This window comes from Mustela putorius, unplaced genomic scaffold (genome assembly GCF_011764305.1).
Source record: "Mustela putorius furo isolate JIRA1106 unplaced genomic scaffold, ASM1176430v1.1 tig00000174_pilon_pilon_pilon, whole genome shotgun sequence".
Taxonomy (NCBI): domain Eukaryota; kingdom Metazoa; phylum Chordata; class Mammalia; order Carnivora; family Mustelidae; genus Mustela; species Mustela putorius.
Window position 1 is genome coordinate 20,761,033 of NW_025421304.1, and position 72,089 is coordinate 20,833,121.

A 72,089-nucleotide genomic window follows, 5' to 3' on the forward strand; every position below is an offset into this window, starting at 1 on the left:
GGAAGTCTATATTCTCCAACTTTGTAATTTTTAAAAAAGATTGTTCTAGTTGTTCCTTGTGTTTTTCTATCAATTTTATGTTCAATTTATTAATTTTCACCAAAATAATTCTAGAATACTAGAATTCTGATAGCAGTAACAATTTAATATATAGATCAATCAGAGGAATATTTTCATCTTAATAGAGCATTGCATCTTGTGATTCATGATTAAGGAATACTTTTTTTTTTTTTAAACTCTTCCTTAATTTCTTTCATTTGCAGTTTTAAGTGTACCTGTTTTGCGTCACTTCTGTTAAACTTTTTCCTAAGTATTTTTATGTTATAGTAAATGAAATTGTTTTCTTAATTTTGTTTTGAGATTCTTCACTGCTAGTAAATAGAAATAAAATTGAATTTTGTATTTTTATCGTGTATCCTGCCACCTTGATGAACTTGTTTACTAGCTCTAATATGTTTGCATGCATGTGTGGAGGTTTATGTGTTTGTGTGTGTTTGTTCCTAAAAATTTTCTGTATGCAAGACAATACCATCCACAAATAGAAATATTTTTGCTTTTTTCAATTTCAATCTGGATACCTTTATTTATTTTACTTGTCTAATTAGCTCCAGTATGCTACTGAATTAAAATGGGGATTATGAACTTTCTTGTCTTGCTCCTGATTTTAGGGGGAAAGGCTTTCATCATATAGCTTGTAGTATGATTTTACCTGTGACTTTTATAGAGGTCTTTGTCATGTTTGTTGGTTATATTTTATCTCAGAAAGTTGTTGGATTTTGTCAAATTATTTTTCTGCATCTATTTCAGTAACCTTGTGTTTTATCCTTTTTTCTATCAGTAGGTGTATTATATTGGTTGATTTCACTATGTAGATAAAACCTTGTATTCTTGATATAAATCCCATTTGGTAATGGAGTATAATTTTTTATATATTGCTGGATACAATCTGCTTATATTTTGTTGAAGATATTTGTGTTTATATTCATAAGTAATATTGATTGGTTATTTTCTTCTTTGTGATGATATCTTTAGTCTTAGTACAAGGGTAAAACTGGCCTCATAGAATGAGATGGAGAGTGTTCCCTCATCTTCTAATTTTTGAAATGGTTTGTGAAGCCTAGCCCTTAATTCTTATTTATGCCTTAGATTTCATCAGGAAACCTTCATGTCCTTGACTTTTCTTTATGGGAAGTTTTTAATTACTAATTCAGATTTTACGTATTAGCAGTATATTCAGATTCTCTATTTCTTATTGAACCATATCAGTAATATGTGTCTTTGTAGAAATTTGTCCACTTTATCTAGATTAATTTACTGATAAATACTATTCATTGTATCCTCCTTATATATATTTGTGTTTTGTATATAATTTATATATAATATATAATATGTAGAATTATGCAAGGTCATTAATAATGTCATTCTTCCATTTTTAATTTTTGTCATTCCAGTCTTCTCTTTTTTCTTTTAGTCTCACTAATGATTTGCCAGTTTTTTTCTTGTTCTTTTCAGGAACCTATATTAGATTCATTGAATTTCTCTATTGTTTTCCTGTTCTCTAATTTATTTCTGATTGAATATTTAAAATTCCTTCTTACCATTTGATTTGGCTTTAGTTTGCTTTTTTAAAAAAATTTCTTTTTAAGATGGAAGCCTAGGTTATTAAAATCTTTTAAAAATATAGACATTTATAGCTTCAGATTTCTCTATAAACACTGCTTATCTGCATCCCATTCTTTTGATATATTTTCTTTATACTTGCATTCATCTTAAAGTATTTTTCTTTGTTTCTCATGCAAAATATTCTCTATTAGTCTATCTTAACTTCACTGATTAATTCTTTTGCCTGCTCAAATTTGTTATTGAACCTGTCTAGTGAATTTTTCCTCATTACAATTATCGTACATTTCAACTTCAGAATTTCCACTTGGTCCTTTTTTATAATTTCAATCTCTATATTTGTATTCTATATCTAGAAATACATCATTCTCATATTCTCTTTTGCTTCTTTGACCACATTTAGAATAGCTGATTTAAAATGTTTGTTTAGCATGCCTCTCATCTAGATCTTCTTAAGGAATGTTTTACAGACTGCTTTTTTCCCTGGATATAGATCATAATATTTTGGTTTTAAAATTTGTCTCTTAATTTGTTTTTTCAAAACTGGACATTTTCGATATGAAAAAATAGCAATTTTTGGAATTAGGCTCTCTGACTTTCCCATAGTTTCTTATTGTTGACACTTGGTGTTGTTATTGGTTATTTGTTTATTGTCTTTGCAGAACTAATTTTTCAAAGTATATTCCTTGTCATGTATGACCAACAAAGTCTCTGCTCATTTAATTCAGCTGGACAGAGATTTCCTTAGAAATATTGAACCCATGTATCTTCCAGTCTTTGTCAGGGGTTCTGTGTGCATGTGGAGACATACTTTTAATACTAAGCCTTGGAGATCACAACTTAAATCCACCTTAGCATAGAAGACCAGATAAAAGGTGACAAACCTCACTGTTTACACTAATATTTAGTGTGTCTTTCTTTTTCTCTTTTTAGTAAGTACTTCTTCAATTTTTAAACCATTAGTTAATGTACTGAATTCTGAAAAAGTTGATTCTGATCTTTTTGTCCATATTGTCATCACTTTAATGAAAGACATGATTTTTAGAGTGCCTTACTCTAGCCTTTTCATTGATGTCAGTATTTCCTTTATCTTTAGGATATTTACCAGGCTTATTTTTTCTGTTTTCCTCTCTCTCTCTCCTTTTATTATCTATATAATGGGAATTCCAAGAATTACATTCTCTGTGGCTGTGAGGATACATTGAAAATATAGTCAGAAGTTCATTTGTATCTCCAGTAGACAATAAATGTAATTATTTATTTCTTCATTTTGAAGGTTTTTTTTTACTTTTCATTTTATTAGTGACAGTATAGAGTTGTACAGTTGCTATATATTCTATTATTTTCCTCCAAAGTTCAATATAAAAGTCCACATAGGTGTTTCTAGAATAAGTTAGCTGAGAGTATGTTATACACTGGATCTCCATCTTTTGTTCCTAGATTTCTTTTGTACAAATACCCATAAATGGGGGCTCCTAGGTGGCTCAGTCAGTTAAGCATCTTCCTTTGGGTCAGGTCATGGTCCCAGGATCTTGAGATTGAGTCCCACAGAGCAGTACATCTGATTTTTCCTCTGCCTCCCTCTCTCTCTGTGTCTCTCATGAATAAATAAGTAAAATCTTAAAAAAAAAATCCATAAATGGTTTGTGGTCCTCAATAGCTATAATATAAGCTACCTGATTATAGTATATGCAAATATCTCAGAAGTAGCATGTAAATAATTTACAGAAAAACAAACTCTTTCCAATGGAAATTTTGAGTTTCCCTTGTAATCTCTTGCATATCACTATCCACAGATAATTATTGTTCTTTCCAGAAGTCATGCACATGTTCTTCATGTAACCATGCTCCTTGGTAAATATCAAGTATTCTGTATGATGGACAAAAGTTTAAATACAGATTAGTTATGCCTCTTGTCTCAATCTGTGGTATATTTAACTGATGATATAGGCCTTAAGGTTTTCTATTAGAAAATACATTTCCCAAAGAAAAGAATTCCCAGCAGAAAATTGTGGTTTAGCCACTAAAGAGAAATAAATGATTGTCAAGGAAAACATGACTCTGGACCTTTTAAAAAAAATTTTTTTTTTCTATTGCTCCTGAGTAGAAGCGAGTTTTAAAACGTATTTATAGCTTTAACTCTGGGGAGTACTAACCTGGTATTCACTTCCTCTCATTTACTTGCTAAACATTTGGCTCTAATATTTGGTTTTAATTGGAGAAGGAACTTTTGTTTTATGACAACAGGACCTGAGTGTTCTTGTGTGTGTGTGTGTGTGTGCACGTGTTTTTTTTTTTTTTTTTAAGATTTTATTTATTTATTTGACAGAGACACAGCAAGAGTGTGAACACAAGCCAGGGGAGTGGGAGAGGGAGAAGCAGGCTACCCACCAACCAGGCAGCCTAACACAGGGCTCAATCCCAGGACTCTGGGATCATGACCTGAGCCAAAGGCAGATGCTTAATAACTGAGCCACCCAGGCGTCCCTGGATGCACATGTCTTATTTATATTTCCCTATTTAATGATTACTGTAACAAAAATGCAATCCATTTGCTGCAGTGGATAAACAAATATAGTTGGTCACCCTTGAAATATAGAAGCCCATATAGTTAATGCAGTTTTGCTATCATCAAAGAAAAGTCACCATTTGACACTGAATTTTTTTGCTTCTAGTGCAAAAGGACAATGAACTAATAAAGAATAATCTTTTTGAAAGATCAAACTGATAGTCTCATACAGGATTGGGGAAATCAGTGAAGGGATTATAGAACTTGAGAAATAGCAACTTTGTGTGTGTTTAACAACAGAACTGAAGACTGCCTTGTAGCTCTCAGTGGCTGGTTTTGAATCAGATGGGGCTGTGTCCAATGGACTGGCTCTCAGAAGTCTGTATTCTGATGAGAAGTTGACATTAACTTCTGTTATGTTCTGTTATGTAATGTTTTGCTAACTAATGTCTGGTTCTGGTGGTCATACATTCCTATGACCAAAGAACAATGTGTATTTTTCTTTCTTGAATTTGGAGTCTAAAAACTATATAGAGTTTGGAGTGTAGAAGCAGTTTAGACTCTGGGAGTCAAGTAATAGAACCAACAAATGGCCCAATGCTTTGATTTGCTATTCGTGCATTAGGTAATTGAGGTGTCACTAATTTAAAAGATTACAAATATATTAACTAGAAGAAATCTTGAAAAAGTGATTACCTCATTATTAGTAGCTCATTACTCTGGGCAATTTCTCACTAGTTCCATTAAGTTCTGTTCTCTTCACTTAAGGAACCACAATGAGAACAGGAGAAGTCCAGAATTGAGAGCAGATTCTCTGCTCAAATATGTCTTCACTTACCACTTACTAGCCTGCGTCAATCTATAAAAAATAACCTTTGAAGGTTAAGGTCCACTGAATTACAATTATTGCCCACTTAATGTTGTGAATTATTATGTTGGCTTAGCAGGTCAGGACCATGGGAAGAGAGAAAAACAGGAGGAGGGTTTGAGAACTTTTTCTGTTAAGATATTTTCTATATAGCTATCTGAAGAAAATTACACATATAATAAAAGAAAAAAAATACATAGAAAGACTAGAATCAACATCTTGGATGTCCTTAGAGCTGTAATAGTATATGGTTTTATATTATTAAAGTAGTTCTCACCAGTATAAACAGGCCTTTTATTAAAAAATTAAATTAAAAATCTTTGTATATTATAAGAATTTATTTTTATAAGTACTTGTTTTTTTTAAATTTATAACATATTGTTTCACAAAAATTATGGGTGGATTAGTCTTTGGGTTTGCAGACAATAACCAAAACCTTATTTAAACTCCAATATACTTGAAGTGCTATCACAAGAGCATTATTCCAGTTATTTCTAACCATTATTTGAAAATGGTTTCTGTTTGCAACTGCATTTTGAATTACATATCAAGCAGTCAAAAGCATCGCACAATACTTAGAATTTAATAACAAGGAAAGCACTTCACATCAAAATTTGTGTGATACAGCTAAAGCAGTACTTGGGAAAATGTGAAACCTTGAGTACATTTGTCAGGAAACAAGAATGAGTGAAAACAAATGATCTCCCACAACCGCGTGTGGTTGGCTGGAGCATGAATAATGTATAGCTTCCTTTTTTGTAATGGGCAAAGAGAGTGGGGAGGACCTCCAATAAGCTAAGGAACTAGTTACAGGAAAGTCCAAATTCTCTTTTTCAATTTTTTTTTCTTTTTTTAATCCTAGTGGACCTCAATCTTTAATGAGTACAAGTCACCTAAAGAGATGATTGAAATGTAGATTTCTCAGCTGTAATCTGTGGAGATACTGAATCTGTTGCTTTAGGTTTTGTATGTAATACTTGATTTTAGCAAGCAACCTGTTATGATTTGAATGTAAATTTTAAGAACCAGTATCTCTACTTATAGGACTATATATTTATTGACTACCATTTTTATTATGCTCTGAATGGGGGAAATGGAAGTTGGAATAGAAGGTAATGCTTTTGTCATCCCCACGTGATAGACACATTTTGATTTTGCTCTAAATTGAGTATATTTTAGGTAGAAAATGCTGCTGTTAAATTTTCTGTGTCTGTGTTTTTGACTTCCTAGGGCTTAGGTCTAGCAGATTTAGTAGATCTTTCAGATCTAGTATGCTGTTTTGTACTTTATCTGGACAACCTGATGATGAAAATGTACTAAGGTAGCGAGCACCTCTACCACCCACTTTCCAGCACTTGTTCACATAAAGGATTAACAAAAGATCAACCGTGCCTTTGATCTATCTAAATTTCCTCCAAATTCAAATCTATTGACTCATCAAGTAATATTTCTCAAGGTAAGAGGTGCAATCATTTTGAATTTTTTTTTTTTTTAAAGATTCTATTCATCCGACAGAGAGAGAGAAATCACAAGTAGGCAGAGAGGCAGGCAGAGAGAGAGAGGGGAGGAAGCAGGCTCCCTGCGGAGCAGAGAGCCCGATGCGGGGCTCGATCCCAGGACCCTGGGATCATGACCTGAGTCGAAGGCAGAGGCTTTAACCCTGAGCCACCCAGGCGCCCCTCATTTTGAATTTTTATCTCAGGGATAAATGTTAGCAGAAAGAATGAATGTATTCCCATTAAATCAGAATATACAGTGAGTTTTCCATTTTGAATGTAAAAAGTCTTTCAGACATTTGTTTGGGGAAAAATGGAGTTTTAGAAAGATTTAATTTTATCTCTAAACCCCAAAGGACAAATAATGGGACTTGATTCTAAAGCCTTACACTCTTCACAAACAACTAACATTTTCAAGGTTGAAAAAGTTACCCTTAAAGTAGCATTATTCAATAAGACTAACTCTCAAGCGAAAAGCATATAATTAAACATTTGCTATAAAATAATTAATAGCCCACCATTTATCTGGAAGCCCCATCTTTTCCTTTAACTCACCTCTGTAAGAAGTTTCCACACAACAGTTTAACTAAAATGCTGTTTCTGTACATAAAAGAAAGTCTCTTCCCTGTGATCCAGTTTTTGCTTAAACACTTACTGTGCAATAGACTTTTGGAAGTATGTCATATACTGTTTTGGAGATTGTATTTTGGAGATTATGAATTCTTAGTAATACAAAGTGAAATTGTGGGTTTTTAAGATGTATCTGATGAAATAGACATTGCACATTAGAACATGAATATGAAAGAAAGGTCTTGGAATGCTTGTCCATCTTGGAAAGACAGCTGTAAAGGAGTATGACTGATTCCTTCATCTTCCTGCTTATGTATAGGTTCACATGGGACCTTAATCTCACTGCAGTTATTCCTACCACTGTCCCCAACATCAAGTGCCAAATGAAGCATCTATTTTCCATGCTTGGACTCCACTGTTTTCCACTCTAATATCAAATTGATCTCTTACAACAAATGTGTGCACAATTTTGATGAGATAATGCTGAATTCTAGAAATCTTTTTTTTTTTTTTTTAATTCTTGGTACAGCATCCTTCAGCAATTACAACCAGAGTTTTCTCTTCAGTAGAACACTGAGATCCCATTAGTGGCAAATGATCTCTTGTGCGGTTATTTCTCCGGTCAAAGTTAATTTGACTGTAGTTACTAGACTTAAGCTAATGGTGTTTACTAATCTGTTTGCTGCAAGTGGTAAACCAAAGGAAATAATGCTGACAGAAAAATATCAGCACAAATTATGAGCAGCCAATGTACCATACAGCCCAGCCTTAGCTGTTTTTCTTTTCTCTTAATAGAAGACAGGAATGCACTAATCCACAAAGCCGCGGTTGATCTTTGAACATATTACAGAGCTTTAGTTCACCACACATCATGCACATTATATCGGATAACATTCATTGTCACTTCTTGAGGTGGATTAGTATTTACACATGAATTAACAATTAGAATTGGAGGGAGAGGAATTGAATGTGAGACTAGCTTTCTGAGGACTGCTTAATAGATAAGCTTTGCTGCACCTTTCTTAGTCATCCAGAAATATTGAACAATAACAAGCATAGCATCCAAAGCTCTCCTCCTCTCCAATTAAAGTTTTGGCCCTTTTAGATCTGACTCATTAGAAAAAAAGGCTCAAATTGGCCTTATGCATTTTACATTGGTTATTATATCATATAAAACTCGGTACACGTTCTGTCAGCCATAGGAGAAAAGGCAAGTCTCAGAAGTTCAACAGACGTTACTTTATCTGTAATTAGTTCCTAAAAATAAATAAATAAAAATAAAATTTCACAAATTGCCCAACTGTAGAAAAAAATAAGCAATAATTCGGCCCCCTACCAAACACGAAAAGTACTTTCCAGAGTTGAGCTTTAGAATTTAATTATCCTTCCACGTTTTGAATGGAAGAAGCATCTGTTGTTATTAGGACTGCGACTACATTTAAGGCAGTAGAAATATAGTCATACAGCAACAGTAGGTTTATTTTTTTCGCCTTGTCCTACCCAAAACCTGGCACTTGGTTCTAGAGCAGTTATCTTCCCAAAGGGGGGGAAAATGCTAGACCAATGGACTTAGGTTTAAAATATGGTTCTGATAACCAATCATGTTATGTAGAGCAAATGTCGTATGGGTTTTTAAAAACTCATGGTCAGATAACTATTCTCTCGTTTTTTTTTTTCATAGCAAATTAAAGGCAATAATAGCATGTACCTTTTATCTTTACTCTCCTAGATGTCTAATTTGTAAGTACTTAGCATCACACTTAATACATAGAAGATAGACATGCATGTTAATTTCTTCAATATCCTTTTGTCCTTTCGATTCATGTTTAACCTTCCCAACTGGGTAAAAATATGTCCTTAGACTTGATTAGATTTTTGGTGCCTTTAAAATATTCTTCTGTTGGGGCGCCTGGGTGGCTCAGTGGGTTAAAGCCTCTGCCTTCAGCTCAGCTCATGATCCCAGGGTCCTGGGATTGAGCCCCGCATCGGGCTCTCTGCTCAGCGGGTAGCCTGTATCCTCATCTCTCTCTCTCTGCCTGCCTTTCTGCCTACTTGTGATCTCTGTCTGTCACATAAATAAATAAAATCTTTAAAAAAAATAATTCTTCTCTTTACCTAATAGTGATCACCTTTCCCTCAAGGAGTATCTATCCATAAGTTGCTTAAATGGGTTATAATCGATATTTCTTGTCATTTACATCATTACAGAATGTCATACAGTTATATTTAAGTAAAGTTTGCCATTCAGTAATATAAGAACAATCATATATTTGGAAGGGTTTTTATTTCCCTGCATCTTAAGAAAACACCTTAACCTTGGTACAGGTCAAAGGTAAAAATGATATATTAATATTTGAAAGAAAGCTCTACGGAGACTAATATCTAATATGAGGATTTATGAATAGAATATATTGATACAAAATATAATAACATTGGCGGGAATGCTATAGAGCTTATGGTGAGAAAATTATCAATAATTATATTGAGTCAGTGTTTAATGTGTTAGACACCATGCCAGAATCTCAAAGTATCTTAATTGATTCTTACCACCATCCTATGAGTTAGGTATAGCATCAGTTTTAAAGATGAGGGACCAGTTTGGCAAGTTTATCTGATTTAAACTACAACTACAATAGATGGAAGAGTTCCAGGATAAAAGGCAGATCAGTCTAATTCCACTGAAAATGCTCTTTCCACTGAGTTATATAGCCTTCTGTTGATAGAAGAATCTTGCTTTACTTAACTCTAAAGGAAGGAGGCTGTGATTCTCTTGTTGTATTCCCAGAACTTTGCATAGTTTCAGATATAGATTCGATGTATTTGCTTGTGGTTTGCTTTTGTGTTTGCTGTTGTTGAATGAATGAGTGTGCCATTTATCTCTTGCATCTGGCATAGGGTCTTGTATGTCTTAAATGACTTAAATAGCAATGCCCTTATAATGAAAATAAGTTCTTAATTCAGAACACCAATTGTTAAGATGCAGATAGAGGCCATTTGACAATACTCAAGAAGAAGCCTCCTGGTGAATTCCTGGCCCAAACTCCTTGCATTGTACACATGTCACTCCACTATCTCTATCAGGTGGAAGCACATTATACACATGGACATTATACACATGTGCCTCTACTGTCTTTATCAGGTGGAAGCACAGTGGTGAGGAGCATGTTGCCTTCTGATGCAGAACTTAAGGGCTTCCTTCTATTTGGAATATGTCTATGACTTTTATCTGAGTTACTAATAATCATAAATTCTTCTCTGGACTTCTAAAAAACTTCATGTTCTTCTACTGTGAATGTTAATGCAATAATTGTGCTTATATTTATGCTTTTGAATTTATCATATATTTCATAATTATGTACCAATAAAAGCTTAAGTGCAGCTCATACTGAAATACTTTCCTCTCAATAGCTGGCTTGGCATATTTTACATTTTCAATAATGTGATGTTTAGTAAAAATGTGCCAAAGGACCTAAATTAATTTGAGTAGAATTGATCTGTAGGCGAGCACTGATTTAGAAGCACAGCAAGTATTCCTGCCATCCCTCGTTTTTAGTTTTGGAAGAGAAGATTATCTCTTAGGGCAAAGATTTACAATAAAAATTAATTTTGAATCATATGCCATCAAATGGAGATTATTTTTCAGCATGCCATTTTTGTGGAACAGTCATCAACTTCTAAATCATCATAAAATGGATTTGCGGGCTAATGAGAATATATGATTTTTTAAAATTTTCCTTGTTATGGAAAATTCACAAGACATAGCATATTTATTTAAATGTTTCAAACTTTAATATTTAACTTCAACTTTTATTGAGTTCTATTTTATAGAAAGTACTGAGGGTGATAAAGATTTGCACAGACAAAAAAGAAAGTTTGTGTGTTCCAAAATGCCTGTCTGTGTTGGGAAACACGTACAAATACACTACAAGGGTATCCAGGCAGGGTCACAATAGTTGTGCTATAGGAAAACAAAATTATCTGCCCTGGTTAGAAGTAAGCTTGACCTTTGTTAATAATACCATTATCCACATTAAGATTATGAAGATTTAATCAAGTGTCCTGTGCTCCTTCTTTATTTTTCTCTTTGCTTCATTTGGGGTCTCTGTTTTCTCTCTGCTCTGTATTCTCTCTCTGACACTCGTCAGTTCCCTTATCCCTCTCTTTCCTAACCTCCCTATTCTGCGTGACGTCTGCTCTATTTCTCATCGTTCTTTAGCATTTCATTCTTGCTCTAACTTGTTGACTTTGCAAGACAATCATTGCTTCTGTAAAATTGCTAGAGTCAAATAAAATGGCAGTTTTCATAGTCTGCGTCAAAGAGAATGAAAACACATCTAAGATGAGGGGACTTGGTGTGTATCAGACTCTGCTGCATTAGCTCATCTTGGCCTCGCTTAGACATCAGTAGAGATTATAGCTGTCAACATTTTTCAGGTGAGGAAACTAAAGCGTATGAGCGTCGGATGAGCTGGGTGCAGTCCTTGGGAAGGACCGCCCGTCACGTAGACTAAGGTGCATGACAATGTGGCTGACTCTGGCTGCTCTTCATGTCTCCTTCCCAGGCAGGGGGCATTCTCAACCACATGTGTTAAACGGAGTGAAGTGTTCGGAAAGAGTCTGTGAGCTGAAGTTTGCCCACGTTCCCATTCTGGGGACACTATTTACCTGTGCAGACCACAGGAAGGCAGAGATTAAACACCTTGCCCTAGGTTCTTCATCTGTAAAATAAATTAAGGATAATAGCTACATCATGGCTTATTGAGGATTCAAGGGTTTAACATGAGTTCAGCACATGTAGAATGTCCCACAGTAAACACTTCACAGGGGAATGCTGGGAAAGCTTAAACAGCAGGACTCCGGGCAGGGTGGGGGTTGGGCGGGCTGGTTGGGGGAGGACCTCTGGTTTGCAGCATTTGCTGGTTTCTGGGCTGCATATATATAATCCTGTCATGGCCAATTTCAAGCCCTGGTGTGGCATTACCAAATGTGGTATTGGAAAGAATTGCACAGTGACATTTGGGACACAAATTTCCATTATACAGGTACATTAGATGTAAATAACTTCAAGAGCATAGATACTATTAAAATGTAGTAAAATATTTAGGGTATAAATATATTTTGATATTTTCTTAACTTTGTAGTATAATCTAATTGTTCATTTGTATTATTTAATATTTTAATAAGATGTTTACACTTAACATTTCATGCAATTCCTAATTATCTGATGATTGGTTCTTTCAAGTCTTATACAAGTCAATTCCAACATACTACTGGATACTGTATGAGTTTCTATTTTTAAACAGATAAGTAGATAAGCTCTGGTATAGATTCAGAATTCTTCTCAGCCGAACACCCCCTATGACAAGTGCATTAAAATTTTCAGGTGATATGAAAACTGCTTTTCATCCTTGGTCTAGGGAGTTATTGGTGATTTATGTAAGCAATTTAACTTTATTTAAACTTAACAAGGGAAGAATAGAGTATAAGAGTCACAGAAATTTGGTAAATATACATCTAGTTTGTGAAACACTTTACATATGAATGTTTCCCTTATTTTCAGGACTGTGATTTTTTTTTTTAATTTCCCCATACTACCCCAAGAAATAACACAAGGACAAGATTTGGGGTGATTTTCCAATTATTTTCTAAAGTCAGTGCAAATCAGGGAAGATCACCTGTTTGGCCCCCTTCTGAGTCTTTTAGAAAGAATATTTCTCAGAGTTGAGATGCATTTCATATACAGTAGTGCTGAATCTTTTTTTTTTTTAAGATTTTATTTATTTATTTGACAGACAGAGATCACAAGTAGGCAGAAAGGCAGGCAGAGAGAGAGGAGGAAGTAGGCTACCCGCTGAGCAGAGAGCCCGATGTGGGGCTGGATCCCAAGACCCTGGGATCATGACCTGAGCCGAAGGCAGAGGCTTTAACCTACTGAGCCACCCAGGCGCCCCAGTGCTGAATCTTTTAAGAACGCATATGTTATATTCTGACAAGTAGTTCAGTGATAGCATTCGCTCATGCTAGCAAGGTATTAAATGCCACTTTCCCCTGGGAAGTGACTCAGGCATATTTCAATATGCCACACGTCCCAAACCAAAAAGTTTTGGGAAAATAACAGTGCTCTGCACTATGCTCACTGCCCTGACCTCTATTTAAAAAAAAAAAAAAAAAAAAAAAAAAAAGTGTAGAAGAAGAGAGGAGGGGAGAAGGAGAAGGAAGAAAAAAAGAAAAAGGAAAGGAAAGATTTTGAATAGTTTGTTCAATTCCAGAACTAGAAGTTTCCATTTCCTCTATTATTTTTCTGACACACCTGAGATATGGACAATTATGAATCATTCAGTGTGTTAAAAATACACCCAAAGCAGCCTCTTTTTAAAATGAAATACTCAGAAAATATAAACTAGCTCTATTTCTAATGGAAAATGTAATGTCATTTAAACACAATTCCCTGTGTGTCATATTTTAAAAACAAGATTCCTCCATACCTTAAAATATTAAATATTTGCCAGTCCTTATTTCTCTATATGATTTCTTTGCTTAAGGAATGCATGTTTATCTTATAACCAAAGAATCTTGAATGTTCTTTGTAAGGGTTGAAGTTGAGCAAATATACAAGCTGAACTTTTAAATGATTCCAACTCCTTCTTTTAAAAATATTTAAAAGTTGGTCTGTGCTTACAAATTCGTGGTAAGAATTGAAAGGCCTTTTCTTTGGGTTTTCTTGCTATGTCTTAAAAGTTTTAAATGTACTCTGGAACTGACACTAGAAATGGAATATTTCATGAGAAAAACAAAGCACAATGAAAAGAATAAAATCCTAAAACTTCCCAGAGTCCAATGCTGCATTTTAATATGATAAACGTGCATCTCTATTACAACACTTTTCTCCTTCCTATAGAACCCTAAATTTGTATCTTTGAGAAACTTCGTTGAGAATAAATTATGTTTGTTAAGTATACTATACCTAATACATTTTGCTAGTCATTTACATTCAAAAGGACCTGTTCTGAGGTGGGATAAATTATAATTCAGATGATAAATTTTTGGATCTCTTGTTTTTATAACACCTAAATCATGCATATTTTTGTCAATACAATCCATCACATAGTGATACATAAGAATTAATGTTTCCATGTCTGTCCAATTTGATTATACAAGAAACTTATTCTCCTTAGGTGAACATTTTTCAGTATGAAGTCAATAGTTTACAATATAGCTTTGAATTTGAAAGAAGACTTCATATAAATTAGGAAAAATATTATTTTGTGTGTGTGTGCTTTTTTTCTTTTCTTTTTTTTCTTTTTACCTTAATTCAATGATGATGGTCAAGTCTTTAAAATATACAAGCAAATTTGGAAAAAAAAGTGAGGATTATTAAAATGAAGAGACAATTCATTTTCTCAAGGTAAACATACAAAATACATATAAAAATAAGCAAGCATAATTTGAATATGAATTCTCTTCTTCGAGGGAGAATTGCAAAGGCTTGTTAGAAGAAACGTATGTTCCTTTTATTGTTGTTTATTGGGTATTAGCCATAAATTAATGGTTTGAAAGATCACTTAAGTCACTGAAGTAAATATATTCAATTTTAGAACTGTTTCTTTCCTAGCTCAGAGATTTGAGAAAACAGATAACAGAAGAACCACAAATGATATTTTGGAGATATCTGGGGTTTTGAGTTGTTTGAGGAAAGCATAAACAACCCAAGTTTTCCTGGCTAATACCCAGAAGCCCGTATTACATATTCATTGATTAATCTATTGACCCTTTTTCTTATATTAAGCACTATTGGTGGATACTGAACAGTTTTGGTTTTGTTTACAAAAAGCAGACACTACTGTATTTTAAGGGAAAAATACTATCAGAAGATATTAAATAACTTGCAGAACTTCTGGACAAATTGAATGGTCAGACTTGGAAACTATAAAATAAAATATATATAATGAACAGTGAATTCTGGCAAGGAATTTAATGACGAGGTTGAACGGAAACAACCATTCCTAAACGAGTTGGTCCACAATAAACAATAAACTTTTGGTTATGGTGACTGTTCCAGTATAATAAAGTAGCCTGAAGCTTAATTTAAACAAAGTTTGATTAGACATAGATTACAAGTGCAAATCTTGTAATTTTAATATCAGACCTGTGCCTACATACTGGGTTTCTGAAGCTAGATATAGGATTCTTTCTTGAAATAGAAATAGAAATAAATAGCATTTGAACAAATCTCCAGAATTCAAAATATACTTCTCTAATAATTAGTCTAGTAATAGTAATAACGGAAGCTACTGTTTGTTGATCATTTTCTATGTATCATTTTTTCTTGGTTGGTTTGTGGGTCATAATTAGTATTGGGTAGAAGTAGAAAGCAAGAAAGGTGACTTGAGTTGAAACGCATATTACGTCCAATGGAATCCACAACAGTTTATTTTAAGTAATTCTTGCTTTAGTGCCAAAACAGATCAGTTTTCAAATATTGGCTTTGGCATTTATTAGCTGCGAAACTAAGTAATCTTAGTTACTGTACTGAGTTTGAATTTTCACAACTAATGTTGGAAACAATACCTGACTTGTAGGGATGCTATGATATTATAAAATTTAAGTGCTCAGGTAGTTTAACATGATTTTCATAATGTCCATCATTAATATTATTCAAAAAAATGGACCAGTGATTTTAGCAAAAGAAAATATATATTACCCAAACTAAGACATTCTCCTGAGTAATGTTGCTGCATTTATGTTTTCCTGTTTGAGTTATGATGATGACTTTTGAGGAAATCCTTCTACCCAGGAACAGGCAAAAGTTCAACATAAATAAAAGGCATGTGCTATGTAAACATGTCAAGATAGGTTGGCGTGTAAATATTTTAATAAGAACAGCATGATGGGGAAAGCTGTAGGTTCTAAATTACCTGGTGTTTTCTGAGTTAAAATGAGAATAAGTGAGGTAGAAAAATTGTTAGTGTGTAAACAGATGAAGAAACCATGATATAAGAAATACTGACTTTATTATCGTTATTCTGAACTCTAGCCTTGACGTCTTACTAATGTCCATATTGATTAGATCCCTGGCAATCAGCATTGCCTCTTGTTCTCTTTTTTGAGGTGAGTTTTTACATCTTGTCATTCTGTCCAAAGAATAGAAGAATGAGAGAACAAAATACTAAAAGGGCAACAATGACCCCAGAGATAGATATACACTAAACAAGTCAGAAGAGACCCAAAACCTGGGGTGGGGTTGGTGGATGGAGAATGTGATCAGATGGGTCAATAGAACAGAACCGGACACTAGATTTGGGGTATATTTTGGTCTTAGAGGAAACTGCATCCCAAAATTTTAGAGAAAGGAAAAAAAATATATATATATGAAGGGATAGATTGTGACTCCTACCTTGCAGAATTTAAGAATCAGAGCAGAGGATCATAGGGGAATGGAGTTCAAAATGAAACAGGATGAAACCAGAGAGGGAGACAGACTGTTATAGTCTCTTAATCTTCAGAAACAAACTGAGGGTTGCTGGAGGGGTAGGGGTAGGGGTAGGATGGGGGGGCTGAGTGATGGACACTGGGGAGGGTATGTGTTGTGGTGAGTACTACGTATTTTGTAGGACTGATGAATCACAGTCCTGTGCCATGAAAAAATAATACATTATGTGTTAATAATAAATTAATTAACTAGTTAATTAATTAAAAGATTTTTTTTTTAACTGACTTAGCCAAAGTCACGCAATAATGCATGGAAAAACTTTAGCTGGTGCTTCACTCTGTATAACTTCAGCATCCAGACTCCTTACCATTAAATCAGTGAGGACATCTTCACACCGTGTGGGTCCAAGAGCCTAAGAATATGCTATAGGAAATAAAGGTGAGGCCACATTTAGCAACATAGTAAAAGAACACTAGAGTTGTGTGTCAGCCATGTCTTAGGTTAGGATCCCCCAAAATCAGATTGTGAGGCAAGGATATAAATCTAAAGCTTATTTGCATGGTGTTCCCAGGAAGCACCCATGGGGAAATAAAGAGAGCCAATAGAGTGTGGATTAGCAGGCAGATTACCACTCTGGACAACCAGGGCTCCGTCCAGCTGGGAAGCTCGGAAAGATAGTATGAAACACACCTTAGAGTTCTACCACTTGAGGACTGAGGTATATTTACTACAAGTCTGAGGTAAAAGTTGCTCTTCATTTCATAAATATTGGTTAATTTTTTATCAAAATTATGAGACATTTATATTTTTTAAAAGATACTGTATATTTATTTGAGAGAGAGAGAGAGAGAGAGTGCACAAGTGGGGGAGCAGAAGGCAGAGGGAGAAGGAGAAGCAGGCTCTCTGCTAGCAGGGAGAGCAATGCAGCGCTCTATCCCAGGACCCTGGGATCATGACCCAAGCTGAAGGCAGCGGCTTATCCGACTGAGTCACCCAGGCGCCCCTATGAGATATTTAAACTATACTTTGAAAATTACTGAGGTAAGTATGAGTAACATAGGGTGCTCATATACTGGACACTTAATGTTGACCAAATTAGTGAGTTTACCAATGCCGTAGTCAAAGGGAATTTAGAAACCAGGCTGTCCTGTGGGTCCGCCAATGTTCTGCTGTGCTGAGTTTGATCTGGCATCTGGACTCTGTCTGGATCTTCACTTACCCAACTGTTAGCTCTGACTTTTGGTTTCTTCCCATCCAAATACTGGATTCATATATTCTGGATGGTACTGGGCTAAATTGCAAGGTGTGAACTCACTGGATCAGGGCGGGAGTTAGTAGTGGACTCTGCGTGTCTTTGTTACTCCAGAGCAGAAATGTCCTCAAGCTGGGCTGCAGCCTTAAGGTGAATGCTATGGAGGCAGCTGATAGAGTGTATGTACATGTGGGTGTTTGATATCTATAATCCCTTCCTTAATTAATCCTTCTACTCTGTTCACTTAAAACCGAGTATTTCCATATTTCCTAAGATGTCATATTCCCCAAGAAGTAATAGGCAAAAATCAAGCAATTAATCCTACAAAAGACAGGAGAATTATTGTTTGGCCAGGGAAGAAAACTGTGGGCACGGGTTGATTTGAGAACAATGCACCTTCCTAAATTTTTTTTTAACCATTTATCTGAATTTGGATATACAAGTGATTGAGGAAGTTAATTTAGAACATATTTGTCTATGAGACTTTGGAGCCAAGAATATTATGGATCCTGATACTTCCAAGTTGTTTTCAGTTGGAAACGTTTCTTAAGACCTGAATCATTTTTAGTATCTGTTAGTGTGAGGTTAACAATATCTAACTTGAAAATCTAATTTTTTTTATTAACATATAATGTATTATTAGCCCCAGGGGTACAGGTCTCTGAATCTTCAGGCTTACATACGTCACAGCACTCACCGTAGCACATACCCTCCCCAGTGTCCATAACCCCACCCCCCTCTCCCGACTCTCCTCCCCCAGCAACGCTCACTTAGTTTTGTGAGATTAAGAGTCTCTATGGTTTGTCTCCCTCCTGATCCCATCTTGTTTCATTTTTTCCTTCCCTATCCCCCAAACCCCCACTTTGCCTCTCAAATTCCTCCTATCAGGGACATCATATGATAATTATCTTTCTCTGATTGACTTATTTCGCTCAGCGTAATATCCTCTAGTTCTATCCACATGGTTGCAAATGGCAAGATTTCCTTTCTTTTGATGGCTGCCTAGTATTCCATTGTATATATATATATATACCGCATCTTCTTGATCCATTCATCTGTGGATCAACATCTAGGTTCTTCCCATCATTTGGCTATTGTGGACATTGCTACTATAAACATTTGGGTACACATGCCCCTTCAAATCACTACATTTGTATCTTTAGGGTAAATACCCAGTAGTGCAATTGCTGGGTCATAGGGTAGCTCTGTTTTCAACTTTTTGAAGAAATTTCATGCTGTTTTCCAGAGTGGTTGCACCAGCTTGCATTCCCACCAACAATGTAGGAGGGTTCCCCTTTCTCTGCATCCTCACCGACATCTGTCATTTCCTGACTTGTTAATTTTAGCCATTCTGACTGGTGTGAGGTGGTATCGCATTGCAGTTTTAATTTGTATTTCCCTGATGCCAAGTGATGTCGAGCACTTTTTCATGTGTCTGTTGGACACCTGGCTGTCTTCTTTGCAGAAATGTCTGTTCATGTCTTCTGCTCATTTCTTGATTTGATTATTTGTTCATTGGGAGTTGAGTTTGATAAGTTCTTTATATATTTTGGATATAGCCCTTTAATTGATAGGTCGTTTGCAAATTTCTCTCCCATTCTGTCAGTTGTCTTTTGGTTTTGTTGACCATTTCATTTGCTGAGCAAAAGCTTTCAATCTTGATGAAGTCCCAGTAGTTCATTTTTGCCTCCCTTCCCTTGTGTTTGACGATGTTTTTAGGAAAAAGTTGCTGTGGCTGAGTTTGAAGGGTTTGCTGCCTGTGTTCTCCTCAAGGATTTGGATGGAGTTTTTTCCTCACATTGAGGTCTTTCATCCATTTGGAGTCTATTTTTGTGTGTGGTGTAAGGAAATGGTCCAGGAAATGGTCCATCAGTTTTCTTCATGTGGCTGTCCAGTTTTCCCAACACCAATTTTTGATATGACTGTCTTTTTTCCATTGGACATTCTTTCCTGCTTTTTCAAATATTAGTTGACCATAGAGTTGAGGGTCTGTTTCTGGGCTCTCTATTCTGTTGCATTGACCTATGTGTCTGTTTCTGTGCCAGTACCATATTGTCTTGATGATGACAGCTTTGTAATAGAGCTTGGAGTCTGGAATTGTGATGCCACCAACTTTGGCTTTCTTTTTCAACATTCCTCTGGCTATTCGAGGTCCTTTCTGGTTCCATATAAATTTTAGGATTATTTGTTCCATTTATTTGGGAAAAAATGGATGGTATTTTGATAGGGATTGCATTAAATGTATAGATTGCTTTAGGTAGCATAGACATTTTCACAATATTTGTTCTTCAGTCCATGAGCATGGAACATTTTTCCATTTCTTTGTGTCTTCCTCAATTTCTTTCATGAGTACTTTTTAGTTTGCCTCTTTGGTTAGGTTTATTCCTAGGTATCTTATGGTTTTGTGTCTCAATTAAATGGGATTGACTCCTTAATTTCTCTTTCTTCTGTCTTGTTGTTGATGTATAGAAATACAACTGATTTCTGTGTATTGATTTTATATCCTGACACTTTATTGAATTCCTTTACAAGTTCTAGCAGATTTGGAGTGGAGTCTTTTGGGTTTTCCACATAAAATATCATATCATCTGCAAAGAGTGATCATTTGACTTCTTCTTTGCCAATTTGGATGCCTTTAATTTCTTTTTGTTGTCTGATTGCTGAGGTTAGGACTTCTAGTACTATGTTGAATACAGTGGTGATAATGGACATCCTTGCCATGTTCCTGACCTTAGCAGGAAAGCTCTCAGTTTTTCTCTATTGAGAATGATAGTCACTGTGCGTTTTTCATAGATGGCTGATGATATTGAGGTATGTACCCTTTATCCCCAAACTGTGAAGAATTTTGATCAAGAAAGGATGCTGTACTTTGTCAAATGCTTTCAGCATCTATTGAGAGTATCATATGGTTCTTGTCCTTTCTTTTGTTAATGTATCACATTGATTGATTTGCAGATGTTGAACCAATCTTATAGCCCTGGAATAAATCATGCTTGGTCATGGTGAATAATTTTTTTAATATACTGTTGGATCCTATTAGCTAGTATTTTGGTGAGAACTGGTCTGTAATTTTCTTTTTTTGGTGGGGTCTTTCTCTGGTTTTGGGATCAAGATAGTGCTGGCCTCATAAAATGAGTTTGGAAAATTACCTTCTATTTCTATTTTTGGGAACAGTTTCGGGATAATAGGTATTAATTCTTCTTTAAATGTTTGGTAGAATTCCCCTGGGAAGCCGTCTGGCCCTGGGCTCTTGTTTGTTGAGAGATTTTTGATGACTGATTCAATCTCCTTACTGGTTATGGGTCTGCTCAGGTTTTCTCTTTCTTTCTGGTGCAGTTTTGGTAGTTTATATGTCTCTAGGAATGCATCCATTTCTTCTAGATTGTCAAATTTGCTGCTTTATAGTTGCTCATAATATGTTCTTATAATTGTATTTCTTTGGTGTTGGTTGTGAGCTCTTCTCTTTCTTTTTTTTTTTAATTTTTAATTTTTAATTTTTTATAAACATATATTTTTATCCCCAGGGGTACAGGTCTGTGCTCTTCTCTTTCATTAATGATTTTATTTTTCTGGGTCCTTAATCTTTTCTTTTTGATAAGTCTGGCTAGGGGTTTATCAATTCTTTCAATTTCAATTCTTTCAATTCCTAGTTTTGTTGATTTGTTCTACTGTACTTTTGGTTTCTATTTCATTAATTTCTGCTCTGATCTTTATGATTTCTCTTCTCCTGCTGGATTTAGTCTTTCTTTGCTGTTCTTTCTCTACCTTCTTTAGGTGTAGGGTTAGTTTGTGTACTTGAGACCTTTCTTGTTTCTTGAGAAAGGCTTGTGTTGCTGTATACTTTCCTCTCAGGACTGCCTTTGCTGTGTCCCACAGATTTTGAACAGTTGTATTTTCATTTTCATTTGTTTTTATGAACTTTTTAAATTCTTCTTTAATTTCCTGGTTGACCAATTCACTCTTTAGTAGGAAGCTCTTTAATCTCCACATATTTGAGTTCTTTCCAACTTTCCTCTTCTGATTGAGTTCTAGCTTCAGAGCATTGTGGTATGAAAATATGCAGGGAATGAACCCAGCCTTTTAGTACCAGTTGGGACCTGACTTGTAACCCAGGATGTGATCTATTCTGGAGAATGTTCCATGTGCACTAGTGAAGAATGTGTATTCTGTTGCTTTGGGACAAAATGTTCTGAATATATCTGTGATGTCCATCTGATCCAGTGCATCATTTAAGTCCTTTTTTTTCCTTGTGATCTTTTGGTTAGATGATCGGTCCATTTCAGTGAGGGGGGTATTAAAATCCCCTTCTATTATTGTATTATTGTCAATGTGTTTCTTTGATTTTGTTATTAATTAGTTTATGTAGTTGGCTGCTCCCATGTTAGGGGCATAGATATTTAAAATTTTTAGATCTTCTTGTTGGACAAACCCTTTGAGTATGATAAAGTGTCCTTCCTCATCTCTTAATATAGTCTTTGGCTTAAAATCTAATTTATCTGATACAAGGATTGTCACCCCACCTTTCTTTTGATGTCCACTTGCATGGTAAATTGTTTTCCACCCTTTCACTTTAAATCTGGAGGTGTCTTTGGGTCTAAAATGAGTTTCTTGTAGACAGTGTATTGATGGGTTTTGGTTTTTTATCCATTTGGTACCCTTTATCTTTTGATTGGGGCATTTAGCCCATTTACATTCAGGGTAACTATCGAGAGATATGAAATTAGTGCCACTGTATTGCCTGTAACGTGACTGTTACTGTATATTGTCTCTTTTCCTTTCTGGTCTACTACTTTTAGGCTCTCTCTTTGCTTAGAGGACCCCTCTCAATATTTCCTATAGGGCTGATTTGGTGTTTGCCAATTCTTTCAGGTTTTTTTATCCTGGAAGTTTTTTTTAATCTCTCCTTCTATTTTCAATGACAGCCTAGCTGGATATAGTATTCTTGGCTGCATATTTTTCTCATTTAGTGCTCTGAATATATCATGCTAGTACTTTCTGGCCTGCTAGGTCTCTGTGGATAAGTCTGCTGCCAATCTAATACTTCTACCATTGTATTTTACAGACCTCTTTTCCCCCCGAGCTGCTTTCAGGATTTTCTCTTTGTTACTAAGACTTACAAGCTTTATTATTAGATGATAGGTGTGGACCTATTTTTATTGATTTTGAGGGGGATTCTCTGTGTTACTGGATTTTGATGCTTGTTCTCTTTTCCATATTAGGGAAATTTTCTCCAATAATTCTCTCCAATATACCTTCTGCCCCTTTCTTCTTCTTCTGGAATCCCAATTATTCCAATATTGTTTTGTTTTATAGTATCACTCATCCCTTGAATTCTCCTCTCGTGGTCCAGTAGTTTTCTAAATTTTGTTATCCTTTTTCTGACTACCATCAAAGACCCTGTGAATTATAATCTGTTGCCTGAATTATGCAGTAGATGTTTAACTGATCACTCTGCCTTTTCTGTAATGCACATTATACCTGCCAAAGTGATTTTTTAAAAAAATATAAGTGAAATCATATTTCACTTGGCTTCCCACCTCACTCAGAATAGTATCCCAACTCCTGACTGTGATTTACATGGCCAATGGCCCTACCTGTTTTGGTGAAGGACTGACACTCTGACCTCATCTGCATCAAATTACTTGCTTGCTTTGTTGCTCTGGTCACCTTAATTTCCTTTTCCCCCCAGACTTATTGAGGTATAATGGACATACAATATTGTGCACATTTAAGGTGCACTACATGATGATTTGACACATGTATTGCTGCCAAATGATATCACAGTTAAGATTAGTTAAAATCTCCATCACCTCGAATAATTACCCTTTTTGTGTGTGTGTGAAAAGCTTTAAAATCCATTCTTTTAACAACTTTCAAATATGTAACACATACAGTATTATTAACTATAATAACCATGCTGTATAGTTGATCCCCAGAAATTAATCAACTTGTATCTGGAAGCATGACCAACATCTCCCTATTTCCCCCATCTCCCAAACCCTGGCAGCTACCATTCTATTCGCTGTTTCTGTGAGTTCTGCCCTTTTAAAATGATACCAGGCAGTAATTTTTTTCTCTGACTTACTTCACTTACCATAATATCCTTAAAGTCCATCCATATTGTCACAAAAGGCATGGTTTCCTTCTTTTATGACTGAATAATATTCCACAGTGTATCTATGTAACCACATTAAAGAACAAGAATCACTCCTTTTAGTTGTGCAGGCAGATGTATTCCCTCTGGAATCACAGTTGTGCTGTGTAATGAAACTCTCACTGTGTCTGCAATAAGGTTCACAGTTGACAGGCTTATTATCAGAGGCTTGGGCGGGTGTGGATCCTGCCTGGTCTCTGGGTGGTTGGGACTGCTCAGTACCTGGCTCAGTAAGGTAGCACCAGGACAAGAGTCTACTTTAGGGCCTCTAGTTGGGTCCTCAGGACTGGTGTGCGGATAGGTGCGGCTCCTGTGAAGTTGCTGGAAGGGATTCATCATAGTCATATTGTGGGTCCCTGGTACACAGGACTAGGCCTGGAACACAGTTGTAAGGCACTAGGACCCAGTTCCTGGGCTGTTTCCATAACGAAGCCAGAGGTCTATAGACCTGGCTCTAGAGGCCCAGATGGGCATGCCTCCCACCAGGTCCTCGGGCAGGTGGACTGCTCAGAGGTTGCTGAGCTGGAGGTGGGTACATGTGCGTCCGCACACACATGCAAGCACAACCCTGGAGCCAGGTACATACAAGGCTCTTTCAGGATATTCAGTGGTGCAGACACAAGTGTATTCTGTCATGGTTCAGACCGAGTGTGTCCTGCCATGTCCTTGTGTTGTCAGAACTGTTCAGTGACTATGGCAGGGGCAGGCTGCAGTGCAATTACAAAGTGCTTGGAGAACCTACACTTGAACTGACTTTGGCAGGCTACCCTCCAGAGCCTGTGGGACTGTGGCAGAGAGAGGCTGGAGCCCTTCCTGAGCTGCTTCTGAGTTCAAAACTGGGACCAAAGTCTGAGTGTCTATTACCGAGGGTATAGATGGGCCTCACTCCTCCCCCATCCCTTGGTGTCTGATACTAAACACGGATGGGGCTAGGCTAGCCCTCAGGGGTAAGGAACTATTTTCTAGGTCTGTATCTGTGGCCTGGGCTCTCTTAGCAGCTGGTGTTTGAACTTGATTTCTCAAAGTGGCTCTCCTAGGTCTCAGACAGCACTGCGATTTCAACATCTCCCTACCTAGATCCTAAAGTGTATTTTTATGCATGGATAGATGCCAAATTATTGTTGAAGGAAAGATAGGAACAGGCAACTTCCCCTTGGGCGACCTTGCTGATAGTCTTTTCTCATGTTAACGTCCTAACTGCTCTTTTGTATTTTTTTTTTTTTTTCTGATTGTTCTTTTAACAGGCCAGACACACTCCCATCCTAGGCCTTCACCGTTTTCCCACTTCCTCTTTATTCTGAAACAATTCTCATCATCTGCCTGTTAGTAGCATGCCCTCACTTCATTTAGATCTCTACCCAGATGTTACCGTATCATAGAGAACTTCAGGACTAATTGGTTGGAATCAGTATCCCAACACTTTCCATGCCTTTACTCTGTTTTATTTTGCTTCATTTAATTTTCTTGTTTTATATTAATTTGTTGATTTTTTTTTTCTACGCAGATACTTAAATCTGTGAGAATGTGGAATTTGTGTGTTTCTGCTGTATATAGCTCATTGAATGAATGGGGTTTTGGGTTGAGAATTAAACAGAAATCATGTTAAAGTATTATCATGGTGGCTGTGGCTCAATTTAAATTATCTGTATGTTTTGTTTGTTTGTTTAAAGCGGAGGTCAGCCCTGTAGCTCTTGGGCAAATATGGCTCCACACCTGTTTTTGTAAATAAGTTTGTCTAAGTTTGTAAATAAGTTTGTCTATGTATCAGCTACAATGTATTGCACTGTATTGCTGTTACAAGACACAGTTGAGTCAGTGTGACAGAGAGTAAACAGCCTGCAGAGAGTAAGATACTTATTATTTGCCCTTTACAGAAGGAAAAAAAGAAAAAAAAAAGGCTTTTAAACCAAAAGAAATGAAATACAGGAGTGGGCCAAATGAATGAAAATAGTAAGAATGAATGAATGATTAAATCTCCTGTTTCTTGGGTAATGGCAACAGCCAGGAGTATGAATTTCCATTTGACTTTTTCAGTATTGAGTTTAGGCGAGCAAACTCCCTTATTTTAACAAAACGTAGAATTTTATCCTTTGCACATTTAAAAATAAGATACTTGGACTCATTGAACTCAGGCCCAGAAACTGAGGATTTCCCCAGGGTCACAAAGGAGGTCTGTTGCCATTCGGAGGTAGAGTCCTGGGTCTCTTGTCTTTCCCCAATGTGTGTTTGGGTGTCACAAAAAAATAAGCCATTTCGGCACTTTTCTTAAAAGTTGATTAAAGCCTGCAGTGCTATTATTGTCAAAATGTTGTTTCCAATTCTCTTCTCAATTAGTAAAATGGATATTTTAAAGAGAAGCTTAATTTTTAAATGCTTTCTTTGATGAGGAATACGTGCTTTCATGGCTGAGTACAAGTAAATGAGGGTTATATTTTGTGTCTTCTTGAGATACTGTGCACACTGGAAAGAATTATCACTCCTCTCGTTGGACAAAATGATGTTTGAGCAATTTTTGTTTATTTCTTGGCACAAGAATGTAAATTCCCCCCCCCCATCTAACCAAGTGGAGGAAAAATTAGTGTTGCAATATAAAAGAGGTAAGTTTTTTTTTTTTTTTTTTTTTAAAGGAGCATTGTAAGAAGAATCAGAAACCTGGATTCCATTCTGGAAACTGGTAAATTTGAAGAACTGTCAAATATATACAAGTATATATATTTAATAATTACCATGTTTGTTTTTATTTTCAAATTGGCTTCCACTATAATTCTTGGTTTATAGTTGATTTTCACAAATACCTGTAGAGAAAATTAAAATTAAAAGAGAAAATGTAGGTTTTATGGTTAACAAAGAAAAATAAAGGACATTATACATACAAAGTAAAAAAACTATTTTACAGCAGAGCCTTTTGTGATAATAAAAGCTGGGATTTGGAGAATTAAGAGGATGTTAATAAGCCTTATAAGCCAGGCCCAATATGTTTTGTTGTGTTTTGTCATATTTTGTTTTTAAGTTTAAAAGACATTTAGGGGGGCGCCTGGGTGGCTCAGTGAGTTAAGCCTCTGCCTTCAGCTCAGGTCATGATCTCAGGGTCCTGGGATCAAGCCCCACATTAAGCTCCCTGCTCAGCGGGGAGCCTGCTTCCCTTCCTCTCTCTCTCTGACTGCCTCTCTGCGTACTTGTGATCTCTGTCTGTCAAATAAATAAATAAATGAAATCTTTAAAAAAAAGAAAAAGACATTTAGGTGGAGGTAGGGCAAAGTACCTTTGCTTACTAGGAAAAGGGTCAGGATACATCTTTGGGGACATATGAGCATTTCTCCACTATTTAAGCCACAGTAAAGAGAGTAAATGTAACACCAAACAGTCAGTATAAAAATTACCCAAGTCCATGTACATTTAGAAATCACCATTATATCCTCTAAAGTGGTGAATGGGTCCAGAGTAATACCACAGAGTGGAATAAAATAGGGTTATGTTTGTCAAGACTTTTCTCATTGCTAAGAAAGAAGCACAATTCTAATTTGATTGCATTGAAAGAAACTGGGGGTGGTAGGAGTTAACTGGCTTATGGAACCAGAAGATACAGATTTACCTCATCTTCACAACTGGGTGAACCTGAGGGTTCAAATAATTTGTTCAGGAAACTGTTCCTTCCATTGCTTAGACCTACTTTACTCTGGGTTGACTCTGTGCTCCGGCAGTTTTCTCTGTGTTGGAGTACCAGGTGGATAACCTCAGAGTTCATTTAATAAAGAAAAACATGTGAAACTCTCTTGCCTAGTCATCATCCCCTATGTGAGTGTATGGTCTAGGCAAGGATACAGAAGGCACATCTATCTATTTCCTTTGGAAATTAAAAGACAAGTCTTGGGAAACTAACCTTCTTAATCAATGTAATGATTCCTCTGTGTTAATTAATATAAACTTTCCTCCAGATATGTAGAATAAATTTTGATGTCAATTGTGAGGACTTGCCATTTCTGGTCTTAGCATGTGAGCCTTAGAAGTTACCACCGTGTTCGAACAACAGGTTAGAAAAACTGGGCAAACTGAAAAATCACCAGCTATTCTTAGATCCGTAAGAGAAGTGAGGTCAGAGAATGCCCCACCCAGCTGGGGTTTCTATAACAAACTATTACAGACTGTTGACTTATAAACAACAGAAATTCATTTCTCACAGTTGTGAAGGCTAGAGCTCAAGATCCGAGTGCCAGCGAGGTTGTGTTCAGAGAAGAGGCCTCTAGCAGGTTTGTGCATGACTGTCTTCTTGGTGTATCCTTCCTCATACAGCAGAGAGTGGAGCGAGGGGCAGCAAGCTCGCTCACGATACTTGTGAGGGCTCTCATCCCACTCCTGAAGCCTCCGCCCTAATTACCCCCCAAAGGCTCCTCACAGCACCGCCACACTGGCAGACATGAACATGCAGTCCATAGCACAGGGAAACTCTCTACCTCCAAATTAAGGAGGCAGGAGGCACGTACAGAGAATGGCAACTTCCACAGTGGAAATCCACAAACGGAAACCTCCAGGGGAACCGCTGGCAGGGTAGGAAAACCTGACATGTCACTGACAAATTGCTAGGGACTTTGTGTACAAGTTTGAAACATAAAAACTCCAGGGGGACCTCATCATTGGAGGGCCACCACACTTTTGTGAGTTTTACCTACTGGAGCTCTCTTCGGTTCTCACAGTGAATAGTCGGAGAAAAATCCTCTTGTGTCTCAGGCAGAGACAGAGGAAAAGGAACCATTCTGAAATATCCCCGCTAATTCTGGTCTTGTTATTAACAAGGTCCTTCCTCAGGGGAAACTATTCAGAGACTAATCTCTTGAAGCTTTATCAGAGCCTGACTGACCTAAGGGGAATAAAAATACCCAGCTCTTGCCCCATCCACCCTTCCATGAAGGAGAAAGGAAATACTGACCTCTAGCCTAGTTCATCTGTGTGCCTGTCAAGAAAACAAAACAAAACAAAACAAAAAACAAAGAAAAAAACTAAAGGAATCCTAAAGGAAAAAGATAGAGTTTGAATGAAGAGAGAAAGCTTTAAAACTAGACTCAGAAATGGCACGAATGTTAGAATTATCAGACCAGAAATTCAAAATTACTGTGATTAAAACTTTATGGGTTCTAATGGATAAAATAGATATAATGCCATAACATGGGAAATGCAAACAGAGAGAAATTCTCAGAAATAACTTGAAAAGAAATTGTGGAGATTAAAAAACACTAACAGAAATGAAGAGTGTCCATGATGGGCTTATTAATAGATTAGGATGAGGAAAGAATCTCTGAGCTTGAAGGTATTGAAATAGAACCCTCCAAAACTGAGAGCAAAGAGGAAAAACAAAACAAAACAAAGAAAAAAAAAAACCGGTATAGAATATCCAAAAATAGTGGGGAAATTACAAAAGGTATAAAATACACATCATGGGAATGCTAGGAGGAGAAGAAAGAAAGAAACAGAAGAAATACTTAAAAATGACTAAGATTTCCCCCCAAATTAATGGTAGATGTCAAAGCACTTAGAAGCAACCAAAATCTTTCAGTTAAAGGGCTAAATAAATTGTGAACATGAAGATAATCAAATATTATTTAAGCACCAAAAGGAAATGAGCTATCAAGCCATGAAAAGACAGGGAGGAAATTTATTTATTTATTTTAAACATTTTATTTATTTATTGGACACAGATCATGAGTAGGCAGAGAGGCAGGCAGAGATAGGGGGAAGCAGGCTGCCTGCTGAGCAGAGAGCCCGATGCAGGGCTCGATCCCAGGCTCTTGAGATCATGACCCGAGCCGAAGGCAGAGGCTTTAACCCACTGAGCCACCCAGGCACCCAGGGAGGAACTTTAAATGCATATTACTAAGTGACAGAAGCCAATCTAAAAAGTCTACATTGTGTGTGATCCAAACTGTATGACATTCTGGAAAAGGCAGAATTGTGGGGATGGCAAAAAGATCAGTAGTTGCCAGAGCTAGGTTAGGAGGGAGGGAGGAATGGGTAGGCAGAGCACAGAGGATTTTTAAGGTGGTGAAACTACTACTCTCTGTTATTATTAATGGTCGATACATGTGATTATACATTTGCCCAAGCCCACAGAATGTGTAACAGCAAGAGTGTATGCCAACGTAAGCTATGGAGTTTCAGCGATGATGTGCCAACATAGCTCCCATTGTAATGTGTGACAGTTGGTGTTAGTCATGGGGAGGTTACATGCATGTGTCCGGGTAGGTGGTATGTGGGGAAACTTCTACCTTCACAGCTTTGCTGTGAACCCAAAACTGCTCTCTGCTGAGAGAAAAATTAAAGTCCATTTAAATTTTCATGAAAAGTGTGAATTTTAGTGGTTTATTTAATGAAATAAACTCACTCCATGGCTCCCATCTGGTTAAAGGGATGAACTGAGTTCTAGGCTACTCACTATGTTTAGTAAGAGGAGGCCCTCCAATCTGCCTGATTTGGGGCAAGGAGGCTGTGTTTCAGAGCTGACAGCCAGAAATGTACAGGAACAAAGGTGGAAAGAATGTACAGAAGGTAGAGATGTAAGGCAGATAAAAAACGACAAGAAATCCAGTCCTGTGTTAAGGAAGTAACCTAACATTTATCTATATTGATGAGAAAGGAGGGGACAGGAGAGCCTATAAAGGTGATTATTACTCTTTTTAATTCAGAGAGTGGTCCCCTAACTGTACAGAATCTCCAAAATGCAAAGTAGATATATTGACTATCACAATGTACATTTAAATTGCTTTATTTGGCTTGATTTCCTCTTTGCGCAAACATGGAATAGGTTTTACAAAGGAAAGGTATATATATAGATTTTAGAGATTATCTTTCCCAAATGTTTAATGTTAACATTAAGTGGACTGAGGACCCTCAGAGGGTTAAAATGCCCTTTCTAAATAACCAGCAATCTGCTCAAGACCTGCATTCTATGCATTCTATTCTCAGGTGTGTGTGTGTGTGTGTGTGTGTGGCCTCTCATTTTGATTTTGTTTTCTTCTTATAGTCTGTCTCTCTCTCTCTCTCTCTCTCTATATATATATATATATATCTCCTCTCTCTCTATATATATGCAGGTCCTCTACATTATAACTGCAGAATTGTAAGGACATTATTATGCAGTCAGAAAATTCAAATAGAGGGGAGGAAACTAATATTTATTCCATACCTGTGATAATCTGAACTATGTGCTGAGAACTTTAATGATTCACTGGACCAAACTATATTAAGTATCTATTATATACTGACTCTGAGGACAGAGAGTGAAAGAGACAGGCAAACTCCTTTCTGTCACAGAGTTTATAATCTGAAGATTTTGGTAGTCACTCTGAAAAATAATGAGTGGACAGTACACAAGGAAAAGCATGATGGGGCAGGAATCACTAATTTATGTTGTGAATTGGAAGATGGATCTGAAGAGGTGAGCAGAAATGCAGATTGTATAAGTGGCCAGTCTTATGTAAATCTCCAGAAGGAAGGTTGTGAGCAGGGGGAAACAGCAGTACAAACGTGTTACAAATTAATATAGTGGCGTATGTGACTTACAAAGACTGTTTGAACCACTGTGAACGCTAGAATGGGTCATATGATAGTCTGTAAATTTTGGTAAGGGGTTGGATTGTACCAGGTTAAATAATTAGAAGATTTGAAAAATGGAGAGAAATATATTTTTTTAAAGATTTGTTTATTAGCACGTACACACATGAGTCTGGGGAGAGGCAGAAGGAGAGGAGGGTATCTCGGGCCGACTCTCCACTGAGCACAGAGTCCTATGGGAGGTTCCATCGCAGGACCCTGAGATCATGATGTGAGTCGAAATCAGGAGCCTTATGCTTAATCCACTTAGCCACCCAGGTACCTGGAGAATTTATTTTTTTTTTAATATCACAAGAACCTTCTGTTTCAGATATTATTGTGCCCATTTTGTGGATGGGAAAATTAAAGCTCAGAAGTGCCTATAACAACTCAGTGCCTAAAATAGCATTCAAAATTGGTTCCTAAAAATTGATTGATTCAAAAATTATTATAATGTCCTTTTTCATTGGACTGGAGTGCCTCTTACTGTAGCCATTAGTTCAATTTTTTTTTTAGATTTTTAAAAAATTTATTTACTTGATAGAAGGAGCACAAGTAGGCAGAGTGGCAGGCAGAGGGAGAGGGAGAAGCAGGCTCCATGCTGAGCAGAGAGCACAACTAAGGCTCGATCCCAGGACCCTGGGATCATGACCTGAGCCAAAGGCAGGTGCTTAACTGACTGAGCCACCCAGGTGCTCCTAACTCAATTCTTTTTTTTTTTTTTTAAGATTTTATTTATTTATTTGACAGACAGAGAACACAAGTAGGGAGAGAGGTAGAGAGAGAAGGGGAAGCAGGTTCCCTGCTGAGCAGAGAGCCGGATGCAGGGCTCGATCCCAGGATCTTGAGATCATGACCCGAGCCGAAGGCAGAGGCTTAACCCACTGAGCCACCCAGGTGCCCCCTAACTCAATTCTTTCCCACAAAACTAGAACCATATGATATGGTTGGGGAAAAAAAAAGACAGTTCCATGAGAAATAAAAGATTTTACATATATATATATATATATATATATATATATATATTTTTTTTTTTTTCCCTATCTGCATTCACACACATTCTTAATGCCTTCTTCATTTTATTATAATGTTCTTTAATTTTTTTCAAAGCTGGATATCAAAGTTTTCTATCTTTTTATTTCATTGTTTTTGAAAACCAAGATCTTTTAAAAACATTTCTTGTACTAAACTGAACAATCTGAATAAACTCAAAATGCATGAAAATAGTATCTTAAATTTGAGAATCAATAGTTAAAAATAATGACTGAGGTTTTTATCACATTGGTTAATTGTCAATCTGCTGAGCAACATTTTTCAACTGTTGCCTCTTTAGTCATTGTTCTTAAAGTAAGATTATCTATAATTAAGGAGATTGACCTGAATTAATATTTTCACACCTTTTGCTAGCATTGCCGGGGATAAGTAGCAGAAATGTGGAATGATTTCTCTCAATGTTTTTTCCTTTCCTTCTGTTTTGAAATTGCTTTAATTTTCTATTTACACACTGCATTAGTAGACATGGATTAATTCTGGTTTTTTTTTTTTCCTTGTCAGTCACACAGCATCCAAGATTGTTAATATTATCCTACAGCATAAAAGAAAGCACTAGATTGAGTTCAGTTTTATAAAACACACGCATAGGCTGCACACACACACTAATCCCACATGAAGTAGATAGTGGCCTGTGGATCTGACAATGTTATTGGTCTTGACATGTTTAGCATATCTGCAGATTACTTGCAAAATACCACAGTGTAAGGTGCTCGCATCTGCAGGAAATGAGAGAAGCCAGTAAGTTGAATAGTAGGAGTAAGATTCTGATGTTTCATTATAGCTTAGAATGATGTACCCTACCCATATGAATTCTGTTTGCATTTAAGTTCTTCAAGGCGGAAGCAATTAACGCCAGAAAAAATAAAAGCAAATATAGAGGGTGCAGGGAAACATTGTTTCAGAGGTGAGCATGTGAAGAGGAAGAGCTGGGTGGGGCGTCTGGGTGGCTCAGTGGGTTAAAACCTCTGCCTTTGGCTCATTTCATCATTTCAGGGTCCTGGGATCGAGCCCCGCATGGGGCTCTCTGCTCAGCGGGGAGCCTGCTTCCTCCTTTCTCCCTGCCTGCCTCTCTGTCTACTTGTAATCTCTAGCAAATAAATAAATAAAATCTTAAAAAAAAAAAAAAAGGAGGAAGAGCTGGGTCTGTGGCAGTGATTTGTGGTGGCTTCCAGAGAAACTGTGTCTCGGGCTGCCATTTGTAGGTATTTTGGTCCTGATTGGCAGGGAACATATCCCACACATTGTATTCGGCTCCCTTAAATGATAATCTGATAGAGTGAAGGACTGGCAAAGGAAGGACATGGAATAGGAAAGAAACTCAATAATAACTTGCTCCGATTTTTAAAATGGTTTCAGAGAAAGGGCTCAGCAATCAAATTGTGTTCAACTTCCAGATCCGTCTGTTGGGGATCTAAGATTAGTGAACAGAGCAGAATATATAAGGTTCTTGGTGCTTCAGGCTATGTACATGGTTAACTATCCTTATCTGTGGAACAGGGAGGTTACATGTTTAGAGAGTGTTTGTTGGATGAAACCAGATAAGGCATCGCATGCATATGCCTGACTACTTTGAGATGGTCAGTGAAGCTTATCTCTCATTTTTTTTCTTTTTATAGTAATTATTGAAGAAAGGGATGATAATTCTCAAAAATAGAATATCACTCAGAAAGATATTATCTCCCTTCCCCCAAAATCATTTCCTCCCTTAAGATTGCCCATAGTGGCCAAGAGCAGCTGCAACAGTCTCGTGCTTTAACTGAAGAGGCCATACCCACGGCATTTTCATGTACAATCTGACATCAAAAATGCTGGGATGCATTTCATAAATAAGAGAAATGGAAAACTAAGTTATTTTGGAATAACACTCTAGCAAGAGCCAAGAATAATTCAGTTGGGGATTGTGAGAGGAACATGGTTTAAGAACGCGAGTTCTTAGCTTACTTTTAATGTCTGTAACATGGCAATTTCCAAAGTAGTTGAACAGTGATGGATAGGACCGGTGGCATGAATAGGACAGAAAAAGGCCATTGGGGATATTCTCATTATCCCACTATAGTTTTCCATTAGTGGTCTTTAGCTCATCCTGAACAGGAAGAACAGACAAACATATAAATCAGGATTAGGTCATTTTAGCAGTTCTTTAATTCTTCAGATACAGTTCTCTGAGGCATATTCAAATGTAGGACATACCCATAATAGGTAGATTCTGCTTCTGATTTGTCAGCCTTACCTGCATTCAGTTATTTCCTGTTTTTCCCCCCAGATGTTCTGTGATCTTGTGATCACAATCCTTTCAACCATATAAATGTGATCAATTGAATGGAAAGGAGGGATGTCAGCTTTTGATACCCCACTTCTTCGCGTGGGTCCCTACTCCGTGCTTTAGATAGGAAATTTGATTCAGTCATCACAGCAAGCTAGGAATCAGACTTACAGTGTGTTACCTACTCAGGGATCCCTTGATGGGTTGAGTAAGGATTCAAATCCAGGGCTGTCTGGTTCCAAAGCCCGAGTTCTTCCCTTCATATCATGCTGTAATCTATGTCCAGTAAAATGGCAGTTTTAGGCTTCGTCACTCACTGTGTAATAGAATAATTTTCCCACAGGAAATAATGCAGTGGGATAGCAAAAAGGCCTGCACTGCAGAGGAGTAGAACAGCCATCCCCCTCCTGGGGGTGTGTTTGCTTGTGTTTGCCTGTGTGTGCCTGTGACTGTGACTCTGTGTGTGCTTATGTGTGTGAGTTTCCCATGTACAGAGTGCTAGACCTCTGATGGAATGGATGGCTTCATGAAATTCTTGAAATTATATCACCAAAACATCCACCTCTCACAAGGGCAGCGCCAGAGCAATACCTACAGAGAATAGCAATTAGCACGTTCTAAAATAGTCTAATTAATGCAAAAATCCTATTTCACTAGCAACCAGAATAGGATTTTCATTTTAACCCATTATTAGTAGTCCTGTTTTATGAATACCGTTACTTGATGTAATTTTGAGGGGAAATTAAAAAATCAAAATAATCATGATTCATTGAAAGAGATGTTTAACCTTTCCAAGAGTTACTTCTAACGTTCACCACCCAGCAACTGCAAATGAGTGATAAGGAACCAGGTTGGAGACTGGGGAGAAGGAGATTATCAAGTATGAACAATTCATTTGAGTACTTCTCTGAAACTCAGTGGGCAACATAGGTTGAGTTTACAGTCTCAAACCTGAAATTTAAATGCTAAATTTTTCTGGAGAAGAGTACAGCAATCTCAAATTGTCCTTTTTCTGCCAATACTGATTTATTTACATACACTTAAAATTAAGAGATCTAAGCTGAAATCTACGTATGTCTTATGCTCTCACTCCATTGTTTGATGGTCTCAGATAACATGGTGTCAGGATGGCCAGTCCCCTCACCACACTCTGCTGTCCGCATGGAGGTCTCCATGCTGCCCTCCACCGTAGCCTCAGACATGATGTGTATCTTTGCACCATGTGCAGGACAGCGAGCTCTGCAGAACCGATCCTGCTGGGTCTAAATAACCATGACCAGAGACTTCAGTGTGTAGTGGGGTGGAGGGGGTTTTGAGCTTCAGGAAGGAGTCAGTCTTCCTAGTTCTCTTGTTACAGAATTTAGGATTAATATATGCTATTCAGTGGGCTTGGACATTCGAATCCATCTGAGGCTTTACTTGAAGAAGTTGAACTAGATGCGGTTAAACACCTCACAAATTTTTTAGATAACCTGTACTGGTTCACAGAGGCTAAGGCTGGTGTGGCTGTGGGATAAAGAGCTGTGTCTTCTGCCCATGGGCTCTTGTGGCCTTTTTCCTTTCTCTCCTAATGGCTTCAGAGAAAAAAAAAGGACCAGTAGAAGAATGGTGTTAGGGTCCACTTGTCCTCATCAGTTTCATAGTAATGAGAGTGTCTCTTGGGCATTCTGACTTTCCCCTTCTTTTTCCTCTGAGTTTCAGTACTGGGTTGGGAGACTCCATGGCTTCCATCGTGTTCACTCATAAAAACTTTGCTCCGCGAGGTTCAGATGAGGGGTTCTACTATGGGACCTTTAACTGCAAGACTGAGACAAGGAGTCCCTTACAGGACCTTTAGCTGTCTCTACAGTGAGCTTGCTGGTGCTGTCATCTCCTGCAGTCATATACACGTGCTGCTCAGTGGAAAGAGACCAGAAATTTCTGTTGACAGTCTGGAAGTACTCTCAGGAGAAGGATGTGTTTGCTGTGCTTGATACAGACACAGTAAGACTAGGGATGAGTGGGAAGAGCCTTGCCTGGCCATGCCGGTCTCCCTGCTCCTGGATCCATAAAAGTTGATCCTGCTAGTTCTGGGCTTATCTGTCCTGGGTCTGCATGTTTGGTTTCTACCCCAGAGCATTACCAAAAGATGTGGCCCCAAACATCCCAGGAAACCGGTGAAGGCTCTTAATTTTTTTTTTTTTTTAATCTATTTATTTGACAGAGGCTACAAGTAGGCAGAGAGGCAGGCAGAGAGAGAGGGGGGAAGCAGGCTCCCCACTGAGCAGAGAGCCCAATGTAGGGCTTGATCCCAGGACCCTGGGATCATGACCTGAGCCAAAGGCAGAGGCTTTAACCTACGGAGCCACCCAGTGAAGGCTCTTGATGCTGGCTTGGTCTTTATGTTCTTTCCCTACGGAACTCCATAACCTGGACAGAGAAGGAAGAAAAACAAGTGATGAGAAGCAAGTGGGACTAGAAAAGGCTGCTCCCTTCCTTTCTGCAGCTGAACAGCTCATGAGCTTAGAATGAGAAGAATCTTTGAGATCATCAAATGCTGTCTCTTGCTTGATGCAGGAATTCCCTCTAGAGAAACACTCTCCTACACACACACACACACACACACACACACAAACACACACACACACGGCATCCCAGTGTTTTCATAATAGTTCTAATTCACCGGGTGATATTCTCAGGAACTTCTATACAGTTGTGTTAGTATTACTTCAGAGTAGATTCCTTTAAATGAAACTGCTGGTCAAGGAAGGTACATAATTTTGATAGTAACTAAAAAATCACGCACAGGAATACTCATTGCCATGGATGTATTCACATCACACAGTTTCTGGATCAAAGGAAGGACTTTATCATGGTTAAAAAATGTCCCACAGCAGATCAGATTGCCCAGGTTTAGGGAGTAAGTATTCAGAAATAGACTGGATGGTCGGGATGTTGTCTGGGGTTCTACAGCACTGCGTGTGGGATGAAAGCAACGGACATCTGAGGAATATCTACAAGTCAGCCTTGTGGGGGTGGGCATTTTGGAGACGTGCTAAGAGCCTCTCCAATGTGGCAAGGCCTCTACGTGGTGGCTTACATGGTCCTGAACCCTTCCAAATGCAGGGGAGCCTAAGAGAACATCAGAGGCTGTACAGGACCAGCTTGTAGGTGTTCTGCCAAAGTTCCTTGGCCTTATCTTCTGGAATCACTGCAGTGCCACACTCCTGGGCTTTGGGCCTCTGTCTCAAATTTAGGTTTGCCTGCTGTGTCTCTCGCCAGGATGGCCTGAGTGTTGTAGCAACACTCCTAGGTGGAGACCAGTGGTGTCAGAGGTAACCAAGGTAGGGCTTTTCCAATCAACAAACACTTTTTGCATCTGAATGAGGCCTGGTTGAAAGGTAAAAAGAACAGCCTGGGGCTAACTTCAGTTAGAGCTGCTGCTTTTCAAATCATGAACACATGTTTTACAAACTTGAATGAAGCAACCTAATGAGCTCTAGGTCTTCCTGAGCTTGTGGCCTCTTGCCTGGATGCCAGCATCCATGTCCGGCCTATTCCTCCGAGCCTGGAGCTGGTCCAGTGAGCAGCATGACGTCAGCTAGTGCAAGGCTAGGGGCTGGATGGAATAGGACTTGGTGCCCATGGTTGCTATTAGGACATGGCATGTCTCTCTCTCTCGGTCAAATAAATAAATTAAATCTTAAAAAAAAAAAAAAAATCAAGGGTCAGATGCTCAACTGACTTCACCACCCAGGCACCACTCTTCCTTTGGTTATCTTTTTCTCTCTTTTCTTTTTAGTTTAAGGGACGCAGAGTGTGTGCAAGAGAACACGAGAGGAGTGGAGAGCCAGGAGTGGCAGGACAGAAAGGGAGAAGCAGCAGACTCCCTGCTGAGCAGGAAGCCCTACACAGGGCTCCATGCCAGGACCCTGGGATCATGACCTGAGCTGAAGCAGATGCTTAACTGATTGAGCCAACCAGGCTCCTTTTTGTTATCTTGATTACTTTTCTGGAAGATATCTATCTTCCATCTTCCATATATAGCATCTCTCTCCCCCTTAAATGTGTGTGTGTATGTGTGTATGACTTAATGACCTTAAATGACTGAATTATCTTTAAATTATGTGTCATTTAACACTATCCTTAAAAACGTTTGATGTTAACGAATTCATTTAAATGTAACTACTCTTTCAGAGAGTCCAGCATTCTGCTAGAATATGAAAATGATGCCTTTCTTTCACTTTATGCTCCAGTTTACATTTTTCCTCAACACCTCCAATCAGGTGAATGATTTTGAGCAAATGATTGTCAGTCCAACCACAGACCAGAGCAGACAAACTTGTATCTGGCTGCCTTCTCCGTGCTTTGATAAACATGGTAGCATTGCGTAGTTATCCGAGCAGGGGGTTCTGCTACAACATATATCCAAACCCCAGTTCTGTCCTTTCTGGCTATGGGGCATTAGGCAAGTTTCTTAAACTCTCCGAGTTTTACTTTCTTACCTGCCGTGTGGGCATAGTAGCATCACCTTCATAGGTATGAAGTGAGAATTTAATAAGCTGCTGCGGAGAAAGCTCTTAATTTAGGGATTAATGTTTAATATGTACTCAATAAATGGTAGCTGTTCCTCCTAATGAGTTTCAAGTATATCTTTCACATAGCCATCAATCTAGATAAAAATAAAAATTTCTAATTGAGCAGCTCTTTCAATCTGTTTAAGGCATTAGATGTTCTCCTCCTTGGCTCTGTGTACACATAGGTAAGGACACAGAGTCACTGCCAACAAACTCATTCCCTGAGATCCTGGGAAGTAAGTAGCCCTTTTCTGGAGCAGAGCACAAGGTTTGCAGTGATGTGTGGCAGGTGAGCTGTTGTTTTGCTCTCAGGATTTCTGCCCACGTTGGGCTGAGGAGAGGATAGAGCACAGCAGGCATTTTTATAAAGGCCCAAGGGATAGATATTGGAAGGAGAAAAAACAGTCATTGAATTGAACACTGAAAATTCAAAGCAGAGAGGAAATTTCCAACTGAGCCTTCAGTTACATTCTCAGGAGGGAGTCAAGAATTTAAAGACAAAGGAGTGAGACTGGGCTCTTCTTGATGTGCTGTTGGGATCTTTGGAGCTTTGTCATGTTGTTTTATTTCGTATCACCTCTACATGTATTGAATACCTACTACATGTTAGGTCAGGCTTTGTAAGCTAAAAATTACAACATTGTCTCTGGTTTCCAAGTGTTTAATGAGGATTGGGGTAGGAATGGATAAATACATCAGTAGTGAGCGATATGATGGAAGGGAAGTTATCTCAGAGTGACATGCACTAATTTATACACAGTAAGGAGAGAGCCTTTCAGGGTAGGGGAACATTGAACTATAAGTTGCAGTTAGCCTAGGAATAACTCAGGCCAGGATGGGGCATGATAGTCATTGCAGAATGAGGGACCAGTTTGTGCAGAAGTCAAAGGCAAGACTGACCATCCAGAGAATAGTCAGTAGTTTGTGTTAGATCAGCACAGAGTAAGTGATAAAACTTTGGAGGAGGCTGGAGAGGGAAGCAGGATGGAGATGACTGAGGACCTTGAAGGTTTTGTAAAGGAGTTTAAATTTATCTTATATATCCTGAGCTGTGGGAAGGACATGAGTAAATCAGTCTCTTCACAAGATTAATTCTGGATCCAACGAGGACAGTGGACTGGAAAGAGTTAAGGGCTAAATAACAAGGAGAAAGATACTAGCATTTCCAGAAGGTCTGGAAAACTGGTAAAGTGCTAGGTGTTGACCTGAGCCTGAAAGAAGAAAGGTGTGCTTGGGTTTGTCAAAGATGAGAGTGATGACCACAGTAACTGTGCAGTTGGATCCTTGTAGTCTAGGACTACATCATGGAATCTTGAGTTTTGACAAAACCAAACTAATTCAACTCTTCATCCATTCATTTGTTCATTAGTCCTCCACTGAATCAACATTTAATAAACACTGTGTTCTAGGACCTGTGCTAAGGATGGCAGATATGGAGATGGTGCCAAAGACCATGCTTTGAAACATCTCATTATATTTTTAATAGTTGAAATAGATATATTTTATTATATTTTATTATAATGTGGTGTACCCAGGGCTGTAGTAGAGTGTGCTCAGAAGACGTCCTTATGCTCTGTGGTTTCCTCTTGAACAAGGTTAAGGGAACTGGATGGTCCTATTGTATTTCTAAAAAGAATCTCATTAGATACTTGGAAACATAAACAGATGATGTTATTTCTGAATTTTTAAACTAATCTTTGAGGATTGTGCTGGAAGCAAAAGATCTAGTCTGGAACCTTCCCTCTTCTTCAAGTTTTGGGGCAGTAAGGCCTGGATTCAAATCCTAGCTAAGTCCCCTGCTATTATGACTGACCTGGAATAAGTCTATCAACCTTTAGAAGACTTCACTGTTCTTATCTGCAAGTTGCACCTGCATGCTCTTAAACAATTGGAAGAAACACGCTCTAATTTAAAACTAAACCAACAGTGTATGTATCACAAGCTTCACATTTCTAGGACAAGTGAGGAACAGTCTCAGAGGAAGAGTAGATTAGCAGCTGCAAACCAGGGTTCAGATGATTGTTGGGTATTGGAGTATTTAGTATCGGAAATGTACATTTCTAGTTTAGAAATGGTGGAACTGAATATCAAACTAGAAAGAACTCTGTATAAAGTACAATTTAAAGGAAGGAAATGAAACAGATTGGAGACTGGGCAACTACATATGAAAACTCATAGGAAATGTGTCCAGTCCTTGAAGAAAACACAGTCCCAAAATCAACAAAAAGAAACATGGAAAAAACAAAGTGGGTGTCTAAGTGACAATGAGAGCAAAGGAAAATTATGTTTCTCAGTGCTTCACTCTTTTCCTTTGCTTTTTTTTCTTGCCTTTCTTTTCTTTTCTCTTTTTTAAATTTTCACTCATGTTACCTTCTTTTTTTCCCTGCTACTGTGTAAAGATCCTCAGAACTTTGACACATTTATATCAAATCCTTCAAAAAATGTTTTTCTTTTTTTAAAAAAATATTTTATTTATTTATTTGACAGACAGACATCACAAGTAGGCAGAGAGGCAGGCAGAGAGAGAGGAAGGGAAGCAGGCTCCCTGCTTCGCAGAGAGCCCAATGTAGGGCTCGATCCCAGGACCCCGGGATCATGACCTGAGCCAAAGGTAGAGGCGTTAACCCACTGAGCCACCCAGGCGCCCCCCAAAAATGTTTCTTATATATAAATGTATCTTATGACCTTATTAATTTGTGGTTGATTTCGCAGGAGCTATGAGTCCAGTTAGATAGTCTTTAGCTCTAAGGAAGCAATGACAAATTAGTCTTAAAAAAATTCATCAGTCTGTTAACACTATTATAATTTCTCTGCTTCAGTGATATAAAAGAGACAAATAATTTCCAGTTGTTTATTGGCTAGAGTCTTAACTAATTCCTATTAAAAATGTACCAGGCCCAAAATGAAATCTTTTGTGCTATGCCCCATGTCACAAAACCCAGATTTAACTGGACTACAGTTTCGGCTCTCCTAGAAATGGAATCTTATAGCAGTCAATCAGGAATTATCTGCTCAGTACTGGTTATGTAATCTGCTTGATAGACCCCTGACGACCCCTAAAGGAAATTAACCTTGCAATCACCAACCCACATTTTTGCTAGTATAATGTCCTTGTTCCCACTCCCTCCTGTCTATAAAAGTCTTTCATCTTATACAGCTCCTTGGAGCTCCTTTCTATTTTCTAGATTGGATACTGCCCAATTCCAATTGATTTTTGCTCAAATAAACTCTTAAAAGTTTTTATACAACTGAGTTTATCTTTTAACAATCCCCATGGATGTTTTAATGGGAAAGTATTGTTCCCTTTTTCTGACCTACCTCAAAAGAGTAACAGCTTGCATGGTATTGGAAAGAGCTTTTGAAAACAAGGAGGAAAAAATGAAAGAAAACAAACCAAAAAACCAGGCAAAGATTTGAGTCCTGTCTCTGATATTCTTAATTTACATACTCTTGGGATATTGGATACTTTGCTTAATATTTTTGAGCGTTGAATCCCTTCCTTCTAGGGGAAAATGGTTTGACAGCTTATTAGATTATAATGAAAATTTAATACATTAATGTTCATAGACTACAGAGCATAGTTTCTGACATATAGTAATTGCTCAATAAATGGTAGCTATTATTACTTAATTACATAGGCTATTTTGTTATTGTTCTTGTTGTTGTTGTTTTTCCTGGAAGTATTATCTGATGACATGATTATTGGCTATAAAAAAGATTTCAAGAAAATATAAGAAAATTATTTCCCTTCCCCGGAATAATTTTAAGTGAAAACATCTTTGAACTTTTACAAATTTACCTCTGTTCTACTATCTATAGCTTCATGGCAGCGAACAGAGAAGAAAATCATGACTTCAGGGTTGTGAGGCTCCCTAGTGACACAAAATCAATCAGTTAGCTCGTGGTATATTGTCTTTCTCCTGCTCATTATACATACCAGCAGAGTAAGACAGCTATTAAAATCTATTAACCTGATATTCCTCTTTAAACTGAAAGATGTGTCGAGAATAAACGATAAAGAATATTTGAGAAGAAAGTTCAGTGGTGTTCAGATGGTCAGTTTCCTCGGGTTTACTCTCTATTGGAAGAGATTTTCTTCTGGGACATGCTAAGCAGGTGCCTCCAGGTGGGAAATGAATTAATTGCAGCTTCCTCTGCGAATGGCAAGTTCTGGGTCTCTCTCTCCACAATGTAGTTTAAATGTTCCTTAGGGTGATGTCCTCCAATTAAAATAACTTGTTTAGAGAGTTCATCTGAAACATTAAAAAAAAGAAAGAAAGAAAGAAAGAAAAATACCCAGGAGCAAGGCCTTTCTGAGATTCTCAGGTTGAATTTGGAAAAAAAAAAAAAAAAAAGAAAAAAAAAAAGAATGGATGTTAAGAAAGGACTCATTCATTACTGGTGAGCTGTGCTCTAATATCACTTGGCTAAATTTGTAGATTTTGCCCATATCCATTACCAACTGCCATATTCTTCTTAGTCCTGGAGTAAGTGTCATTTTATGACAGATCATAATACAACAGATTTGCTGTGTATGATGCTTGTACTTCAGACTTAATTCAGAATTGTTTATGATGTCAGGTAATAAAGCCGTTGTGATAAATAATACCGAGTAGAGTAGGAGACGAATGGAGATAATCAAGAGAATAAAAATATGTTTTCATTTGGAAATTGATGGAGCTTAATGTGCTAAAACATGTACAAGGAGAGAGGTGTTCCTGGTAATAGGAGCAATAGAAAGTAAAACCTTATGCTCACTGTGATAAAATAGCAGAGAGGATTGAACAGAAATAGGCTTCTCTGAGTGCTGGAAGGAAGTGTAGAAGGGAGACTGTAGGAAACTTATCTACACTCTCAGTTATTCCCCCCAAACAGTCAAGTATGTATTTAAACTAGAATAGTAATTTTACTCTATAGCAATAAGAGAAAAAAACACCAATATACATAAGATAAGTGAATTTCACTGACAGTATGCGTAGCAAAAAAAATGTACACATAAGAGCACATGTCCTTTGATTTCATTTGTAGGATTTTTCAAGAGTAGACAAAACTGATGATACTACAAGTCAGAATATTAGTAACTTCTGGAGGGTGAGGGGCAATGTATCTGGTAGACTGGTGTGGAATGGAGCCTCTTGGGCTTGTGGGAATTTTTTTTTTTTTTTAATTTACTTTAGAGGGAGGGGAGGGGCACAGGGAGAGGGAAGAGAGAAACCCAAGCAGACTCTTTGCTGGGAGTGGAGCCCGGTGTGGGCTCGATCTCATGACGCTGAGATCACGACCTGGGCTGAAAGTAAGTCGGCTACTCAACGTACTGCATCACCCAGGTCCCCCAGGAATTATTATTTTTTTTTCATTTTTATCTGTTAGTAAATAGATGATTATAAACATATGTGAAATCCATTAAGATGTACACAGACCTATCCACTTTATTTTATCTAAGTTATATTCTAATTTTTTAAAGGATAAATTTGTAGATTACATCAGCCTGTGTATTTTGGTGTATGTTTTCTGCTTTTAGTATTCTCAGCACTGATACAGTTTTTCAGTTTGGTGCTTACAATAACCTATATGAATGTTTTATGACTATATCGAATCATGTATGTGTCTGTGTATTAAAAGGGAAAAATCAAGCAGGCATCCATTTATTGTCAAACAATTTGTAATTATTATTTTACTTAATCAGCATAGCCACCCTGTAAAGATTTTGAGAGATTAAATAGGCTACCCAGAACCCATGAGACTCAAAAGCAAAGCTAGAAAAATAATATAAAACAATCCAAACCCCAAATCCACAGTTCCTTCCATTGCCACCTCTCTCTATAGATGGTATCAGCCAAATAGTTTAATAATATTCTCAGTCTGTGCATAGAGAGACCACTTAATTTTGTTTTCTTCACAGATGGAAATATTATGGGATTTCAGAAGTTGACATATTTACTCACTATTTGTTTACTTCTTTTTCAAAAAGGGATTTGAGGCAAAGGAGGATTTCAAGAGAGTTGGTTTGGGATGGTTAGCTTTCTGGCAGTATGGGGAGGGTGAGAAGATTCTCTCTCTCTCTCTCTTTTTTCTCCTCTCTTTTTTGGTCAATATTATTAATGTCTCTTATTAGACACTTTTAACTTTTTCCTAAAACTTTTAAATAATCTTTCAGCCTGGTGAGCATAGAGGCTTTAAGGCATAAAATTTCAATGTGTATTTACTTTATTTCAGTTCAGTCAGAGGGAAAAAAAAAGGGGGGTGAGGGGAGTTTACTTGAATATTTGATAGAAACCTTGATTAAAGTACGAGATGGCCTAGGGAGTGTTAGGCAAGTAAGAATGAAATAAAAAAGGTTCCTCATACAGAAACCTTTCCCCTTTGGTCCTAAACTGTTTTAACTTTGTAACTTCTGCCTGTTGGGCTTCCTTCTGCTTTCTGAAGTCACCCGAACCAAGCCACACAAATACTCTTCAAGAGAGCTTTCTGTTTTTCCTTGGAGCTATTGAAGAACAGCGTGGCCTATACCATGGCGGTGAGTGATGCTGAGCGCTCTTTGACCGGTAGTTGTAGAGCAGTGGCTGGGGGATTCTTCTGTAGTACTAGCCCAGCAGAGATTCGAGCAACTTGTGTAATTTGGGTAAAAAACAAAACAAAGCAAACTTGCAAGGCCTTACATGGGATACATTAAGAAAGGAAAAATTTCGTATTTTAGTACTCTACCCCTTTCTGCAAGAATGCTTCTTGGGCACAAATGATGCTCCCGGGTTAGAAATACATAGCATAACAGGGATTCATTCATGCATTTTGTAGCTTTACCCATACAGAGCCATACATTTCTAAAGAATAGGTTGAGCTCTTCTCGTCATCCCTTACTGATACAAAAGACACCAAAATTAAATTTACTCTCATTAGCTTTTCTCTTCCACAATTGCCACAGTTAACCTTGGGACATCCTATGTGCTATCTTCTCTTACATAGAACATATGTAATATGTTCAGTAGGAAGCATTTATTATTCATACCTTCAGTAGGAAGCATTTATGCAACATTATGTGCATTTGATTTGTACATGGTAGACATGTGGGAGGAACGGATCATGTGATGGACTTGATGTCATTATATAATGATAAATGTTGCACAGAGTTTCACTAAATGATGATGAGAGATGTCCCACGATAAATGCATTGATTAAATGTGAAGTTGCCACTAATAAACTTACCTTTGCCCCACACAAATGCTGTATGGAGTTGGGGTGGGGGGAACTCTAAGAGTCTAAGTCCTTGTTAAAATATGGCAAAACCTAAAGCTGTTTTCGCTTTTTTATATTATCCTTACTCAGAATGTATACTTACTAGTTGGGAAGTTAGATTTGGAAAATAGTTAGGTTTGGCATATCTATATTCAAATTTCCATGACATTCAGACAGTATGGCATCAGTAAAACCTCCTAAAATTTTGCAGGTCACATTATTGCAAGATTTTTGCCAGGTTTTGCACAGGAGGAAAGGAGATGCTGATGGTAACAACAAATTGGAAGTTGCTTTAGAATTCTGATACACACTGACATAAGAACATTACCTAAAGACAATATAGGGCAAGTATAAGCATGAAACATGACAATGTATGTGGCACTAATAATAGCAATAATACTGTTAAAATGATGCTTTTTGATACTGGCTTTCATATGATCCTGGATATTGTCATAATTACTATCGTATTTGAAAAGTTAAATTGGCTTGGCAAAAGAAATAAAATATCATTAGTATATATGCAGGCAATTAATTTCAAACATTCTTCCTCCCTCTTATAAATAAGGCAATACGCTATCAAAGGAAATAAATACCAGGAAACAAATAGCCTGGCATCACTGAGCTCACATAGTTACAGCTGCTCATAGAAAAGACAAATTATTTTATGCTGAATCTTCTCACAGTTTGTATGCATGTGTTGGTATCTCTAGCACAAGGTATCAACAAACACTGACCTTATTTATTTTCTGTCAAAATTCAGAATCTGTTTTCTGTCACACGGGGTGTAAACATTGTTAAAACAGACAGTGTTATTCCAAACAACACCAACAGGAACAATATTTCAGGGAGAACAATGAAAGTAGTTTTTTGCTCATTTAGAAATTACTCTAAGGACTAAGTGATCTAAAATGGGGACAGGTAGTGGGGCCGTGGGCTGCGTTGCTTTGGGTCCCTGGTCCCAACCCCTTCTTCCTGGCATCTTGTGGGACCCCCCAGACCACAAATCAGCTTGTGGGAGAGGTCATGCCCGTGGCCACTTTCAGTCGGTTTCTTTTCTCTGGAGATAGAGAATTTGGGGGAAAGTCTCCTTTAACCCACCTCCAGGATGCCAGAAGACCTTGAGGACAGCTCCAGCAAGACTCAGGGCCATTGCTTAATGTTTACTCCCTCGCTATACACAACCCATGTCCAGGATTGGATTTTAGTAATGAATGACATATCCAGTGCCTGGAGGACTTTCTATTTGTTTATCCCCCTTGCCTGCTTAACTGTGAACTCACCATGGAAAATACAGTTGACTATGAACGGAAGCGTTGAAAACATTTTAGTAAAGCAGAAGGGTATGTCTACTCCTTCTTCTATCCTTATAGAATTCTTTTAAAGTACTTGGTTTGAAGCGCGAATGCCTGCATGTGCTTGATGGAATCCCGGAAGCAGCCCACGGCACTGGTGACAGCGGAGACCATGGTCCTTTTGTTAGGACAGACAATCCTTTCAGAGCTTTTCTCTCAGGATGCTTTTGGATCTGTACTATTTTAGTCATACTTTCCTGGAATGATATCTGGTATGGATTTCAAAGTCTTGACACAAGAAACAGGAGAAAACAGATCCTTGATAGTTCAGGATCCTTCAGAGAAGGTAACACACAGCCTGGTGGCATTCAGGACGGGCAGTTTTGTTCTCCACCTGATCCTGAAGGAGGCTTTAAAGAATGAATAGAAGGAAAACAGGACACTGAGAATTATGAGTGTTGCTTTTACTGAATGTGAAAACCATACGTTGGAGGTCATTGAAAGGAAGAAACAGGTCTTGGGAAAGATGTCTTCTCATTCAAAGGCAATGAATTTTTAAAAAGCAAAATTAAAAAAAAATGTTTCCAGGGACATATGTCTAAGAGAATGAAGCTGTACCCTCTCAATGACTTAAATGTAATAGACTCTACAACAGAGGCCAGCATGCTTTTTTCTCTGTATCAGACAGGTTAGTAGATACTGTAGCCTTGTGGAACAGACTGACTGTACCAGCTACTGGGTACTGACTTTCTGGTATGAAAGCACCAGAGATAGTATGCAGAGGAATGGGTGTGGTTGGGTTCCAGTCAGACCTCACAAGTGAAAACGAAACTTGCATTTCATACAGTTTTCACCTATGAAAATACGTTTTAATTTTTTTGACTAATTAAAAATGTAAGAAACATTCCTAGCTCGTGGGCGAAGAAAACCAAATGACCAGATTTGTTCCACGGGCCAGAGTTAGCTGATTCCTGCTCTACAAAAACAATTCAAAAAGAATATCAGGAGGAAAAGATATATAATAAAATTGAAAATAAGCAGTAATTTTGAAATGAACTTTAAAATGTCCCCAATTAGATGGTGTAATCTTGAGAATTTCAGAGATGTTCTTTGAAGTAATATTTGATACTTTCAAAGTATTAACTTTTCTAGGTTTGACAAAGACTTGAGGTGTTTTCACTATTTATATTTTTCTGCATGAAAGCCAGTATCTTTACAATATGATTAACTGAATGCTTCGTATATATCTGGCATTATGCTTGGGGTGGAGGTAGCAAAGTAAGGACAGACTCCTTGCCTCAAAAGAGCTTTTATGCAGTGAAGTTTGGTACATTGTAGGTCTATGTAAAATTATTTAGTGGTTTCAACCATCTCAAATCTAAAGTCCTTGATATGACTTTTTCCTGCCCAAGACCTGCTTCTGCCCTGTTCTTTGTTATGGAACCCAAGTTGGGCTGCCCATTGTGTGAAAGATCATTACTCCAGAGACGGGCTTGGATCATGAAGGAATTTGAGCTTTATTCTGGCTGTCAGTAGCCTGGATAAAAGGTGGACCCTGATCCAAAGCCAAACTCTTGAGATTTCTGCCTGGTCCAAAGGTTTTTAAATGGGTTTAGGGTAGTTCATCAGCAAAGGCAGGTCAGTGGTCTGGACCACATCTTGATTATGTGCAGACTCAGTGATGCCAGCTACTTGTTAAATCAGTGCTGGGGGTTGTGCGAGGGGATTGGTTCTTGTTTTGTGATGTGCTGGAGAATTCTCTTTCCGCAGAAGAGGGCAAGGTCTACAGAAACACAAAGTGAGGTCAGTAGGTCCTAGTGTGACCTAAAAAGAAAAATATCGTGCTAAAAAATTGCTGGGCAAGGGGCATGTCAGTGGTGCAGGTAGTGGAGCATCTGATTCTTGGTATCAGCCCAGGTGGTGGTCTCATTGGTGTTGAAATTGAGCCTCAAGTTGGGCTCTGCCCTACGCATGGAGTCTGCTTGGGTTTCTCTTTCCTCTCCTTCTGCTCCTCCATGCTTTCTCTCCCTCTTTCCCTCTCTGTCTCTCTGTGTCTCTCTGAAATAAATAATCCTTTTTTAAAAGATTTTATTTATTTGACAGAGATCACAAGTAGGCAGAGAAGGAGGGGAAGCAGGCTCCCCACTTAGCAAAGAGCCCAATGCGGGGCTCGATCCTAGGACCCTAAGATCATGACCTGAGCTGAAGGCAGAGGCTTAACCCACTGAGCCACCCAGGCGCCCCAATAAATACATCTTTAAAAAAAAAATTGCTGGGCTTATCCAAAGGCCATAGTGGCTTCAAACAGACTTGGGTTTCTATGGTCTGGGAAAGTTCTGATCCTTCACTACTCAAAGCCAAGCTGTCTGCTGATCTCGAAGAAAGTAAGTTAGTTCTGTTATAGCTCAGGGATTTTCGGTTAGTGAATAAGGAGTGTGTTAACTCTTGAGACAACTGGATTGCTTTTACATCTTCCAACAAAACTTAGGCAGCTGTCGGAGCCTCTTTCAGCTTATTAAACCCGATATTCTCATTTCTACCAGGAATCTATCAGTATGCTTCCTTCTACCCGCAGTGTTGTCTTTTCATCTGGCTGGCAGTCGTTAATCTTTAGTCACAGTTTAAGTATTCAAGAGGCCTTCTGTAACCTCTAGATAAGATGAAATCTCTTTTCTGTATATTTCTGTAGCACCCAATACATTCTCTTACAATTGCCATTTGGAGTTAATGATGGAACGTATGTCTTCTCAATGTCCTTATAGCCCAGCTCTTCAGAACGCAGACCTCGTCTTTTTCACTCAGGATTCCTCCTTGAAGCAAGGCCCAGCTTAAGATAGGGGACATGACACATTACACATGCTCAACCTTAGTTGTTGAATTTAATTCAACTGAAGACAATTTCTCGGTTTAATGGAACAGACCAATAAACAAAACATATTCTTAAAAACAAGATATAAACTGTGCAGTCTTGACATAGTCTGCAACAGTGGTACCAGTCTTTAATGGTAACGTCCATGGAATTGAGGGGGCTTGGTCAAGAATCAGTAATATCTACTGACGTCACTACATTAAATAATGCTGTCATTAGAGTAATCACTTCAAATTATAAAATATTTAATTTTTTTAGTTTTTAAAATTTTTAAACTTAAATTAGTTAATATATACTGTATTATTAGTTTCTGGGGTACAGTTCAGTGATTCATCCGTTGCAAATAACACCCAGTGTTCATTACATCACATGCCCTCTTTATTGCCCATCACCTAGTTGTTCCTTTCCCCTGATGCACCTTCCCTAAGACAAATAGCATATGATTTCACTCAGATGTGGAATTTAAAAGTCCAAATGGATGAACATAGGGAAAGTGAAGGAAAAATAAGAGAAAAACAGACAGGGAGGAAAATCATAAGAGACTCTTTAACTATAGGAAATAAAATATTTTAGAATTCTGAATTTTATAAGTTATATAAATGCATTCCTAATTTCCTTCTGCCCAACATTCCAAATACCACTACCAATTTGTAGCCATTGTTAAGCTTTTATTGTGTATCATTGAAGACAAGGTGCTTATGAAACTATTTTAATAGCCATATTAGAGGTTGATAAGAATCAATTACCCTTCTTTCTCAGATGACGTCTTTTATGAGGTAGAATTTTTTTTTTTTTTACTAGATTAACCACCTTTGTTTCATTTTAGTATTTAACTTGAAATGGTTCCACCCTGAGGATTGACTAGCTTGAAGACACTCAATATGCAGAAGAATTACATTTATATGAATTGCAAAATTGGGAGAAAAGGACTGAAACGACACACTTGTTTTGTTTCAGATATGGCTAGCCTTTAAAAATCTAAAATCACTCTTTTGGAAACTTCTTTAGAAAGAGTAGTATCTTTTTTTCAATATTTTATTCATTCATTTGACAGACAAAGATCACAAGTAGGCAGAGAGTCAGGCAGGGGGCTGAAGGTGGGGAAGCAGGCTCTCCACTGAGCAGAAATCCAGATATGGGGCTTGATGATCCCAGGACCCTGAGATCATGACCTGAGCCGAAGGCATAGGCTTAACCCACTGAGCCACCCAGTGCCCTAGAGAAAGTAGCATTTTTTTCCTTTAAAAAAAAAATTACTGGGGCGCCTGGGTGGCTCAGTGGGTTAAAGCCTCTGCCTTCAGCTCAGGTCATGATCCCAGGGTCGTGGGATCGAGCCCCGCATTGGGCTCTCTGCTCAATGGGGAGCCTGCTTCCCCTCTCTCTCTGCCTGCCTCTCTGTCTACTTGTGATTTCTGTCAAATAAATAAATAAAATCTTAAAAATAAATTATTAACATATAATGTATTAGTAACCCCAAGGTTACAAGTCTGTGAATCATCAGGCTTACACACTTCACAGCACTCACCATAGCACATACCCTCCCCAATGTCCATAACTCCACCACCCTCTCCCTACCCCCCTACCCCCGGCAACCCTCAGTTTGTTTTGTGAGATTAAGAGTCTCTTATGGTTTGTTTCCCTCCCAATCCCATCTTGTTTCATTTTAATACATTTATAGTGCCTCTCAATAGTGTCCTCTAGAATTCATTTTGTTTTCTTCATATCTCTAGGTTAGGAAAATGATTAGTATAGTTTCCATGCCTTGCTACAATTTAATAATATTTAAAAAGAACTAATAATATTGATATTATGTGGATTTTTTTCACTTTAAGCCATTTATTTGACATGACTTGTGGATTATTTTTCTTCTTTGTTTGGTTTTATTATTTACTCTTTAAGTGTGACTCTTTATGGGGGCACCTGGGTGGCTCAGTGGGTTAAGCCACTGCCTTCGGCTCAGGTCATGATCTCAGAGTCCTGGGATCGAGCCCCGCATCGGGCTCTGCTCAGCAGGGAGCCTACTTCCTCCTCTCTCTCTCTGCGCCTCTCTTCCTCTCTGCCTGCTTGTGATCTCCGTCTGTCAAATAAATAAATAAAATCTTTAAAAAAAATTTTTAAAAATGAGTCTTTATGAACCTACATAGGCAGGTCATCGCTATACAGGTGCAATTTGGGCAATTAAAAAAATATATATATTTATGTATATATACATACATATATGTACATATATATATGTATATATGTATACATACATATATATGTACATATATATATTTATGTATATATATATTTTTTTCTTTTCATTTCTTTCTTTCTTCTTCTTCTTCATCGTCATCGTCATCGTCTTCTTCTTCTGCCTCATGTTTTTTTTTTTTTAAAGTAGGCTTCATGTCCAGTGTGGCACAAAACACTTGGCTTTAACTCAAGACCCTGAGATCAAGACCTGAGCGAAGATGGAGAGTCAGGTGGTGAACCAACTGAGCCACCCAGCTGCCTCTAAAATATATATAATTTGAAATGGTATTGGTGAAATCACTGTCATTTAACATAGGGTGATTTTGAATTGAAGAAACTTGTATCTGCATGCTTTCATTAAAATTATTCAGTAGGGGGGTGCCTGGGTGGCTCATTAGGTTAAAGTCTCTGCCTTCAGCTCAGGTCATGATCTCAGGGTCTTGGGATAGAGCCCGCATTGGGCTCTCTGCTCAGCGCCTGCTTCCTCCTCTCTCTCTGCCTGCCTCTCTGCCTAGTTGTGATCTCTGTCAAATAAATAAATAAAATCTTAAAAAAAAAAAGTATTCAGGTGGCTCAGTGGGTTAAGCTTTGTTTTAGGCTCAGATCATGATCTCAGGTTCCTGGGACTGAGTCCTGTATCAGGCTCTCTGATCGTCAGGGAGCCTGCTTCCTCCTCTCTGTCTGTCTGCCTCTCTGCCTACTTGTAATCTCTCTCTCTGTCAAATAAGTAAGTAAAATCTTAAAAAAAAAAAAAAGTGAGGAAACTGAAGCCATTTTATTTACTCCATAAAACCTCTAAAGTAGAAAGGCTAATAAAATGCAATCTCAGAATTCCCCTCAAGACAACATTCCTGGTAACTAATAATAATAAATAGAATTCTGTTTGTTTTCTCTGATAAATAATTAAATAGATGTCCAGTTTTTACCCATTTATTTAAGAATATTTTAATTTCATAGTTCTCATTAATGTTCTATAACAGTAGTCTATTAAACTCATAACTTGCAGAACTAACATTTATAGATTGGATGATTTTCAAAAAATATAATAGTAACAAATTTACTAACATATGAATATAAATCACAATGAAGTGGAATATAAATATTCCAGAGGGAGGCACTTAGTTAAGAAGCAATTCTCCTTAAACATCCAGACTTCACATTTCAATATGCTTTATTTGTTTTCTGTTTATGGTTGTAAACACATTACATGAAAGAAACTATATTATGCTGATATTTTAGAATTTGATGAGCCCAAATATCACTAGATATAATAGACTTAGGGTATTCATTTTAAAAAATTATTTTAACCATATCCCTGATGAGAATACTGTAACACCATGCTTTAGTAATTTTCCCAGGCATAGCAAGTGGATGTAGTGATCTGTGGTAGCTAAGTGATATTGGCTTTCTTCTAAAGCTTCATATCCTCTTCCTTGTATCAGATCCTGATCTAAGGGCCCAAGTCTGGACATGTGGCATAGCGCTGGGTAATCATAATTGTTCCCATACTCCTGGAAGCCATGATTGGTTCAAGAGAACATAGAACCGAAGCATGAGTAAGATATGAAGATGAGTGTCTGTTATCAGGGTCAGTATATGGATACTAGAAGGGTGGTTTTCCATAGTGCTGAGATTCCAAAAAATCAGTCCCTGTGTCCAGTTCTTGACCATTTGGAGCTACCTCATGAAAGAGAAGAGAGTTAGACCAATGCTCAGAGAGAAACAGAGAATTACAGAGGAGAAACGTGGAATGAAAGAGATTGGGGCGCCTGGGTGGCTCAGCAGAGTTAAGCCTCTGCTTTCAGCTCAGGTCATGATCTCAGGGTCCTGGGATCAAACCCTGCACCAGGCTCCCTGCCCTCTCTCTCTCTGCCTGCCTCTCTGCCTACTTATGATTTCTGTCTGTCAAATAAATAAATAAAATAAAATAAAAAAACAACAAAAAATGAAAGAGATACATTTTTCCCAAGATATTCTGAGTCCTCAGATTACTGTGTCAAAGATGTATTTCTTTCTGTTTTCCTTTGATTTGTGTAAGCTTTCACTGTGATATCACTGGTTAATTGAGCCAGAGAATTCCATAAGATCCAAATGAGGTTTAGAGAAGTTAAAAAAAAAAAAAATCCAAATGAGGTTTGAAATGCACATTTGTCCCATTTGTCCTAATTCTTAATTTTTTTTATCATTTCCTATTAGAGCAGTTTTAGATTGACAGCAAAATTGAATAGAAAGAACAGAGATTTCTCACATATCTCCTGGCCCCACATACACAAAGGCTCTCCCACTATCAGCATCTATGTTCTTTTCATGCATATCAGAGTGATGCTTAGTTATTTATTTAAAAAAAAATAGTTGTTTTTTTTAACCATAAGCATAAGCCACTTTATTTCAGATTGGCCTGGTTCCTTTTTAGATATTTCCCTCTATGTGCTACTTGTGTCTCACCTCCGGAAAACAAAGAGAAATTTGGATTCATCACATATTTCTTTAAAGCGTTCCGTGGCTATCTGAGCAGGGTAAATAGTCTGATATTGAAAAATAAGAAGCACAAAGCTGAAGACATTCTTCAGATGCCTTTGTAGCCAAGCAATGGATGAATAAATTATAAAGGAGATGTAAAAGAAAAACTTGAAAAATTAATGGAGGTGTAAGTGATCAAGCTAGCTGTGATCTGATATGGAATTATTTATTCTGATCAGATCAGAAGAGAAGGCACTATTTATATTAGTACAAGATGTCTTTATGGCAACATTTCTTTATGGTAACACCACTTCAAAACATCCAAGTTTATAGCATGTTTTCCAACTATATGTAAGTGCATTAATCTATACATAGATATATTTTTTAAAAATAAGTTACTGGTTCATTAGTTTCATTAATTATAAAATGTCTTTCCTATCTGTCTTATATTTCTGGATACTTTTCTCCCCACTACATTTATAACCTCCTGATATTACAGAAAATGTCAGTGAAAAATTTGTAATGAAAATGTGTAGCTCTTCTGTGTTTGTTAATTTGAACAAAGCTGGATACTAGTCTCTCTATCTTTGATTGAGTATTCAGCTGTGTTATATCAGGCATTGGCATTAGGGCTTTCCCCATTGCTGCCCCCTCCAACAAATGAGTCAACAAAATAAGCATTGACAACGTTTTTATTGAGCAAACCCAAATGACAATGCCACTGTGACATTGGGATAGGGAAAAGGTGTACTGATGATTAAATAGCATGCATGGAAAACCTGTGGGGGATGTGTGTGGTTGTGTATGTTTGTGTGTGCCTACAGGTACGTGTGGTATGCATAATCCCTTACAGGTTTCTTTCTTGTTTTGAAAATACTAAGTCTGAAGTGTTAATATCTGTGATTGGTATTTGAGCCAATTCAGGAAGATCAAATGTGAATTAGGAATTTACCCCAAGAGCCATCTGGTTGGTAGTGAATAAAGAACACATGGTAGATAGTAGAACTCTTGAGTATCAGGTCCTGAGTGGGTAATATGAAAATGTAAGGGTCCAAAGCTGTATTCAAAGAAAAGAGATACTGAAATCTTGCAGGTAAAATAAAACAGGGTTCCAAGTGTTCTAGAACCAGGGAGTATATAAATAAGGAATGTCAGCAGATTATGGGTCAGAATTCAGACAAGTACAATTTATTTGGGTCCTCGCATAATTAAAAGTCTGGGTATATACATCATATTCAGGAAATGGGGAGTATGTTGAAGTTTTATGATTAGGTGTGACGGAGCAGGGAAGGTGTGTTGAATGAAGTCTGTCTGCAGTGAAATGTATAAATAGACCATGTGCTGGATAATTAAGTATGGTGATTGAAAAAAAAAAAAAGAGCTAGTCAGTTTCATCAACATGACTTTTTGTTCTTTACATTTTACTCTATTCTGAAAACTGCCTCAGGAGAGAAAAGGAAGACGATGGAGTGCACAATTGTTTCCCTGCCCAAACATTCCATCAGTTTGGATTCTACTTTGATGTTGAAAATAAATTAAGTCCAATCCATTTGTTTCTCTCCTCTATCTCTTGATTTCTAACTATTCCATTTCTGAGCTGTCTTGAATGAGAATTAATTTTTACTGTGCCTTCCCATAGACCAGGGAGAGAATGTTTTCATGCATGAAATTTCTGCAATGTTTTTTCAAAGTCTCAACATTATTGCTTCTCAGCACTCTTTCAGCACTTGAGTATTTGAAGGAAGGAAGGAAGGAAAGTTACAGAATAGACACTTAGTGTCAAGCAGGTAGAACTCTGGGTTACTCTGTCTTTAGGAGAGACTGAGCTGATTTGGAGCCCCTTGGTAAGCTCAGGTGGGAAGAGCCTTTGTCCCTTTTTTTCAACCCTGAAGTATCAGAGAATGTGTGGATGATATGAAAACCATGAAAAAAGAAGTCCATATAAAGAAAATTCATTTTTTCTATGCCAAATGTCAATTTTATTTTATTTTTTATTAATTATTTTTATTAACATATAATGTAAATTATATGTTATTATTTTCCCCAGGGCTATAGGTCTGTGAATCATCAGGCTTACAAACTTCACAGCAGTCACCATAGCACATACCCTCCCCAGTTTCCATAACCTATATACCCTCTCCACACACCCACCCCCAGCAACCCTCTGTTTTGTGAGATTAAGAGTCTCTTAAGGTTTGTCTCCCTCCTGATTCCATCGTGTTCCATTTTTTCCTTCCTTATCTCCCAAATCCCCAACTCTGCCTCTCAAATTCCTCATATCAGGGAGATCATATGATAATTGTCTTTCTCTGGTTGACTTATTTTGCTCAGCACAATACCCTCTAGTTTCATCCATGTCATTGCAAATAGCAAGATTTCATTTCTTTTGATGGATGCATAGTATTCTGTGTGTGTGTGTGTTTGTGTGTGTGTGTGTGTGTGTGTGTGTGTATCACATCTTCTTTATCTATTCATCTGTTGATGGAAATCAAGATTCTTTCCATAGTTTGGCTATTGTGGACACTGCTACTGTAAACATTTGGGTGCACGTGCCCCTTTGGATCACATTTGTATCTTTGGGATACTCAATAGTGCAATTGCTCAGTCATAGGGTAGTTCCACTTTCAACTTTTTGAGAAACCTCCATGTTGTTTTCCAGAGTGGCTGTACCAGCTTGCATTCCCACCAACATTGTAGGAAGGTTCCTCTCTCTCTGCATTATTGCCAGCATCTGTCAATTCCTGAATTGTGAATTTTAGCCATTCTGACTGGTGGGAAGTGGTATTGAATTATGGTTTTAATTTGTATTTCCCTGATGCTGAGTGATGTGGAGCACTTTTTCATGTGTCCGTTGGACATCTGGATGTCTTCTTTGAAGAAATATCTGTTCAAGTCCTCTGCCCATTTCTTTTTTTTTTTTTTTTTTTAAAGATTTTATTTATTTATCAGAGAGAGAGAGGGCGAGAGAGCAAGCACAGGCAGACAGAATGGCAGGCAGAGGCAGAGGGAGAAGCAGGCTCCCTGCCAAGCAAGGAGCCCGATGCGGGACTTGATCCCAGGACGCTGTGATCATGACCTGAGCCGAAGGCAGATGCTTAACCAACTGAGCTACCCAGGCGTCCCCCTCTGGCCATTTCTTGATTGGATTATTTGTTCTTTGGGAGTTGAGTTTGATAAGTTCTTTATATATTTTGGATACTAGCCCTTTATCTGATATGCCGTTTGTGAATATCTTCTCCCATTCTGTCAGTTGTCTTTTGGTTTTGTTGACAGTTTCCTTTGCTGTGCAAAAGGATCTTGATGAAGTCCCCATAGTTGGGATCTTGATCTTGATCTTTGATCTTGATGAAGTCCTAATTGTTCATTTTTGCCCCTTCTTCCCTTGCCTTTCTTGATGTTTCTAGGAAGAAGTTGCTATGGCTGAGGTTGAAGGGGTTGCTGCCTGTGTTCTATTCAAGGATTTGGATGGATTCCTTTTTCACATTGTGGTCTTTCATCCATTTTGAGTCTACTTTTGTGTGTGGTATAAGGAAGTGGTCCACTTTCATTCTTCTGCATGTGGCTGTGCAATTTCCCAATACCATTTGTTGAAGAGATTGTCTTTTTTTTCCTTTGGACATTCTGTCCTGTTTTGTTGAAGATTAGTTGACCATAGAGTTGAGGGTCTATTTCTGGGCTCTCTGTTCTATTCCATTGATCTGTGTGTCTTTCTTGTGGCAGCACCATACTGCCTTGATGACAGCTTTGTAATGGAGCTTGGAGTCTGGAGTTGTGATGCCATCAACTTTGGCTTTCTTTTTCAACATTCCTCTGGCTATGTGAGGTCTTTTCTGGTTCCAGATAAATCTTAGGATTCTTTGTTCCATTTCTTTGGAAAAAAAAAAATTGATAGTATTTGATAGGGATTTCATTAAATGTGTAGATTTCTTTAGGTGGCATAGATATTTTCACAATATTTGTTCTTGTAATCCATGAGCATGGAACGTTTTTCCATTTCTTTGTGTCTTCCTCAATTTCTTTCATGAGTACTTTATAGTTTTCTGAGTACAGATTCTTTGCCTCTTTGGTTAGGTTTATTTCTAGGTATCTTATGGTTTTGGGTGCAATTGTAAATGGGATTAACTCCTTAATTTCTCTTTCTTCTGTCTTGCTGTTGGTGTATAGAAATGCAACCAATTTCTGTCCATTGATTTTATATCCTGACATTTTACTGAATTCCTATATGAGTTCTAGCAGTTTTGGAGTGGAGTCTTTTAGGTTTTCCACATCAAGTATCATATCATCTGCAAAGAGTAAGAGTTTGACTTCTTTGCTGATTTGGAGGCCTTTTTTTTTTTTTCCCTTTTTGTTGTCTGATTGCTGAGGCAAGGAATTCTAGTATTATGTTGAGTAGCAGTGATGATAGTGGATATCCCTGCCATGTTCCTGACCTTAGGGGAAAGCTCTCAGTTTTTCCCTCTTGAGAATGATAATTGCTGTGGGTTTTTCATAGAGGGCTGATGATATTGCAGTATGTACCCTCTATCCCTATACTTTGAAGAGTTTTGATCAAGAAAGGATGTTGTGCTTTGTCAAATGCTTTTGCAGCATCTCTTGAGAGTATCATATGGTTCTTGTTCTTTCTTTTATTAATGTATTGTATCACATTGGTTGATTTGCAGATATTGAACAAAACTTGCAGCCCTGGAATAAGTCCCACTTTGCTGTGGTGTATAATCCTTTTAATGTACTGTTGGATCCTATTGGCTAGTATTTTGGTGAGAATTTTCACATCTGTGTTCATCAAGGATATTGGTCTGTAATTCTCCTTTTTGGTGGGGTCTTCCTCTGGTTTTAGGATCAAGATAATGCTGGCCTCATAAAATGAGTTTGGAAAATTACCTTCTATTTCTATTTTTGGGAACAGTTTCAGGATAATAGGTATTAGTTCTTCTTTAAATGTTTGGTAGAATTCCCCTGGGAAGCCGTCTGGCCCTGGGCTCTTGTTCATTGGGAGATTTTTGATGACTGCTTCAATCTCCTTACTGGTTATGGGTCTGTTCAGGTTTTCTATTTCTTCTTGGTGCAGTTTTGGTAGTTTATGTGTCTCGAGGAATGTATCAATTTCTTCCAGATTGTCAAATTTGCTGATGTATAGTTGTTCATTATATGTTCTTATTATTGTTTGTATTTCTTTGGTGTTGGTTGTGAGCTCTTCTCTTTCATTCATGATTTTTTTTGGGTCCTTTCTCTTTTCTTTTTAATAAGACTGGCCATGGGTTTATCAATCTTATTAATTCTTTCAAAGAACCAGTTCCTTGTTTTGTTGATCTGTCCTACTGTTCTTTTGGTTTCTATTTCATTGATATCTGCTCTGATCTTTATGATTTCTCTTCTCCTGCTGGATTTAGGCTTTCTTTGCTGTTCTTTTTCCAGTTCCTTTAGGTGTAGAGTTAGGTTGTATACTTGAGACCTTTCTTGTTAAAGAAAATTCATTTTCATTCAATCCTGAAATCTGGTTTTGCTGAAAGGTTTAATGAAGAGAGAAACACTTTTTTTTTTCCCCGAGCTAAATTTTAAAAAGTACAACAGTTTAATATCCGTGTGCACTCTAGTGATAGAACAGTGATAGAACAATTAAAGGGGAAATGAAATGTAATAGGTAGCTACCTTATCTGCTTATCTAGTTTATGTGGATCAAATGAAATAATGAGTATGAAGACTAATTTACCATCTCTTGTCTAATGGCATGGTGTCATTAACCTTTACATGATTCAGTTTCTTATTCAGTCAAATGGGGAGAAAGGCTTTTGCAGTGTCTTACCTCATATATACTATTAATGTAGGGGATGATTTTCCCTTACTCTTCCAGGTTCTTGGCTGAGGCCCTCTTATAATAAAGAGGGATTAGCAGGAGAAAAACAAAGAGAAGTTTAGTAATGTGTCCACATCCTGTATTCATGAAAGATACCCAGGAAAATAGTAACTACCCTAAATAGTTTAAGCTACCAACTTAAATACCGTGTATTTATACCAACAAAAGACAAAAATAATGTTGGGAGTAGGAGAGGTTATACCAGGTTATCAGAAAAAGCACAATAAAAAAGGACACAGTTGTTAAGTAGATTTAAGTTGGTATATTCTCCATTGATAAAAGTAGCTTCTTGGGGCACCTGGGTGGCTCAGTGGGTTAAGTCTCTGCCTTCAGCTCAGGTCATGATCTCAGGGTCCTGGGATCAAGCCCCACATAGGGCTCTCTGCTCAGCAGGGAGCCTGCTTCTTCCTCTCTCTCTGCCTGTGTCTCTGCCTACTTGTGATCACTCTGTCAAATAAATAAATAAAATCTTAAAAAAAAAAGTAGCTTCTTAAAAAGTTTCTTTGGACGTAGAGTCATCCTTCTCTTCTTTGTACAGAGAAGAGGACATATTTACAGATGGATATTTTTCTTTTACTTGGTTCTTAGAAGTTCTCTTCTGTCTGCAGTTTTTTAAAAATAATCATTTTAAGATACTCCTTACACCAAAATGGCATATTTTGGGGTGGCAAATTCTACTCTTCTTTAAATATTTTCTTAGAATTTAGGGATTTTTAGTTTGAGTCTCATAACTTCTATTTACCTGTGCCTCTCAAAGGGAGTACAAAGAGCAATGCAGAGATAGAGCAGACTTGCAACAGGGAGAGTGGCAGGACATAAGGAAGGTGAAGTCAGGATTAATATATCAAGATGAAGAATCTAGACTCTGTCCAGTAAGTGTCCATCAATGATGGACCTACAGCAAAGATCTTGAATAATAGGTTTGCTTTTTATAAAGACTCACTGAAAAAGAAGAGAATAACTTATCTCAGGTGTCAGTTGGGAGAAACTATAGTTTGCATCATACACTAGAAGGTCACCTGTATGGAAGTGGTGGTGCAAGACAGAAAACAATTATCTGGAGGAAGAAGGATGGAGATGAAAATATAGATCTTTCCTTCACTTCTGAGTTCTCATGGCCCTCTGAAGGCAGTACCAAGGGGGGGGAAAAAAAAAAAGAACCTCAGCATCAAGCCTCTAAAGACAGAGTGGCAAATATGTCATATGTTCAGAGGTAAACCTGGGGATGGGCTTTGAGGTGACTATCTAAAGCCAGTTTTCTCGAAGTGTGGCCCTGGACCAACAGCTGAATATCAACTGGAACTTCTTAAAAATGCAGATTCTTCAAATGCACCCCAGGACTCCTGAATCAGAAAACCTGGTCCTCCTAACTTGTGTTTTAATAAGCTGTTCAGGTGATTTTGAAGTTTGAGAAATACTAGAACTAGAACAGTTGCCCTCAACTGGGGTAATTCTGCACTTCTGGAGACATGTGACAATATCTAGAAATGGTTCTTTACTTAATTTCTCTCTCTTCCTTACTCACATGTACACAGACCTGTGTATGTATGTATTATTTTAGCATTTATAATTCTACTTTTACCAAGGGGAATGTTAAGACACAGTAATGAATTATCTTTCCAATATAGGTTTGCAAACTAATTTTTAAGTTCCTGGATTTGGTGATCTCCCTCCTTCTCTATCTCATCCTTCTCTCTCTCTCTCAAAATTATAATTTTAATGGTAGTTTGTGTGTATATATATGTGTGTATATGTTTTAGTTTGGTTTAATGATACAAAGAGGAATGATACAAGAGACTTATCTGCAAGGATTTCATTGTGCCTCGGGGTAAACATTTGTTGCTTTTGTGCATACAACCACTATAATAAATATTATCTAAAATGATGTAGGATTTTGGATGAGGAAGAAATGGGGGAACTCCAGAAGTCTTCCCAAACAGTGATGCATCTCAAAGTGCCAAAAATAGAGGATGGAAAACAAGAATTAACAATAGAAATAATTGCACCACTTGACTGTTTTCATTATCTTATTCTTGTATCTTTCAAATCCTCCAAAAACGCATCAAGATGGATTTTTAAAATTTACAAGTGAAGAAGCAAAAACTCAGAGAAATGAAGTATCCAAAGTCACATATCCAGTGAATGGTAGAGTTGGATCAGATTTCACAAATATCTGACTCAGTGGTCTCTCAAACAGGCAATAAAATTTCTATGACTGATGGCACAGAATGCTCTTTCGTAGGATCAAGTTTGAGGAACTGTACCATGGGAAGAGATGGTAGAGCTAGAATGGAAAGGAAGAGGTGGGAAGAAATGGGGTTAAAAAGAATGCAAATACTGGCATATCAGTCAGTTAATACCATATTTGGGTTCCTATAAAGCTCTCTTGCTTCCAGTGATTCTTCTCTCTACAACCAACAGAGGAGTCCTTTTAATTACAGGGTTTCTCATTTTACCCCTAACTTCAACATTTTCTGTGAATTCTCCTAACTAATGGAGTGGAGCATAAACCTATTACACATTGATGACCTTTTAAATGTAAGGATTCAACCTAGTACTTACTCTGTTCCTCATGTGCCATGAAGAGTAATGCTCCAACGACTGCCTGACACTAATCCCTTCTTCAAACACTGCATTCTCTCTGTTACAATGATTCTGTTTTTAAAAAAGATTATATTTATGTATTTGAGAGAAAGTAAGAAAGAGAGGGCATGAGCAGGGTGGAGGCGTGGGAGAGAGAGGCAGATTGCCCACTGAGTAAGGATCCTCACCTGGGGAGTTCTTTCCCAGGACCCTGGGATCATGACCGGAGCTGAAGGCAAATGCTTAACTGACTGAGCCACCCAGATGCCCCTATTATAGTGATTCTAAAACTCAGGGACTACTAGATTTTTTTTTTCATTGCCTCCCATTTATTTTTGTGGATCTAAATATAGTGAAGTATAATGAAGTAAATTATTAGAAAACTGAATTAAAGAGACATAAGATACAAGTCACCTTTTTTCATCATGAGATTTAATATATTATTCTAGATGCTTAGCCTTAATTTTTGTACTTATCATATTGTGAATTGGTAATAGGGAACTGGTATGAATTTCTTCACCAAACTTGATTGGCATGGCATTAAAGTATCCATAGTCTATAGCACTTGAATGGCACCCCCTGGAGTTACCAACTCAGGCACTTCTCATTTTATTATAGTTTTGCCTTTTATTTTGCTAGACCCTTCATGTGGAACTCACTATTCAAATTTAAAACACATTTATTGAACACAAAATCTCTTTATATCCAGGTAGAAAAACAAATGACAATCTTTCTTATTTCAGGTCCATTTAAGGACACAAGATATTTAAAGTATACACATTCCTAATAATACAGTATTTTAAGAAGGATGAATAAAATTCTTTTGGAATGTAGAGGATGATGGATTGTATGAGGGATAAATGGATCAGAAAATGCTTCCAGATAAAGTGTTTTTTTTTTTTTTGACAATAAGTGGACCCAATGTTTTGAATATCAATGCTAGTCCTACTTAATGCCCCTTACATAGCACACAGCCTAGCTTAACTTAAGTGCTCGATAAGAATAAATGATTGCACCGAATTGCTCATTTACAAATGGTTAATTTTATGTATGCGAATTTCATCTCAACAAAAACAGAAGAATATAGATTTTTTTTTAAAATTTTCATACATGCTTTACCTGAAGAGTGAAAGTCAAATGCTGGCAAGCAATTTTTTCTAAATAAGTGACTTAGATAAAAATATCATTGAAGTAGAAAAGATGCATAAAAATCCAGATCAACATTTTCTGTTAAGATTCACAGAATCCTTTCTCAGAGTTAACTTTTATTTGCCTCTGGAAATGTGAATACTTTTTATAAGGACTTCTTAGAACAATAAGACCAAACTCACTTTTGGTTATATATACCAGTGTGATGGGATATAAATAATGGAGCACTAGTCCTCCCTCAAGTATGAAATAATGTATGGAATATTTTGTGTAAAATCAAGTGACTCAAGAAAAGAATAAGAACTAAAATATTTTCCTCCCTTACCTTCCTTCAAGTAAATACTAATAAATAAATGTGTGTGTATGTATATATATATATATATATTTTTATTTTTTAATATACATATACAATTTTAATTACTATCTATGTATTTTGTGTATGCATCTCTGTGTGCGTATATATAGGTACACACACAAGAAAACTGAACAAGGAGGAGGAGACTTTCTGATGGTAATCAGAAAAGACAATCTTTGACTAAACGGGAATTAATATTAAATGCTTTCAGAACTGTGATTTTCATTCAGTTACAAGATCAGAATCTGTACAGATATGTGGATGTTTTTATAAAATGAAACAAAAAACAGCAATCAAATTATAATAAGTTATATATATGTGGATTATTACATGAAAGGTTTAAATGTTTCTGGATTGGATGGGAGGTAAGACAAGGGGGTGAGTGTGTTTTTACTCTACATTGTTGCAGTTTTAATTTTTGCATCAGATACATGAAACATCTAAAATAAATGGGGCCTAAGAGTCAGTAATTCTTTTTTCTTTTTTTTTAAATAAACATATAATGTATTATTAGCCCCATGGGTACAGGACTGTGAATTGCCAGGTTTACACACTTCACAGCACTCACCATATCATATACCCTCCCCAATGTCTATAACCCCACCCCCCTCTCCCTAGCCCCCTCCCCCCATATCCCCTCAGTTTGTTTTGTGACATTAAGAGTCTCTTATGGTTTGTCTCCCTCCCGACCCCATTTTGTTTCATTTATTCTTCTCTTACCCCCAAACCCCCCACGTTGCATCTCCACTTCCTCATATCAGGGAGATCATATGATAGTCGTCTTTTCCGATTAAGAATCAGTAATTCTGTGGCACCTGGGTGGCTCAGTGGGTTAAGCCGCTGCCTTCGGCTCAGGTCATGATCTCGGGGTCCCAGGATCGAGTCCCGCATCGGGCTCTCTGCTCAGCAGGGAGCCTGCTACCTCCTCTCTCTCTCTCTGCCTGCCTCTCTGCCTACTTGTGATCTCTCTCTGTCAAATAAATAAATAAAATCTTAAAAAAAAAAGAATCAGTAATTCTGAGGAGGATTCCTTAATCTACTTTTGCATCTATAACTACCTATCACTGTGCACAGGGTTTTGACAGATTAGGGACCTGAGAAAGGCAACTGCAGTGGAAGTAGAGAAGGGGGTAAGTTCATGCAAGTATCGATGGAGGCCATTTGGCACAGAGTTTTGATGCATCTCAGTAAAAACTCCTAAAATGGTTTTGTTTCACTTCCCTTCATCATCCTTTCTTGACATAACAATTACCAGTGTGGTTGCTTCAAAACCTTAGTTGCACACCTGCAACTTCACGGCTGAAGATGGCTCAAGCAACACACAGTGCTGACTGCTTACTCTTTAAATTTCTGATCCTAGCCCCAAGTGGGCTGCTTTGGGCCCTTTCTATAATTCATTCACATTCTGTCAACCAAAATAATTATTTCCCATTCTGTCTTCTTTGCTCCGCCTTCACTCTTCACTTTCAATTGATGATCTGGGTTCCTATTTTGCTGTGAAAATTCAAGTAATTTGAAGATAACTTCCACACATTTTGACAACCACACGTGCTAACCCTGTGCACGCATATCAGTAAGCCCTGTTTGCCTTTCTTTTTTCTTTCCATTGCAGTGAATAAGATCCTCATTGTCCTGAGGCCAACCACATCACTTGAATACAAATTCCTTTTACTAGTTAAGTACAAAAATACTTCACTGCAGTGGACCTGCCATTCTTTCCATCATCAATTTCACCCCCATCCCCTTGATTAGGTAATTCTCAATGGTTTACAAAGGAGCTATGATTTCTTCAATCTAAAATGAAAAATGACATCTCTATATTCTTCATGTCCCACCAGCTATCACACTATTTATCTTCTTTTCTTAAATTTAAAACTGTTAAATGTTTTCAACTCCTGTTCCTCTGTACATCCTCTTCCAGGCATCTCTTAAACCCACCTCAATTAGCTATTTACCTCCACAAGTTACTAGAGAGAACTCTTGCAATAATCCTCATAATGTCCATGAAAACGTTGCTGCTATCTTTTTTTTTTTTAAATCCTTCGCACAACACATTGAATCCATTAGCAACTTTTGTGTGGTATGTTATCAAAATATATCCTAAGTTTTACCTCTTATTTTTTCTTTTATTGCTCTCTTCCTTCTTCCAGCCACCAATGGTGGTATCTGGCTCACTGCAGTCATCTTCTAGCTGGTTTTGCTGCCTCTGACCAACGGCATGGTTTTGTTTTGTTTTTCTTCAAAATTTACTTATTTAGAGAAAGAGAAAATAAGCAGGGGAAGGAACAGGAGGAGAGGGAGAGACTCTCAAGAAGAATCCCCACAGAGCATGGAGCCCTATGTGAGCCTCAGTGTCATGACCTTGAGATCATAACTTGAGCGGAAACCAGGAGTCAGATGCTTAACTGACTGAGCCACCCAGGAACCTCCAGCATGAGTTTCATTTTCACTCTAAGATCATTATGACCCTGCTAAAAAAGCTTCCTTCCTATTTCTCAAAATTCATGATATGTACTGCCTGTTATAAAATAAGACAGAATCAGTTTTTGATCACTTGTTTTCACAAAAAGTCTATATTCAGCAGGATTGTCCTAAAACTATGAAGCTTGTAGGGATGCTAAAATGGAAAATACCTGAAGGTGCTTTAGCAGCTTTGAACCAGTGATGCATAGGAAGCCACTAACCAAAGGTTTTAGTTCAACTAGAGACAGGGGAAGGCTTTGAACCTGTGACACATAATCAAAGGGTATAGTTCAGCTAGAGACAGGACGCATGGAGGAAGCAGTTCCCAGAGCAAAATAATGAAAAATAATTTATTTTATCCTTTATAATAGAACTATTCAGGATATTTATTTAAGAGCAAAAAACATTTACCAGTGAGAGGAAGTAGAAAATTCTCTTTATATTGATCTGTGGTTCTTTCCTGATAGGCAGCTGCCCCAAACTTGAATGGTTATTGCCTCAGTAGATAATGGATACCCAAATATTGGAGATATTTAGTAGATAATGGATTCCCAACTACTCTAGATATTCTTTTTCTCTCTCTCCTCTTAGAGAACATGCACGTGAACTGGGAGGAGGGGTAGAGGGAGAGGGAGAGAGAGAATCTTTAAGCAGGCTCCATGCTCAGTGTGGAAGCTGATGTGGGGCTGGGTCTCATAACCCTGAGAGCATGACCTGAGCTAAAATCAAGAATCAGACGCCTAACCAACTGAGCCACCCAGAAGCCCCTGGAGATATTCTCTAACATTGGAATTAAAGGATGTTTCATCTGAGATTTAAGTATTAATATAGAATCAGACAACATATACATTTCTTTCCACCTTACAGTCAAACATTAACACTTACATATGATTACTGTAGAAGCAAGGCATACATCCCACAATTGTTCTCAAAAATCTAATAATATGATAGATCAAAAAAGACATCAATTGGTGCCTGGGACCTCAGTCTATTAAGTGTCTGCCTTCAGCTAAATTCATAATCCTGGTGTATAGGGATTGAGCCCTGTGTCGGGCTCCTTGCTCAATGGGGAGTCTTCTTCCCCCTCCCTCTGTCCTTCTACCTAGCGTGTGCTCTCTCTTGTGTACTCTCTCTCAAATAAATATGTTAAATCTTAAAAAAAAAGACATCAAAGTATAATAAAAATTATGATCATGTATTAGTTTTCTATTGCTGCCATAACAAATTACAGCATACTTAGAAGCATAAACCAAACAAATCTATTATCTTACAGCTCTATAGGTCAGAAGTCTGACACAGATTTCACTTGGATAAAATGAAGGTAATGACAAGGCTACATTTCTTTCTGGAGGCTCTAGGGGAGAATGTGGTAATACAGACATAGTGAAAATATGCTCCTTGATACCCAACAGAAAAAACTCCAGGGATATTGGCCACAAATATATATGGAGCTTTAATAAAGCTGGCACTGCATTGTTTGTTTTATAGACTATAATAACACCATCAATGTAATTTAATAAGTTCTTAATATTTTCAATGACTGGGTTCAGAATAATCAACCAGCTACCATCTCTGCCCTCTGTGGGTCTATGTACTGAGGGAAATACAGACAATTAAATGAAGACTATTACACAGTGGAGTAAAGCCTGTACTAGAAATAAGATGCAAGGGGAACACTGATTAGGAAAACATAATGAGGACTGGGATGTGTTTCCAAAGAAAACAGTATTACTAAAAAGTAAGGGAAATGATATGCCAGATAGAGGAGGACCTGGGAAGTGTCAAAGGTGACGGTTGTGTTTCTTCCACTGGAAATGAATTATTAGTGTAGAAACTACATGTTAAGGGGAGGAACATGCAAGTGCACGTTGAGGCATAGATTAAACTAGTGTTAGGATTAAGGTTTATTTTTTGGAAAATATATACAGTTACTGGGTAATCATATTTGTCAGCATAATAATTCCACTCAAATATGGCCTATTTTTCTTGACCCCAGTTCTGGGCTGCCGAATTTACTCAGCTAAGTACCAACACCATAGGATATAATTAACACACTATAGGACAACTTAAAATGTTACTTTTATCTCCAAGTTACATATGGAACTTATAACAAATCAAGTCGACTTAATGGCTTCAACTATATTATCTATTCCTTCATTCATTCTTCAAATAGGGGTGTAAAGACACTATCCTTCTCACTTCCCTTTGGGATATACCAAGTGACCTACCATAAAGGATACTGTGATGGTACCTGGAGGGCTCAGTCTGTTGAGTATCTGACTCTTGATTTCAGCTCAGGTCATGATCTCAGGGACCTGGGGTCTAGCCCAAGTTTGGGAGTATTCTTGGCATTCTCTCCCTCTCCTGCTGCGCCTCCCCCTGCTCATGTGCTCGCTTTCTCTCAATTTCTCAAGTAAATAAATCTTAAAAAAAATAAAACAAAGCAAAAAGGTAGCTGTGAAAAAACTTAGGGCTGAGAAAATGCATATAAAATCCTTAGTGCAAGGCTGCCTGGGTGGCTCAGTGGGTTAAAGCTTCTGCCTTCAGCTCCGGTCGTGATCCCAGGGTCCTGGGATTGAGCCCCGCATCGGGCTCTCTGCTTGGTGGGGAGCCTGCTTCCCTTGCTCTCTCTCTGCCTGCCTACTTATAATCTCTGTCTGTCAAAAAAAAAAAAAAAAATCCTTAGCACAGAACTTAGTTCACAGTAGGACGACTCCTTTATATAGTATAAAAGAAATGATTAATGATTTGCTTACTTCTGATTGTAGAATGGAAATAGGTAAATCTTAGTCTAACCAGACATGGATTCACATTAGAATACTAGGTCAACCATTTATTTCTGTATGACCTTGGCCAATTCTGGCATTCCTTTTAAGTCTCAATTTTCTCATTTTTAAATGGGGATGATGGTATTGATTTTGCAGAACTAGTTTGAGATTTATAATTTAGATAAACACATGATAAAATATATTGTTCCATTTAATTCATTTCAATTCAAGTGTCAATATGTGGCAGATTTTTTAAAACTAACCATTTAGCAAATTTAAATATATTTCCTCTCAATTCTTTTCAGTTCAATCATCAGCAGTATCAAACTTAATCATTTAAATGGATGATAGGCAAGACTTTATAAGAGGTTATTGCAGTCCTTTCAGATGCTTGCTTTCAGGATGATGGATTATCACTACATAGAGGTTAAAATGAATGATGGAAGAAAGTTGGCTCCCTGTGGGAGTTTCCAAGAAACTGTAAAAACATACATGGGACTAGGTTCATTCAATACTAAAAATACATTAATACCTGTTAATATATCTTCTTTTCCCATTTGATGGACCATTTATTTTATATAGGTTTTCATTTACTCATTAAAGTGGTATGCACCATTAGCTTGGACTTCTAAATAGATAGTAAGATAATAAGCTACCTGCCAACCATCTCTGGAGTCCTCCCACACATACTCAAAATTCAGTTCGTTGAATTTCATTTTCTACATAGGGTCTTTAGATTATGCACACATTATATTATTGTCCTTTGTTCAATTCTAGTAGTCTCCATTGATGAAAAGGACTCCTGAAGAACATACAAGAATAGCTTGTTCAGTTAGGTGTGTTTCCCCTCCAACTTGTGCTTATTTGGACTCTAAACATTCTATTGGTATCCTTTGTATTTGAAATCATAAAATGTTTCACAAAAGTTTCACTGAAGAAAGGTATTTTTTTAAAAATAATAGATATGTGCTTGTTTTAAATAAGAGAAGTAATGAGTCCATTTGGGGACTTTTGTAAATTGCAGGTATCCACTCATTGTACCCCATTGGTATTACTCTTAAATAGTTTACTATATATTATTTTAAAATAATTTTATATTATGGATAGGTAGTAGTGTAACTTGTAATTTACATTTTTATTCTTGTTCAGAAAACATGTTGCCTTAGCAAAACAAAACCAAATCAGCAAGTACACCAATAACAACAAACTCCTTTTGGATAGTGTCATTCTACATTCCATTCCCTTGTAAAGAAAACCACACCTAAACAGTTGTTAATTAAGTCTGTGAAGGCAGATTTTATTCAGGACTATTGCAACAGGGGAAAAGAGACCCCAGTACAGAACTGGGCTGCATTTTGACTATAACAAGAACAGTGGGAATGTACAGCCAAGGAGTAGGGGTGTTGGTGGATGAAAAATTACTGAGAGAAAACATTAAGTCTAGGGGAACTTTGGCTGAACTGACCTAACAGGATT